The 72089-nt window shown below is 33.9% G+C and overlaps 1 protein-coding gene across 3 annotated transcripts; it reads right to left on the reverse strand.

Annotated features, from left to right (window-relative positions):
- Positions 1-28422: 28422 nt before the first annotated feature.
- On the reverse strand, positions 28423-33794 carry LOC149557444 (TMV resistance protein N-like). 3 transcript variants are annotated; one of them, XM_089832093.1, is made up of 5 exons: positions 33679-33794; positions 31737-32310; positions 30465-31545; positions 29886-30197; positions 28423-29801 (listed from the first exon to the last, which is right to left on the reverse strand). In XM_089832093.1, exons 2-5 carry the CDS (start codon positions 32024-32026, stop codon positions 28536-28538), a joined length of 2949 nt encoding a protein of 982 aa, XP_089688219.1. In that variant the 5' UTR covers positions 32027-32310; positions 33679-33794; the 3' UTR covers positions 28423-28535. The 3 variants fall into 3 exon arrangements, with proteins under 3 accessions (XP_089688219.1, XP_089688218.1, XP_089688217.1); XM_089832092.1 differs by lacking the exon at positions 33679-33794 and having other exon boundaries at positions 28423-29789; positions 31737-32420; XM_089832091.1 differs by lacking the exon at positions 33679-33794 and having other exon boundaries at positions 31737-32419.
- Between the last annotated feature and the right edge of the window lie 38295 nt (positions 33795-72089).

Below are 72089 nucleotides of genomic sequence, written 5' to 3' on the forward strand. Positions count from 1 at the left end.
AAAACAAAGAAAAAAGAATCAATTACTTAGCTGCAACAAATGAAATGTTGCAAAAGTACCAAAATTTGCAAATCCCTTTTCTTGTAGCATTATGAATCTCCTTGGTCAAACCCATGCCCTCAAGCGTGGGTTGTGAGCGAGGAGTAGTGTGGGGCACAAAGTAACTATCCATTCTGTTTTTCCTCACTATAGGCCGCAATAGGTTGGAGTTGGACTCAATCTCAGTATAAGACCGACTAGCACTAGCGCTCGCATAAGCACTAGAACTAGAAGGAAAAGGAGGCTTGGAGGCTTGGAAGAACTCTCTCCAACACAACCTACGGATGCAGAAGCTGATGCAGATGCGACTACAGGAGCATGGGAGTCAATAGCCCTTAACCCTTCAAGTTGCATTTTCTTATTCAATTTCTCTTGTTCATATTTTTCTAATGCTACTAAAAAAGTGTGTTTTATCTCAACAGTTTGTTGAGTGCAAATTCTAATATCATGTTCAGGTATAGCAGCAATGTGGTATTTGAATCTATAAATACCACTAGAATTTATTTCTTTACAAAACATACATTTCGTTTGAAACTTGTTTCTTCCGAGAAACTCTTCGGTATATTGACAACATTCATCTTTTTTACCCATTGCGAAAAATGAAAGCAAAGAGCTCCTGCAATAAGAAAATTCAAGTAAAATATCAAAATTTGAAACTAATAAACAAAAGCTACAAAACAACAAATCCTAGTTTGCAATTTAGTAAAACTAAAAAACATTCAAGATTTGCAAATGAAAATTAGAAAATTTTAACAAAAAATGCATAATACACTAACATGCAAAAAAAAAATCAGCACTTACCTCTTGCAAATGAGTTGAGGAGTGTTGCTATTGACTCCTTAATGCTCCCAATGCAATTTATGGTCTCCCCAGATGGACTTTTGATCTCTTTGGTGCTCTTCCTTCTTGCTAGTTGAAAACCTGTGATTTTTCTTTTCTCTTCTTTTCTCTCACTTTTCCTCTCTTCTACTCATGCTTAACAATTAGAAGGTCCTTTAGGGTTAAAACAAAGAGGAAAGGTCAAAAAGAAAAGAAAAGAAACATGTGTTTTATTAAAAAACAAGTCAACTTAAAACCCAGTCGTGCAGCCAATTCAGGTGATTTTTTCCATGAATCGCATAAACTGGCAATTCAAGCGATTCATGCAAAAAAAATCGACAATTTCAATTCACGACTCATGAAAAATCGCCCAAGTTGAATTGAATCGCTAGTTTGGCGATTCAGGCAATTTCATGGTAATTCTCAAAACTCTGGCTTATACTAATGTGGATTGGGTAGGCAGTATGGATGACAAAAAGAGCACCAGTGGTGGAACATTCTTTCTTGGAGGAAGATTGGTTTCTTGGCTGAGCAAGAAACAAGATTGTATTTCGCAAAGTACAGCTGAGGCAGAGTATGTAGCAACAGCAAATAATTGTAATCAAGTTATGTGGATGAAGCAAATGATAAAGGCTATTAGGATAGAATTTTCAAAACCTATTAACATATATTGTGATAACACAAGTATAGTAAGTATGTCTAAGAATCTTGTAATGCATTCTAAGACTAAGCATATAACTATTAAGTATCATGTCCTGAGAGAGAAGACATTAGAAAAGGAGATCATATTGGAATATGTGAGTACTAAAGATCAGATTGCAGATATCTTTACGAAGCCCTTACCTAGAGATACATTTGAGTACTTGAGAGATATGCTTGGGGTTATGCCCTTGCCTAGTTCAGAATAGATGATGCAAAGATTGCATCAGTCCAGTCCAATGGTATAGAGCACTATTATTTGACTGGACTGAATGTTGATGCTTCCTATATAGGGGAGTATCTATGATCAGCAAATTCATTGAGGACTCTTGGTATTTGGTATTGAACAGTGTCTTTGGACACTTGAGCTGGTTAAAAACTTGAAGTAGTAAATTGACATAATGAAACCTTTGTCATTGATGTCAATGGGGGAGAGAATGCATGAAAAATATCTCCTATATATGGGGGAGAGATAGTTATTAGGGAGATTTAGAAAGATTCATGTAAAAGAGAAGCAATATCTGTATGGAGGAAATATGCAGCAAGAAGAGTTATTAATGCCAAAGGGGAAGATAAGAGTACCATTGAATGGGGGAGAAGCTAAGAAGTTGCTTAGTGAACAACTTGCAATGCCAATTTAGAAGATGAACAGAGCAGTGTTCTAGAGGATTTCAGATTTGATTAATGAAGAGGATTTGAAAAGATGAGAACAAGCAGTAGCAGCAGCAGAGCATTGTTTGGTATTCTTGGAACCTAGATGCTTTTCATCTATGTTGTCATCAATGCAAAGGGGGAGATTGTTAGCATGAATGCTGATGGTATTCTTTTGGGGAGTATCCTAAGCATTGATAAGCATGTGGCAATATTGACATGTTGCATTCATGACTGTGTTTGTCATTGATGTCAACATAGCAGTAATTTTGTGAAGACTGGCAGAGTAGCAGATAGAGATCAAGGTTGTACAAAAAGAGGTTTAATGTTTTAGTGATGAGCAAGTAAGGACATGTTCCACACTATGTCCTCATGATAAGGTTCAATGTGCGTAAAGTAAGTCGAAGACGTATGGAAGATACACATGATTTATAGCGAGCAGTACAAAGACAAAGTACTTGAGAAGCGTTTTCTGGTGATTGCATTATATCTTCTAATAGAGATATAATCTAGAGATGCGCAAATAGTCAGTGACAGAAGACAATCTGATGGTGACATCAATGAGTGCACAAGCCCTAGTGTCGCATGTGTGAGAAGTTGTAAAGAATGTGAGTTGACAATGCTATTGTTATTACAAAATAATTAATTATCCTATTATAATAAATGGGAAAGCCTCAAGGCCGACTCAAGGAATTATTTTGAAGACACAGTAAAAAGGAAAGATGTTTTCCTTGTTTTTAAGTGTGTAATCAATGTATTGAATGCGAAGTAATTGATGAAGTGTGAAAGGGAGCAGAATGTTTGGTGAATGTGAGTAAGCGATCTAACAGATTATTGGATGCGAAGTTTGTCATCTGGTATTAAGATTAGAAGAGCAGAGGTCTAATTGACAGGATAGAAGAAGAGGAAGGAGCAATATAGTTCAATTCTATTATTCTGCAAGGAATAATACATAGATCATTTGGACAGTGGATTCATTGATCTTGCCCTTGAAGTTGTTTGGACAATGGGCCCATCTACCTTCTACAACTCCTAACAAGGTTGGAATCTCCTAACAAGGATTCAAAGTATCCTAATAGGGACTAATATGTACTGAATGTTTTCATAGACTCCTAACAGGGTTCATCCTCTAATAAGGAATATTTATATTAGTACATCATCTTGTGGGTATCATCCCCACCAAGGTTTTCCCTCTAATCAAGTGTTTCCCTAGTCAACATATTAGGTGTTATTGTGCATGAGTATCTTGTTGTGGTTTCTGATTATATTACTCATATGGATAAGATTTAATAACGTTGATAATTGTGACAATAGTTATATAATTGATTCACTAGCCCCCCTCTCAGTTATATTGGTGGACTATATATTCTAACAATTGGCTCCTAATAGAGGCTTATCCTTTCACAAGGAACTTTTATAGTAGTACATCATCTGGTGAGCATCATTCTCATCGGTGTTTTCCCTCTAATCAAGGGTTTGTTAACAAATTTTGTGTTATTGTGCATGGTTGTTGTATCTATTGGTTATATGTTTCAGATTTGATAAAGTTAATTTAAGTTGTTTAAGCACACAATTGATTCCCGCACCCCCCAACCCCTTCCCCCCCCCCCCCCTTCTCTTCCTCTCAGTTGTGCTGGTGGTCTTTACTTTCTAACAGAATTTAAATTATGTTGTTGTAGGAAACCTCATATCAAAATAACATGATTAGGTATCGTGCAGGCAGAGCAAAAAAAAATTCAACGAAGCAAAGGAAAAAAACACTCCATGACACTTGCAAATACAAAGGAAGTGCCAGTTCCAACAAGGGTTTGTACAAAAAGAGAAATCTATTACATCTTTACCACAATCAAGCCTCAAGATTTGATCGCACTAAGGCTTCACTGTAAAATTGGATGAATCTTTCCAGGTATTTCAAGAGACTATGATAATGGCATCGGCGATATCCTTCATATTCAAGGAAGTTGCTGAAGATGTTGAATACAAAGGTGACAGTTGAAAATCTGAAAACATGTATTATTTTCTCATTGATTTTCAGTGTTCAATATATTGTATTTACAAAAGGTTAATGAGGGTTCTTGTTTCATTGTTTTATTTACACTGCAGTTTTCATCATTCTGAATGGATGGAAGGTAATGCCATTGTTCATAAACATCCATCACAATCAAGAAAGGTTTTCAAATCCCCAAAAATTGATGCTTCAAGATTTGAGGTTTTTTCATGTCGAATACCAGGTTTTTTGAATAAGTTTCTACATTATAATTTATAAAAGAATATTTCATATATTTATTGCAAAACTAAAACAATAAATCGATGCAAAAACTCTAGGTCTCCTGCATATACCACATTAAGTTGTTGAATCAACTTTCTTTGACTCAAATGTTATAATATATAGCATCAGGAGAAGTGTTTTAATATATGACTCTCACATATATATGATTAAGTCTATGTTAGAGAAGTCATTCATATTTGTTATATCATATTTAGATATGTATACGTTTATACACTAATATATATATATATATAGTGTAATGTCATAAGCAGAAGTTAATCGATACTAAGAATCGGTTAACATATAATATGTTCAGACTTTTCTAATTACATGCCCATGTAGGGTCATGACCTTACGTGGCCATTGGCCACGTAGAGTCATGCCCCTACGGGAGCATGTGTACTCATTTCCTTATTTATATCAAGTCCGCCAATGATAAAAGACACCAATCAAAGCGGCAGTGATCTAAGTAATCATCGGTGGTCAACACTACTTCAAGTTATTATATCAATTCATCATAACAGTCTATACTCACTCGGTCTGATAATTATATCAAAAGTTAATATACTATATTCAGTCTGACATTATTCATTGACTACTATATCAGACTTTCAGTCTGTAATTAATATAATAGATATTCAAATATTATCTATTAGATTGAAATAATAAAAGCAATTAGAGTCTCTATTAGACATCCTTTACATTTACATGGTATCAGAGCTGTCCTGATAGAGAAACTCAATCTCAGAATTATTAATATCAATTTTTAAAAGTCTTCAATTCAAAATGGTGAGTCATGTAAGGTTAGAGGATAGACTTCAACGAGCCTCAAATTTTGCATCATGGAAAATTTGAGTTATACAAGAGATGGAGTTAGAAGAATAAATAGATTCAAATAAACTAATATCAGAAAATGATCCAGATAAAACAAGGAAGAGGCACAACAACAAAGCCATGAAAATTATCATAGATTCTGTGAAGCATCACATTCTCCCCTATATATCTAGTCTTAAAACAACTTTTGAGATGTTTTCTACAATTAAGAATACTTTCGAAATTAACAACACTAGAAGATTGCTAACATTGAAGCAAGATCTTCTATATATCAAAATGAACACTGGAGAATCAATTACATCTTATTTCTTAAAATTTCTAAGTTGAAAGATCAACTTGCAACTATTGGAAGTCAAGTAGATGACAAAGAACTTAGCATTATAGCCTTAAAAGGACTACCACTATCTTGGAAAACTTTTATTCGTAGTCTAAGCTCTCAACCTGATCTTCCTAAATTTGAACTACTTAAAAATGAATGCACTCAAGAAGAGTCAAGATTAGTTTCCAGAGGAATCAGCTTAAATCAAGAGGGAGATATTCAAGCTCTTCAAGCTAATACCAACAATAAAGAAAAGAAAGTTAAATTCAAACAAAATAGAAAGGAATTCAATAAATCATACAAGAAACGAGATTGGTCAAAAGCACAATGTTTCAAATGTGACAAATTTGGTCACACTCATTACTTTTCTTCAAAACGAAAGAAAATTCAGGCAGCTCTAGCAAAAATCAAAGAGGAAAAAGATGAAAACGAAGAAAACTTCGCATTTTATCTAGCACTCTCAAGTGAATTAAACTCCAACAAAAATACTTGGATAACAGACAGTGGAGCATCGCGTCATATCATAGGCTTTAGAGATAAATTTGAAAGCTTCGAAGGATACTCCTTTGAAGAAGTAACCATTGGAGACAACTTTACACACACGGTTAAAGGTATTGGATCATGTTTAATTCAAATAAATTCAAGCATTACTCATCAACTTAAGAATGTTTTATTTGTACCAGGTATAAAAAGAAATTTGGTCTCTATCTCCAATCTTGCTAATCAAGGGTATCGAATCACCTTCCAAGAAGATAAAGTTCTATCTTGGCCAAAGAATTCAAATATCAAAAAAGCTATATTCATTGGATATAGAGATGGAAGTTTATATAAACTTTGTAACCAACAAAATTTAGCTCTAAATCATGAAACTTCAAACACAAATGAAATATGGCATAGAAGACTAGGTCACCTTCATTTCTATGCTTTATCATCAACAGAAAAAATTGTAACAAAGTTACCTAGCCTCAAACCTGGTCATTTAGGCATTTGCAAAGGATGTACCCTAAGTAAAAACACAAAAAAATCATTTTCCAAAAGTGTACACAAATCAAATTTTGTACTTGAACTTATTCATATTGATCTATGTGATCCTATGTCAGTACCTTCCCTAAATGGATGTCTCTATTATGTGATCTTTATAGATGACTATTCTAGGAGAACTTGGATCTACTTCCTTAAACAAAAGGAATCAATTGTAGTATTATCTAAATTCAAAAAATTCAAAACCCTAGTTGAAAATCAATCTAGACAAAAGATCAAAACCCTAAGATCAAATAATGGAGGTGAATACATCTCAAAAATCTTTAAATATTTTTGTGTTACTATTGGGATTAAGAGGGAGTTTTCTGTACCATATAATCTTCAACAGAATGGAGTCGCAGAACAAAAAAATAGATCTATTATTGAATTAGCTAGAGCTATGATGCATGACCAAAATCTTCACACATCTTTTTGGGTTGAAGCTTCTAATACTGCAGTTTATATTCAAAATAGATGTCCTCACTCAATATTGGAAAATACAACTCCTAAAGAAGTATTTACAAGCATCAAACCAGACTTAAGCCACCTAAGAATATTTGGGTGTCCTATTTATATTCATATTCCTAAAGAAAAGAGAACAAAATTAGAACCATCTGGAAAGAAGGGTATACTCATCATATATAGTGAATCGACCAAAGGTTACAGGATCTATGTCCTTGGTCAAAGAACCATCAAATTCAGTAGAGATGTAAAATTTGAAGAAGATATTGCTTTTAATCTTTCAAAGAACATTGATGAATCATACGCAAAACCTACTACTGAACTAGATGGGGATCCTTCAACAGAGAATGAGAGGGAGAATGATACTGAACATATTACACCTATAATTCCAAATTTAGAGAATATTGAAAATCCTAACAATAAAATGAGACCACTTTGGGCTAGAAAAATGATAGAAGAAAATCATATAGAACCTGATGAAGTGCTTAGACAAAGCAAGAGAATCAAGAAATCAATCATGCTATGTAGCACTACACTCTAAACTCATCAAAACAGAGTCTTCAAATGTCAAAGAGGCCTTATCAAGCAAATCTTGGAAAGATGCAATGATTGAAGAATATCAATCAATACTAAAAAATGATGTGTAGGATGTTGTACACAAACCAAAGAATAAATCAGTTACCTCTTCTAAATGGCTATACAAAATCAAGCATGCACCTGACGGCAACATTGAAAAATACAAAGCCAGATTTGTAGCTCGTTGATTCTCACAGAAGGAAGGAATTGATTATGAAGAAATATTTGCTCCAATCGCCCAGTACACATCTGTTAGGAATATCATAGCAATTGCAGCATCCAAAGGGTGGAAGATAGATCAAATGGATGTCAAAACAGCATTCCTAAATGGTGAAATTGAAGAAGTATATATTGAGCAACTAGAAGGATTTATCACTCATGACAAAAATTCTCATGTGTGTAAATTAAAGAAAGCACTATATGGCCTTAAACAAGCACCCAAGGCATGGTATGAAGAATAGACAACTATCTTACGAAATTAGGGTATTCCAAGAATGAAGTTGATCCTAACATATACTTTAAAATAAATGGAGATGATATGACTATTCTTGTATTATAGGTTGATGAGTTGCTAATAACAGGTGAAGAACATCCCATAGCTAAATGCAAATAGGAACTAACAACAGAATTTGATATGAAAGACCTAGGACTTCTTCATTACTTCTTAGGTCTAGAAGTCTGGCAAAAGGAGAACTACATTTTTTTAAATCAAGGAAAATACACTATTGATATTTTGACTAAGTTTGGAATGATGGGTTGCAAACCCGTTACTACTCCTATGAAAGCTAATTTACATAAATTAAAGAATGACGGTTTTGAAACTGAACCTATTGATCCTACTTACTACAGGCAGTTCATCGGATCACTAATGTACTCGGTTAATACTCGTCCTGATATTTGTTATGCAACTAATACATAAGTCAATTCATGTGTGAACAAAAGAAGATACATCTTATGGCAGCTAAGCACATCTTACGATACCTAAGAGGTTTAGTCAATATGGGACTCAAATGTGATCAAGTTGAAATCAATCTTTATGGATATTCAGATTCTAACCGGGTCGGTAGCTCTACTGAACGTAAGAGTACTACAGGATGTTGTTTCAGTCTTCTGTTGCCTTAAGCTCCGCTGAAGCAGAATATATAGCCTCGTCCATGGGAGCCAAAGAAGCAGTATGGTTGCGAAAGTTGCTAGTTGGGTTGTTCAATAAACCTTTGAAGCCAACTATCATTCACTGTGATAATCAAAGTTGTATCAAGCTTTCAGCAAATCCAGTTTTCCACAATCGATCAAAGCATATTGAGATACCTTATCATTACATTAAGGATATGGTAGATCAAGATGTTATCAAATTGGAGTACATAAGTACAAATGAGCAAACAGTGGATGTTCTTACCAAACCTCTTGGCAAGGTTAAGTTTAAATATTTCAAATGAAAACTTGGTATGATCAAATTGTAATTTTGAATATTGAATTTGAGTTTCAATTTTATGTGTGTTTATTCTTCTAAATTTCCAATTGAATAGTTGCATCAGATATGTAATGAAAGATGACGATCTTTCATAGACATATATATTCAAAAGGTAGTCATTGTAAGGTGACGATCTTACAAATGACAGGCCTGTTATCATGACAATTTATGTTATTTTTCAGATATGTCAAAAGTCATTGATAACTAAAGTATTATGATCACTCTAGTTGTTGATCCAGAATGTCGGAGATCATAATACATGTTATGATAGTATTTATAACATTGTGATTATAGTTATTTGACAAGTCACTATTTCAAAGTGTTAAAGTCAGATAATCTGTTGTTTGTATGAATATCATTAGTATTGATATCTTATTAAGAGTTCATGAGATCTGATTGATATTTCACTTCTCCCTTGCTAAGAGGGAGTGTTAAATATATAGCATCAGGAGAAGTGTTTTAATATTAGACTCTCTCTTATATACTCGCGCGCACACACACACACACACATGATTAAGTCTATGTTAGAGAAGTCATTCATATTTGTTATAAATATAAAGTGTAATGTCATAAGCAAAAGTTAATCAATACTAAGAATCGGTTAGTATATAATATGTTCATACATTTCTAATTACATGCCCCCGTAGGGTCATGACCCTACGTGGGCATTGGCCATGTAGAGTCATGCCCCTACAGGGGCATGTGCTCTTATTTATATCAAGTCTGCCAATGATAAAGGACACCAATCAAAGCGGCAGTGATCTAAGTATTCATCAGGCAGTGATCTAAGTATTCATCGGTGGTCAACACTACTTCAGGTTATTATATCAATTCATCATAACAGTCTATATTCACTCAGTCTGATAATTATATCAGATGTTAATATACTATATTCAGTCTGACATTATTCATTGACTATTATATCAGACTTTCAGTCTGTAATTAATAAAATAGATATTCAGATATTATCTATTAGATTGAAATAATAAAAGCAATTAGAGTCTCCATCAGAAATTCTTTACATTTACATCAAATATATGTAAATGCATTATAAAATATCACAACCTTCGATTTTTCCAATGATTGAATTCACAAATATCATTAAACCCTTGAAACAGACCAGTTAACAACGGGTTTCACACAGGTTTGCCTTTTGGCTTGGAAGGTGCAGGAGTGGAAGGAACTCTACCTTTGTGGTCTGCAAAACTAATTTTTATTCAAGAGAATATGCGTGGGCTTGTTCAAGGAAAAGAGACCATCTAGACAGTGCAGAAGATCTCTAGAGAGGAGGATCAAGGAGGTCTAGTAGAAGTATCAACCGTCGATGGCCAATCAACCCACCTTTTTGTGTTCCAGGAGACTGTGGCAAGGGAAGTGCAAAACTTCCTTCCGTTACGGAGCTCTCTATGCAAAAAAAATTGTGAGACAATTGACATGATGTTTATCTGGGATTCTATCCAATCTGGAAGACTTGTAGTTTGAAATTCTTGATACACAAGGGCCATCTCTTTCGGCAGTTGATATTAGCAGTTCAGTTGTGACAGATTCAGGGCTCGTGCACTTGCGAGAATGTCTAAATTTGCAGTTACTCTACTCTAATTATGTGACTACATTTCTGATGTTGGACTAGGATATGTGGCAGGTTTTACAAACTGGTGCATCCAAAGGGACCCACTAATTTGGAATTATTGAATATTGGATGGTGCAATTGTATAAAGAACCCAGTTATCAAACATCTTACTGGTCTCACATACTAAAAGGAGCTGTAAATTTTTCAGAGTGAGGTAAATGACAGTGGTATTGCTTCACTTAAAGCTCTGAAAGAGCTTTCTATGCTTAATATGGAGGTGTGTCCTATGTCTGCTTCATGCGTGGATACAATTTCAGGCCTCATTAAAGAATTAAACCAAAATTACTGTGTTGGTTAAGTAAACAGATTAATAGCATCTGCATATACTACGCAGAATCACAACTAGTTGTATGGATTATGTTAACACTGAAATACATTGAAATACCTTGTAGATGGGCATGTAGATAGTGTTACAGGTTGGGTATGAAAGAAAATGCATAGTTACAGGATGGTTGTTGGCTGATGTAAGTACAAACAATAGTATGTCTCCATAAGAACTCCCTCTAAGCCTGGCATCGAATGCTCCAACTAAAAGGAATGTCAAACAAGGAATCTGAAAGTGCATTTCAGCTATGATATTCTGACAAGGGCACTAGAAAACAGAGGCAGTTTGTTCCAAAAATTATATCTTCCAAATCATTCATTTTTCCTTCAAGATATAAACATCTGAAGAATATTTTTTTATTTCCTGTAATCTTTGTTTAACAGAATTAAATCAATTCAAAACCAACATTGTATTATCAAAAGGTTAGAGACAAGTATTATTCTACAAAATCTTTATCATTCAAATGATATCGAATAAGGGCCTCACAGTCGATGTTAGAACAAGCAATACAAGATACAGTGTGTGTACAGAGCTAGATTAACATGAGGCGTGAATTCTGGGATTTTTTTCCAAATAGAATTCGATGAACTAAGTTTCAATCAGGTTAACATATTGATCTAGAAAACATGATCACTTATTAATCTAAGAACCCATGATCCCCAAAACATACTTAGACACTACTTTAATATACTCAACTGTTATGAAAGAAAATGTAACCAAACTTCACAAATACATTAATAAAGATTGATCTCGCATGTCACAAATTATTTGGATAACCAATAATCAAAACCTCAACAGTTGAAATCAAGACACAGAAAATTGAAGCATAAATAATTTAGTACTAATTTATATTCTAAAACATCATGATATAATAAGGACATTAACTATTATCTTGGTTTGTACCATTAAATTTATTCATTATGAATAAAATTCCAAAAGCTATTGTCATTCTTTCAAAAGGAAAGAAAAGAAATTGATGACAAAACAGTCATGTGAGTGACTCAAAGAAGGTTAACAGTACGGATTCTCTTAAATGTATTTTGATCATTGTGTACATTTGAAATTTATTAAAAAGCCTAAATAAAATCTTTTACATGATTTAATTTTTGTGACATTGCTAATTAAAATCCACCAGCTTGCTAGACATCTCTTGTAATTTTACCCACCTCAAATCATTTTTATTCTTGAAGGATCTATGGAGAATTGTGGGGTCACTTGTGTTTCTTCATTTATGTGAACTATGAAGAAAGATCTTTACCACAACTTTTGATTGCCTCGCAAGTAACCTTGGACCAGAGCTGCATCAACAGTAAGGAAAAAGAGGGAAATGAAAAGTTGGCAGAACTTTTGGTCGCCTTGAGGCCACAAAGAATCAGAGATCTATTGTATAGGTTTGGCATGAGGGACTCCATCTATGCCCATGCTTTCATTGAAGGGAAGATGAGAAAATCCTCCAATATAATGAGCATAATAAAATGGAGGTACAACAAGATCTTTTTTATTGATCTCTATGGGAAGCTTAAACACGTCGTAACATACCATAATTGCACTTTTTACAAGGCTTCCAGCTATCCCATAAATGACAACACGAAAGTTTCCCGAGTCTTCAATATCTTCTCTTACATCTTGTAAACAAACTTCATCCATAGGGCCTGATAGCTCCAAAACAAGAACATCATCATTCTTTGCTTGACTCTAAACACTTGAAAATGCAGGACCGATCTCAGGAATAGTGTTAACAAGAAAAATAATCTTGATCTAGCGAGAATAACAAATGGGCTCAAAGCCAACTACGCGAAACACAATAGATAATGGCAAATGAAGAACTCACCACATTTTGTTGTCTCTCAGATAATGGGAAATCAAGATTCCAGTGGCTGAATATTGTGATATTTTTCAATGTTCATAGAAAAAGATATATTTAAAATTGAGGGATAGACAGTTAATTCACCCTCACCACCATCTTGACCTCATTATTTCTTCTTCTTTTTTAATTAACTAAGACATTCCCAAGGGAAAAATGGGCAAAAGGACAAACATAAACACTTTTTACTGCCCTGGTATACAGACAAAAGATATAAGAAATGGGCGATATATCAACCAATAAAAAGGGAGATAACCAGTAAACATAGTCAGGTGTCTCTATAAAAATTATTTAATTATTAGTCATGAAAAACTAGCTCCTTGTCCCAGAAAGATATTGAATATGATTACTACCTCCCTTACCAGAAATAAGAGAGCAGCAGGGAACACTTATCCTCAAACTAAGCTACTTGTTAGTAGAATTAAATGGTGGAATTTTATGATGGGAATCAAACTATAGCAGGGCTGAGTAATGAGTCTCATCTTCACATGGATCACCCACCCATTATTGATTGGGATAAAGCGTTGAAGCTTTATTCATTATGATCTAATTCATTTTGAATAAGCAGATTAGTTTGATTTAGAAATATAAGCGAAGGAAATACCAATTTTTTAGTGTGTTGTTATGGGTCACATTCAAGAACCTTACCACTATGTTAGTATCAATTTGTAAGACATGGGAACAAGTATTCAGTAACCAGTCCATCATGGTGATAATGGTTACCGTCAGATGCCATATAATTGAAGTCTTAACTTTTCATTGATGAAGGTTGTTAAATTAGTTGCTTGAGATGACATGTAGTGAATGGGATGTAAATTATCATCATCAAAACTTCACTGAAGCTTGATCTAATTGATCATATGTATTTTTCTATATTCAATCAAGCAATTTACATCTAATATTGTACAAATATATCCAGAAATGGATTTAATTTTTTCCTAAACAAGCTTCTTGGACTACACATTACACACCAAGATACAATTCATAATTGATAATTATTATTGAAATAAAATTATAGATATTTATCTGTAAAACATAAAAAGATGAAATCTAAAAGTAAAAATATACCACATCTATTTTTAAAAATTAATCTGAAAGTTATATTTTAATTGAATTTAAAGAAACATGCTTTCCAGCAAACAATTCATTCAGTCAGTCATATAACTTTATGTCTATAGATAACTAATTTGCCCTATGTCAAAAGGACAGGTTTAAATCCTCATAGCATTCACATTAAAAAAAAAATTCAATTCCAAACAAAGAGAAATATGAAAAATAAATGCTCGCAAGATGGAGTACACAGCAGATAATTACTCTTGCTCAGGTAATGAAGACAGATTATTCTGGAGAGAAAAGCTACTAGGCAGAGAAGAGTGGCATCAAGTTCTATAACCTTTTGAGCTCACAGGACATCTATCAAGAAAACAAGAAGACCATCCACTCTATTTCTTCCCTTTTTTATTTATGCCAAGCCCACTCATGGGTTCTCTTGTAACATTACAAGTTAAATGTTGAGAAATTACTGAATGAATGGTTTTAGAATGAGCAGAAAGCACAAAAAAAATCTTGGCTATTGATGGTCCATTCATTGCTAACATGAAAGCCCTTCCTTGCACCCATTTTTTCTGTAATGGCTATTGGGTGAATTAGGTTCACATGTCAGTCAGGGGATATGGAATTGGGTTTCTTACTTTGAGGAGTCCACAACCAAAATGTGGGGTTTTTTCTAGGCAACAACACAATGCTTGATGCAGGAGCATCCTGGGTTGCCTTGTAATCTTACACTTTTGTTCATTCTATCAGTTGGTGCCGAGCATTTAGTGGTTGCCGAGTGATTCCTTTGGATGCCATGTGATTCCTTCGGTTGCCAAGTGATCCTTTCGTTGCGAAGCATTGAAGTATGTCGAGTTCGTAGTTGATGCCAAGTGACTTTTTGGATGCCGAGCTCGTGTGATTTCAGAGTGCCAGTATTTCACTAAGCCTTCATTTGCCGAGTAGTCTATGTCTGGTTCCAATTTGGGCCAACCGTCTCACATATAATTTTGGTATAAGTAGTTAATATTTGATGTGAGCCGACTTGTGGCTGTGCATGCATTTAATGTAAGATTTAATTTTGTGATAGGCCGGCCTGTGGCTGCACACAAGTATTTAAGGAAGTCTAGGATTGAGTTTTAGGTAGAACAAGGAGGATCAGAATAAGGCGTTAGGTGTCTGGAAGAGCGAACTAGAAGTTGGATCGTGAATTTGGAAGTGGTATTTGTAATTGGCCGTAACCCAGAAGACCTCATAGTTGGGCATGCATGTTGATCATTTGATGAATCAATAAAACATTTTGTTCTCTCCCTCCTTGGTGTTGTTCCTTGTTGTTTGTTTCCACTGTGTTAACTCTTGCAGGGTGGATTGCATTGTTGGGTGTGCCTTTGGCCCTAGTTATTTTCGTTCCTCCTTGCATCAGGTGGTATCAAAGCACAGTTGTTCCTGAGTGTGCAAGAAAATTGCCGAAGTGTGAGGCAGTTTGTACCAAGCCTTTGGATCGTGTAGAACCTTGTTTCGGATTTGGTTGTAGGGTTGCAGATCTGTAGATTTGACCTATAACTTGCAAAGTGTTACGATCTTGCAGGAACCTAATTTGTAAAGATGGTTCGAAGTAGAGGAAATGCTAATAATGCAATATTGGATACATTGAGACAAATTACAACCAGATTAGATGCTATGGAAACAACCCAGAGGAGAGGAGCACATCTTTTCGATGTAAGTGATCATGAAGCAATAGCACAAAACCCTAATCCAGAACCTGAAGAAGACCAAGATGAGGCAAGGTTGTTGAGAGTATTATCTAGGGAAAATTCAAGCCTATTGTAGAAGTTGTTCCTTATGATGGGAAATTGGACACCAATGATGTGTTGGATTGGATCTCTGATATGTAGAAGTTCTTTGAGTATGAAAACACTTATGATAATAACAAGGTGAAGATTGCAGTTACTAGGTTGAAAGGTCATGCTTCACTGTAGTGGGAGCATTTGCAAACTGATAGACAACGGAGAGGAAAGGAAAAGATCAGAACTTGGCCGAAGATGGTGAACAAGGTAAAGAACAAATTCCTTCCTGCTGATTACCAAGTTAGCTTGTTGAGAAAGATGTAAAATTTGAGACAAAAGGACATGACTGTGAAAGAGCATACCTTAGGAATTCTATAGATTGGACATCAGATTTAGACGTGGATGATGATGTTGAGAAAATTGCAAGGTACATAAATGGATTGAGATCTGGAATTCAAGATGAAATAAGTTTTGTGAAATTGGAAAGTGTGGAAGAGGCATATCAATATGCCCTGAAAGCTGAGGAGATCTTGACAAAGAGGTAGAGGTGGTAGATTCTAGAGAGGCAAAGGTAGATCTTATGGAGAAGGTGGCAGATCTGACAATTATGTGCAAGATAAGGGCAAATCTGAATGGAAAAGTGATGACAAAGGCAATACCAAGTGGAAAGGTGGTGATTCTTACCGAGGAGGTACTGGTCCTTACCAAGGAATAGGTAATTCATATTCTAGAGGTAGTTTTCGTGGTAATTGTTTCAGATGTGGTAAAGAAGGGCATAGATATTTTGAATGTAGATCTTCTAAAAGTGGGCAGAATAATAAAAATGTTGTGATTCAAGGAGACACTGAGGGTTCACCAAGTGGACCTGAGGCTGCAGAAAATTTGATGGTGAGAAGAACTTTATGTAATAAAGGAAGTGACGAGGAACCTCTCCTTAGAAGAAGTCTTTTCAAGACTAGATGTAAAATGGTTGGTAAATGCTACAAAGTGATCATTGATAGTGGAAGTTCAACAAATTTGGCATCAAAAGAGTTGGTTACAAAGTTGCAGTTGCAGAGGCCGAAGCATCCTAAACCCTATCATGTTTCATGAATCAAAGATGAGCATAAGATATTGGTAAGTGAACAATGTATTATGAAGTTCAAGATTGGACATTATTTTGATGAAGTTTTGTGTGATATTATGCCTATGGATTGCTGTCATATTTTGTTGGTTAGACCTTGGCAATATGATAGATATGTTGTACATGATGGAAGATTGAATCAATATACTCTTTGGGTGAATGGGAAGAAGCAAATATTGCTGCCTTTTATTGAAAGTCCAGATGAGGTTAGTTGTACTACAATAAAAGTTTGCATGGTTAATGAAAACCAATTTGAAAAAGAAGTGAAAAAGAATCAAGTTTGTTTTGCTATAATTCCTAGAGGACCAAGTGTTGGTAGTAATGACCGAGCAGCAGAAGCTGGTAATGACCAAGTAACAACAAATAGTGGTAGCCAAGTACCAGAAGAAATTGCAGAATTGTTGAATGAGTATAAAGATATTGTTGCTAAAGATATTCCAGATGGATTACCACCAGTAAGAAGTATAATTCATTATATGGATCTGATTCCTAGAGCTAGTTTGCCGAACGAAGCGCCATATAAATTGACACCTACAGAGAATGAGGAACTTAACAGACAAGTGCATGAGTTGTTGCAGAAAGGTTTGATCAGAGAAAGTTTGAGTCCATTTGTTGTACCTACTGTATTGGCACCTAAAAGAATGGAGAATGGAGAATGTGTACTGATTCCAGAGCTATTAACAAGATCACAGTAAAATATAGGTTTCCTATGCCGAGGATGGATGACATAATGGATTGTTTGAGTGGAGCAAAGCATTTTACCAAGATTGATTTGAAGAGTGGTTATCATCAGATCAAAATCAGAGAAGGTGATGAATGGAAGACTGCTTTCAAAACAAAAGATAGTTTGTATGAATGGTTGGTTATGCCTTTTGGTTTGACTAATGCACCTAGTACTTTCATGAGGTTGATGAACAAAGTTCTAAAAAGATTATTGGGTAAGTTTGTGATTGTTTATTTGGATGATATTCTGATATTCACTAAGACCAAGGAAGAACATCTTAAGCATGTTAGACAAGTATTGCAGAGATTGAAAAAGGAAAAGAAGTTGATTAATCTAAAAAAGTGTTCTTTTATGCAAGAGGAAATTGTTTATTTGGGATTTGCGATTTCAACTAATGGTTCGAAGATGGATCCTGAGAAGGTTAAAGCAATTTTAAAATGGCCTACACCTAAGAATGTGGGTGAGGTAAGACATTTTCATGGTTTGGCTAGTTTCTACAAAAAGATCATAAGAGATTTCAATTCTATTTGTAATGTTATGACTAAGACAATGAAAGGAGTTAAAAAGGAATTCAAGTAGACACATGGAGCTTATAAGAGTTTTGAGACTTTGAAACAAAAGGTTCGAGTTACTAGTATTGGCTTTACCTGATTTCAATAAGGTATTTCAAGTTGAATGTGATGCAAGTGGTAGTGCAATAAGAGTTGTATTGAGTCAAGAAGGTAAACCTATTGCTTTCTTTAGTGAAAAGTTGAATGATGCTAAAAGGAAGTATTTTGTATATGATCAAGAGTTTTATGCTATTGTTCAAGCCTTGAAGAATTGGAGACATTATTTGATTCCTAAGGAGTTTGTGTTGTATATTGATCATATAGCTTTACAATACTTGGGAAGTCAACATAACATGAATTAGAGACATATGAAGTGGGTTGAGTACTTACAGAGTTTTACATTTGTAATCAAGCATAAGAGTGGAGTTACTAATAGAGTTGTTGATGCATTGAGCAGAAGATGTTCTTTATTGACTAAGATGAAGGTTGAAGTTCTTGATTTTGATGAAATGAAAGAGTTGTATGCTACTGACCCTAATTTTTCTGAGGCTTGGAGAGAGTGCAGAGTACCAAATTTAACAGATCACATAAGTATGATGAGTATTTCATTCAAGAAGGTATCTTGTTCAAACCTATTCAATTGTGTATTCCTAGAAGTTCTATGAGGTTGAATTTGATTAAGGAAAAGCATAATGGTGGATTGGCTAGACATTTTGGAATTGATAAGACATTGAGTTTGTTGAAGAAAAAGTATTATTGGCCACAAATGTATAAGGATGTTCAAAAATTTGTGAAGAGTTGTGGAGTTTGTCAAGTAGCAAAAGGAGTAAGTCAAAATACTGGTTTGTATACATCTATTAGTGTTCCTGAGAAACCTTGGAATGACATCAATATGGATTTTGTTCATAGATTACCTAAGACAGTGAAAGGGTATGATTCTGTATTTGTTGTTGTGGATAGATTTTCTAAGATGACTCATTTCATAGCATGTAAGAAGACATCAAATGTTGAGCATGTTGTTGAACTTTTCTTCAAAGAGATTGTGAGATTGCATGGACTAGTAATTGGGATATGGTATTGGCACAAGCTGAATTTGCATATAATAATTCTATGAATAGGAGTACAGGGAAGACACTTTTTGAAATTGTTACTGGAATGTAGCCTAGAGGAGTATCAGATTTGAGGGATGTTGCTGGTGAAGAAAAGAGAAGTGTTGCAGGGGAAGCATTTGCTGATTTTATGGAGTCTTTGCATAAGGAAGTGGCGTTGAGGTTGGAACAAAGTAATCAGAAGTATAAGGAGAATATTAATCAATCTATAAGACATCATGATTTTCAAGTTGGTGATGAGATGATGGTTCATTTGAAGAAAGGAAGATTTCCTGTCGGAACGTATAGTAAGTTGAAGATGAAGAAGTTTGGATTTTGTAAAATCTTGAAGAAGTTTGACAATGGGAATATTTATGAAGTTGAGTTCCCTGATGACATGGATATATCTCCTATATTCAATGTTGTTGATTTGTATAAGTATCATGAGTCAGATGATGAAGTTGTTGTATCAGAAGATTACCTTAAGAAACAAGTTGAAACAGTTGAATAGATATTGGATCAGAAAGTTGGCAAGAGCACAAGAGGAAAAGATTACTATGAATATTTGGTGAAGTGGAAGAACAAACCTATTGAAGATGCTTTATGGATTTCTCAATCTTAGTTGGATTCAGCTCAAGTTGTGACATCTCAATGATTCAAGAAAATCATTTCTTCCAACCCTGGTTGTCTGATGCAGGAGCATCCTGGGTTGCCTTATAATCCTGCACTTTTGTTCATTCTGCCAGTTGGTGTTGAGCATTTAGTGGTTGCCGAGTTCTTAATTGCTATAGAGTGATTCCTTTGGTTGCCGAGTGATTCCTTTGGTTCTCGAGTGATCTTTTGTTTGTTGAGCGTTGAAGGATGTCGAGTTTGTAGTTGATGCCGAGTGACTCTTTGGATGCCGAGCTCATGTGGTTGTTGAGTGCCAGTACTTCACGAAGCCTTCATTTTTTGAGTAGTCTATGTCTAGTTCTAGTTTGGCTGACCGTCTTGCATTTAATTTTGGTATAAGTAGTTAATATTTGATGTGAGCCGACTTGTGGCTGTGCATGCATTTAATGTAAGATCTAATTTTGTGATAGGCTGACCTGTGGCCGCACAAGTATTTAAGGAAGTCTAGGATTGAGTTTTAGGTAGAACAAAGAGGATCAAAATAAGGCGTTAGGTGTCTGGAAGAGCAAACTAGAAGTTGGATTGTGAATCTGGAAGTGGTATTTGTAATTGGCCGTAACCCAGAAGGCCTTACAGCTAAGCATGTATGTTGATCATTTGATGAATCAAGAAAACATTTTGTTATCTCCCTCCTTGGTGTTGTTCCTTATTGTTTGTTTCCACTGTGTTAACTCTTGCAGGGTGAATTGGACTGTTGGGTGTGCCTTTGGCCCTAGTTATTTTCGTTCCTCCTTGTATTAGTGCTTTATTTCATTACAAATGAACATGATACAACAGCCATAAGGAATTTAAGATTCCTTATTCAAACTATGCTTTAATTTGTGTATTCCTCATTTATATAAATTATGAAATTTCATTGCAAATGTGAAGAAATGCACTCCTTGAGCATTGCTTCAAGCTTCAGTTTTTTCAATTCAAAGCTATGAAATGGATGAAGATGACAATGGATATGGATATTGCAGATATATTTCCATTTGGATCTTCCAATTCTAAAGCTCCCTTTTGGTGATAAATCTTTAACTAGGATGGGAAGAAAAAGGGGAAGTAATATCATTTCGCAATTGTGAAAAAGGAACTGAAGATAATGGAGATAGAAGAATATGTGAATCCTTTTTAAACTGATCAATGACCTTTTTTTATTTTTTGAGTTACATTATCGGAAGCGTCCCCTAACCAAATAATATTAGTTTTCTTAGAATTATTTTGTATTATGTTTGTCAGGTCTAGATCTGGAGCAATAACCATAGACATGTTCAACAAATCTCAAAGTTGAGAATATTTCCCTTCTCCAACAACTAACATAATCAAAGGGTATAAATCATTCAGTTTCTGCAATTTCTCAGGAATACAGTAAGAAACAGTATCATTATACCTCAAATAATAATATTGTCCCTTCGAGCAAGGACCAAATCCTTAGGAGTGACTAAGCTAATAATTTTTGTTTATCATTATCTATTCCAACAACAGACAATTTGGTAATTTTCTCAATAATACAATTACTATACACAGTCTAGAGTGTTGAACCTCTATAAGGGGTCAGATCCTTAAGAGTGATAGAATCAGTAAAATCATTATTACAAATGTTAATCTCCACTAGAGAGCTGGCAACATCTCTTAAATTAATAGCATCATGAGGAAATTTTGGTATTGGGAGAAATTTTCAAAACTAAATTTGTAGTTGGATGGTTAATGTTGAGCATGGTAAATCACCCATTGCAAGCCAATGTGGGGTAGGATTCTTATTTGAAACCACAACTGACTTGAAAAACATATAAGACAAATCATTCTCTATAGACTTCACCCCAACTAAGGATCTTGTCAAAGATTTATCACCACAAGGGGATGTTCATTTAAGAACAAAACAAAAATTTGTATCAACAAAAAATTTTGGTGAAAGTTTTCCCAGTTTTGCAAAAAATCGTCAGATCTGAGAGCTTAAAAGGCAAGCTAGGTGATAAAAACAAAATTATAATCAAAATAGAATGAGTTTGAGAGGCTTGAAAATTGGTTTCCAAGGATAAACAAGCAATAAAATCATTTTGATTCAGTAAAAAGCCCTTTTTAAAAATAATTTCCTTTGCCTTAATGGAATGCAAAACAATAACCAAATAGCTTAAAGAAATAACCTGACAATGTGAAGTGACATACCATGGATCTGCTTATGAAGATGAGAAAATGGATATCTCCCCAGATTTAGATGAAATTTGCATCTGAGCATAAACCCTTTCCCTTGGTGTTAAGAGAGGCGGAGACAACATCTACCAGTGGAATAGGGCTCCAAAATTTTGCAGAGGAGACAACCTTTCCACCTCTATCCTCCTACAAATTGTTTTCCAGATGCCCTCCATTCTCAGTTGCACCCTAGTTTTGTTCTGATCGTAGTCTTTCCATCAAACTCTTCATTATTTCAAAGATATATCCACTTCTTATTGAAGCCCAATGGGAACAAATTTGGATTAGCAGGCTGACAATAGTTCCTCCTATTATTTTTTGTAAATAATGGGAGCCCAATCACATCTCTAACCCTAGATCTCGTTCCTCCTTGTTTTCTTCCAAAAAGAGGAAAAGTTGCTAAAGGGGTGGCAAGGGTTTCATATATGGTCTGAGCCAGCATGTGTGTAGCCTTATTCACCCACTGCCCCTTTCAGCAAAGTGACTGAGAAACATTTTTGGCTTCCTATCGAATGTAGAATTCATCATCCTTGAAGCATCTACAATCTTCCCTAGTTCACCTGCACATGCACACCTTCCACAGTCTGCTACGGCCATTTTGCTCCTCAGATTGAACTCCTGCACTCCAACTTTATTTTTACAAACATTTAACAATATCACTTAGAGACAAAAATTAAAATAAAGATTAATAAGATAAAGAAAAAGATAAAATTGAGACAAAACTAAATTTTTTGTCTTAAAACATGTTACTTTGTACTAGTGTTGTTCCATGAATGCTTTGATTGCAAGCTTTGACACCTATGTATCAATCTGTAGTAGACATAATTCTTTGAATGCTAATTTCCTTTAAAAAAATTAAATTGACAAAATCAATAAAAAGCTTGTAGAAACAGCTTACTTCTAGGGTAAAGGAAACAAATAAGTGCCAAAGAATGTTGTTGGTGAGAAAATCAAAGAATGTATTATTTTCACCTATGCTTCCTTGTCAATTTTAATAATTTGTTGCAGAAACCAAAGTCACTAAGGTGATGGTGGATTCACAATTTCGCCCCCTAGGTCTCTTACATGATCATGCACTCTTATACAGTCATCATCATCCAGCTCAACTGATTTAAATGCCATTCTCAACTTTTTAGACTACTCCACCTTGATCCTGATGTAGAGCATCATACAAAACTAACAATAAATAGGAACCTTTATGATCCTTTCAACACCCATTCAATAATATCTTTGAACAAAGGCAACTTATGAGGAAAACCACAACATTGATGTCTTCAAGATAGTCTTTAAAGATTGATTTATTTGACCCATAAAATCACAATATTAAATTTTCTGGAAAGAATGAAGTTTTCAGCCAACATCAAGAACTACCATTTCCCAAAATTACAAGGTCTTATGATTTCATTTGGTTCCTCAACCAATAATTGTTTCATACTGTCATTTTTCTACCATAAACCAGATTTAAAACACCAAACCCTTCCTAGGGCATCTCATATCTTCCTCAAAATGAATCTAAATGACACCAAATCAATTTCACATTATCTATTAATGAATCTAGTCTCCAAATCTGTAAGCCATTTATTTTTCCCATTCATAAATAATTTTTCAAGCACAAATCACTGCCTTCATCTCGAATGGATATCTTTAAAAACCGATTTCCACTAAAATGCTGATACCTTTCACAAATCTGCATAAAAATGACTCAAATAAAAAAAGAAAAAAATTTAATTCACATATCTTTCCAATGAATATTCTTAGAGGTCTTGATTCATCAAAATGTGTCCGTACCAAATGCTGCAACATGACTATTTCCTGAAATTCTCAAATCTGCAAATGCTAACTTTCACCAAAACGTGCATAACTTCTTCATTTCTAGATGAAATAAATTCAAACCAAAGCCAAAAGAAATATTATTCACTAATCTATCCAAATATATAAGATTTATATGGTTCCCAGGCTGTACATGGTCGTACAAGACCTGGAACCAACACTAAAACTGAAAACCAATCAAAATAACAACTCGGGATATTACCAAATTTGTTTCAAAATGTATCTCTTCCTTTCATTCATGCTTTGGTTCGACCATACATCTATTTTTATAGATTTTTTGGTTGGTTATAACTTCCAAACCACCTTTTAAACCAACCCATTACATTCTTTTAACCCTTTTGCATTTTTGACAACATTTTATGCATTTTTACATTTCAACTTTCATACAAACCCAACCTAGACCAACATTATGACTCAAATGACTTTAGATGGATGCCAATAGATCCATTCACCTATTAAATAAACATTTTTACATTATTTATCATAATAAGACCTCCTTTGACAACTTATTACAAATGGCTTCTCTAGCTTTTATATCTTTGTTGTCTTGAAATTAAGGTGCCTCTGCACTAGATCCATCCCAAGCAGCAATAGCAGAAATTTTCTCCTCTCCTATAAAGAAACAAGCAATGTTTTAAAATATCTCTTTCTCTTCATCATCTAAGACATCATGACTTACTTTTGTATTTTCTTGATATTATTGTGCATTAACCCACTGACCTTGTCTAGTCGAGTTTCCCAAGAATCCTTGCTATGATTGTCATATAGTTGTGGTTCAAAAACCTTTAGAAGCAATCGCAATTCATTGCAAATATCATAGAAATTGTCAACCAGATTTTAAGACTCTGGAAGCAGAAAGGAATTTAAGAAAGCATGCCAACAAAAAAGGATCTATGTACATCAAGCTCCTGTGTAGTAACCACAATCAAACTACCCGATCCAAGATTATCCTTGATAGGTGATAAGGCATTGAGTTGTTCCACATTGTTCAAATCATCTATAATGATGAGCAATTACGCAAATCTTAATCGACTAGCACGCATACCCTCCCTTATTCTATTTCATCACCTTGAACATCTTTGGGATAAAGGTCCTCAATCAAGACGTGGGTAAGTCAGTAATTTCAAATTTTGATTTTGCAAATGAAAATCTTGAACATATACTGTTTAGCATATAAATGCTATCCAAGCTTGTTCCTCAACATCTTGATGGACATTAATAAAAGAAATTATGTTTGATGATTGATCTCCCAAAATGTATAATTCAACAAGAGCTCTAAAAGAGCTTGAGTCCCTGCCTTGTGTTATCAGTAATTCATATATAATAAAGACTGAGTTGTCCAATCATTTTGTAAAGGGAATCCTTAGTACCTGTGTCATTGTGGAATAATTTGGCCAATATGAACAATGATAAGTGACTTCACATATTCAGTGAAATTATGAATAGTGCGCTTATCACAACTTCTATCATTACAACATTCAGACCCCAACCACAAAATGACAAAGTTTAAAAATAAGATCACGTAAATAACTTTTGTATCACCTTTGGGTTTGTCAAAAATCATGTGCCTGTATAGTTATATAGTTGTTTGTGTATCTAGTGAGTAATTTTTTTTGTATCAATTGAGAAGCTTGCATATTAGAACATTCTTGTTTAAATTTTTTTTTGAGAAAGTATATTATATTAATAAAAAATAATTTTAACTTATATTTTAGAAATGTTAAATTAAGAGAATTTGTTTAAAATTAAAACATACAAAATAATAGATATATAACATTTTGACAAAAATAAAAATCATTTCAAACTAACTTTATTATCTTCACACTGTATAGAAACAAAAAAAATTCAATCCTTAAACAAATTATAATACAAAGATTAAACTTTAAATTAAATAAAACTGATAGAATTTTGTCATTGTTGTGCATTTCTACAATGACATTCAATTCAAACTCCAGTAGTCTTCTTAGTAATCTTGTAATAATTTTAAATTCTGTCAAAATTAAATAGATAAATTTGCATCTCAAAATTCAATTTTTTTAAAATTTAAGATACTCTTAAATAAAAATTATAAATTTAGTTATAATTTCTAAATTTTATAATATTAATTCTTAAAATATTTCAAAATCTATGAAAATATAACTAAAATAGATGTAAAATTAAAATAATAAAATGACGTCAAAACTATTTTTGATTTGACATTATTTTTATGTCCATCGTTTCTATTAATTGCTTCACAGTGTTGAAAATATTATTCCCATCCTTTTATCTCTCAAGAGCTTTCTCAGTTTCTTATATTTATTGTCTTATTATATTACTTGGTGGAGTTTTTAACCAGATCTGCTATTTTTCTTAATCTTTGTGGTCCTAAAAACAACTCACCAAAATAAAGCCCTGCCCAAAACCTCCACGAGGATAGAATGCATTACCCCACTGCCAAGGCCCCTTACTCTTCACACTCACACACAGAAAATTTGTGTGCCTGATCGATGACTACAATAGATAGGTCACAACTCCTCTACTGCACATTTTAAAGGGCGAGTGAATTTCTGTTGATCATTTAAAGAGCACTGATTAGGGATGTGAATTAGGGTGTAGATGGAGTTGTATCGAAATGTGTAGGAGGAAGTAGTTGTGGCTGCTGGATTAGCCATTGTCGCTGATGTTGGCGGCGTTGTTTTTCCTGCTGCTATTGTTGCCACTGTTTCTGCTGCTGCTGCTTTGGGCACTGAGTCTAACCGCGTTCTGGCTCCATGGAGAATAACTTTACTACAAACATTGCCTCTCCTCGGATTCAGAGCAGCCCCCAAATGGCCTCGTTTCTACATTAACATTTAGGAACACAAGTTTTTTTGGGTACTAAATAACATTCTGATCAAAGATTACATAGTCATCATAGAATTCGATCCAAAAATTTCATGAACACCCACAATCAACCAGAAAGAAAAGATAAAACAGATAAGAGTATTATAAATTTTGAAAAACTGACGTCCTCAACTGATAGGAGTTCCAATAATTATGCAGTTCAAACAGGGGCATGGATTGGGCAGTTTCCAGAACATTACAACAATAAAAGAAAGTGTCAGAAGCTTCCAGAGAAAGACAAAGAATTTCTATTGTTTTGTGGAATTTAAAAAGAATATAATCCCAAAAAAAAATGAAATTGACCAATCGTAAAAAAGAAATTAATCAAAGAAAAAATATTTTAAAAATAAAACATTTTTAGACTTTAGAGTTTGGCTAATTTTTGCCAAGGACTAATAATTAGAATAGGACAACTGAAAACATTAGTTTCCTGCCGACTAATAATTTTATATCTGGAGATAATAACTGGCAACATCTTTATGTGAGGTTCAATTAATAAGTTTGATTTTTCATTAAATGCTAGTGACATAAAAATAAATTCCCTTTAGAAATTTTCACTCAGCAAAATTAATCATGCAAGATAGTAACTTTGCATGTGTAGAGACCAACCAGACCTTCCATTTAGTAGACAACAATGACTAGGGGTGGAACTTCTTTCTATAATCTTAAGGAAGAGATATATTGATTTAAACTTTGCATATTATGGGGTGAAATTTCTCCTCTCCATGAAGACAAATATATTGCAATAATTGAGAAATAAATATGATTGACTAATTAGGTTACAGAAGTAAAAAAGGATTTTCCCAGTTCACTCATAAATCTTGTCAAATGCCATGAAAACGCAACGAGCGTATGAAATGGTCAAACCCTCATTCCATTAAGGAAGATGAATCATAGATTCTAGATATTTTCTAATAATCAAGATCATCGTAGTTGAGGTGGGAGGATATCAGCAGGCTACTGGCAATGCATGTTTTCCTTCTACACAAAGTAGTGAATTCATCAAAAATATCAATTTTAGGGATCATTTTGGGATATGCAATTTGAATGAAGGTTTCATGAAGATGTTTCATTCCACCAGCGATGAACCTTAGGAATTTCTTAATTTGATGATGATTTAATTATTTTATCCCTTTACCAACTATTCATTGAGCCTATCTAATTGTACCTTAATTCCAATTTGTGAGATCATACAATCTGAATAGTGTTGTGCAATATTCTAGTGTAACAAGAAGTAATAGTGTAATTTATAATCTCTCAACATGAAGATTCAAAATCATATAATTCTGTATTTCTATATTTATCATAAATTTCATATTTTGTCAATAAGAAATATAATATAATAATATTTTTATTTTTAAATTATTTAATATAATAAAAAATAACATTATACAGTTAAATATTTTTATTCATTTTTCTTATGAACACCTATCATATGAAGTTTGAACCACTATTTTATAAGGTTGAGGATCATCACCTCTACTCGAAATTGTTAGGATTGTCAAAAGTTAATATTTATAAAAATTTGTGCAGACTACAAATATGAAACCATTACCAGTTAACCATAGTTTATATTGCTATTATTGATCTCGGAGTCTCGAAATTGTTAGGATTGTCAAAAGTTAATATTTATAAAAATTTGTGCAGACTACAAATATGAAACCATTACCATTTAACCATAGTTTATATTGCTATTATTGATCTCGGAGTCCCCAATTATTTTCTTTTAGGAAAAATAACTCTTCCAAAATTTAATCCTGGACAGGCAACTATTTTCAGCTTTACCATTGTTGTCAAACGTTCTGCACCTTCCATCTTCTCCAATTTGCCGCATTTTTGCAAATTAAGCATTTTTAAAGAGGTTAATTCTGCAAGACTTGGAAGCACTTCTAATTCTTCACAACCAATTATTTTCAGCTTCTCCAATGATTTTAAACCCTCTAAACCTTCTATACTCTTTACTTTGGGGCAATGTATCAATTCAAATTCTTTCAAGGAAAGCAATTTAGCAAAAATGGGCAGCCCATCTGCCTTCTCAAGGGGAGAAATGCATTTGATGCTCTTTAGGGCGTAACAGTGCTCTATCTTTATGGTCTCCATTGTTCTCGGCAGGTTTTCAACCTCCTTTAGAAGCTGACTGTGTCCAAGAGTTAGACTCACAAGGCAGGGACAAGTTCCATCAGAAATTGAAATCTTTGACACATTGGTAGACGTTATTTGTATTTTCTTGATCCTGCAAGCTGGTCCAGAAAGATTAGGATGCCCCAGAGACTCTGGTAATGATTGCAACTTCTCACAAGATACAATTTCAAGTTCAGTTAAGGAAGGCAAATTCCACAGAGCTGTTGGCAAAGATTCCAAGTTTGGGCAAGAAGATATTTCAAGTGCAGTTAATGAAGACATATGACCCAGAGAGTTTGGAAGGGTTTCCAATAACTCGCTACTTATCTCCAGCACAGGCAACTTGCTTAGATGACCAATGTTAGCTGGCAGCTCCCTCAACCTGGTGCTCTTTAAACAGAGCTGTGTTAAAGAGTCTGTCTTTGGGAGGGGCAACAATTCCACTTTCCTGCATCCATTCAGATTCAAATACTCCAACTTTATCATGAGCTCCAGGATATCTAAATGTTTTGACTCTAAGGTGAGCTCTGAACACCCCTCTAAATTGAGATGTTTCAGGAGTGTCAACTGCTTAAAGGAATCAGGCAAGTTGTGCAACTGCAGGCAATGGGTCAATTCTAAACGCTGAAGGCTGATCAACTTGCCAAAATTGCTCGGCAGAGATGACAGATTTGTACATCTGGATAAAATTAGAACCTCTAGCGATTGGAGAAGGCAAAATTCTTCAGGGAGTCTCTTCATTTCAGACGATTTGGTGATAACCCTTATCTCCCTCAAATGGGTCAGCCGTGCTATTGATTCCGGAAATCCTCGGAAATCTCTGCAATTCTTGATAACCAGCTCTCTTAACTGCAAAGGAACCTAGAGCCAATTTTTTATTGAGCTAGTCAACAATAAATAAAAATACTAATTCATAAATAGTAAAACTAAAGAAAAGGTATTTACATTTACTTTAGCGTCCCACAACTCCTCTAAGCTCCCACCTATGAAGAGCTGCAAAACTCTTAAATTTTGCATTGAAAACCATGACGGAATGTTGTTGCGCTTATAATTATAACAGCGAAACCAAACCAATTCTTTCAACACTTCATAATTTTCATGATTTAAAAAATGTCCCATTCCAACAAAAAATTTTAAACCAAGTGAGCCTGCCTTGAGGACACGAGGTCCTTGACTTGTAGTTATGAGGATCTTCCCTTCCGAGTAATAACAAGAATCACCAATTGCGTTTGCTATTCCTCGGATGCGTATTACTTCCTGAGAACAAAAAACCCCAAGAATTGTATTTGTTATAAAGCTGTTTAGCATGTAAGTTGGGCTACTACTGTCTCATAATGGTGAAATATAAATTCTGTTCCCTAGAAGTTAAACAATTGTTTTTCAATTATAAAGATGAGGTGTATAATTGATTTTGTGTATTTGACTGTTGAAGAGTGGGATCATAAAGTAAAATGATATGGAGTTAGGAAGTTAGTCCTATGTCATGATTAATGAAATCATAAAAAGAAAGCATTGTCTTTTCACCTGTTGAGGCTGAATCTCAATAATCTGCCCTTGAAACCAAAGACGATAAGGTGAATGACGATTTGCAATTTCTCTTCCCAAATCTCTCAGATGATCATGCATTCTAATACGATTCTTCTCACCTACTTCAACAAGACATTTTTCCACAAGACTTTGCAAGCCGTGCAGACCATTCCATTGTGATCCGTCCCATGCTGCAATGGCCCAATTACTTCTCCATCCAATGAAGAAACATGCTATATCCAAGAACATCTCCTTCTCTTCTTTGTCTAGAGTGTCATAGCTTATTTTGAGTCTCAATGTGATATCGTTTGGCAGTATCCTTGACAATTTATCCAATTGAGCCTCCCACGTATTCTTGTTAGACTCCCCATAGAGCTGCCCCCCTAATACCTTGAGTGACAAGGGCAAACCATTGCAAGATTTTACGAACCTTTCAACAAGATCTTCAAACCCCAGCGATGGACAGGGTTGTAAGAAAGCGTGCCAACAGAAAAGCTGCTCGGCATGAGTGGCATTGAGAGCTTTCATTTTATCTATGGCAGAGATACCCCATGCTTTAAGAACATGCATCTCGCGTGTGGTAACAATAATCAGACTTCCATGGCCAAGGCTCTTCCATGCAGGCAAAAGAGCATCTAATTGATCTGTATGATCCACATCATCTAAGACAATAAGCACAGGAACAGATCTCAAACGGCTTGTTAGAACCTCTTTTCCTTCGTGTACATTATCAAAGGTAGTACGCTTGCTTTTGAGATCAAGGTCTTTGAGAAGCTTTATTTGTTTCTCATGCAATAAACCTTTCCTTGCTGCTTCTCGAAGATCAAAAAGAAAACTTGACCTATCAATGGTCGAGCGTTTCTTGTTATAGGTTTCCTTTGCGAGAGTGGTTTTGCCGGAACCGCCCATTCCCCATATCCCCAATATTTTTACTGGCCCAGCAGATTGAAGAGCAATCATATCAAACTCTTGTTCAGCGGTATCCAAGCCCACCGGATGCTTAGCAACCTTTAAAGGTGCCTTATTCATTTCTTTCATTACATGATTCATCACATTCTTCACCACCCTATGCTCGTCACTAGACATATGAAACACCATTAACAGAATTCAAACAAACTGAAAAGAAAAACAAGAACCCAACTGCACAATAGGGAGATCTACGAAATAAACTCCAAGGTAGGATTTAAATTTAACGGGAAAAGTTAAAATTTGTAAGTCTTTTACTATTAAAAGGAGAGAATACGGTAAAATGAGTTTTCTCGTACTTACTTTATATCATTGATGATGCCACCGAGACAACATGAAACTTGTTGGAGTGCCTGTTTCCACTTCTGAAATACTTCTGGAGCGTATCTACTCTTCTTTTCATGCTCAGAGAATGCATCTGCATATGCTCCTTTACCTCCATCAGTCCATCTTAAAACAGAAGGCTGGACATGATAGAAAATGGGGATAATTGTCTTGCTGGTTTTGACCATATATTCCAGTTCAGCCAAACACCAGGGGGATTGTGCATAATGTTGAGAAAAAATGGCTATATAAATTGAAGCAGTAGACATTGCTTCTTCTAAAGCTTTAGGCAATAAATCCCCAAATTTCAGCTCAGGCTTGTCCAAAAACACTCGCAATCCTGTGGCATCTAAGGAGTTGTAGATTTTACTGGCTAGAGTGTGTTTGACATCCTGCCCACAATGATTTATGAATACATCAGACGGGAAGTGTTTAGTTCCAGATGAGGATGCAACAAAAGTAGAAGCAGATGGTATTATTGTATCAAAAGCACCACCACTAAGGGCAATTCTTAGGCCATGATAATCATTTGGAAGAGCATATTTGATTTGTCCTGCAGTAGTAAAAGAGGCGGCCATTAGACACAAATTGAAACAAATAAAAATCCTTCACAGTGTGTCCAGTAGAAGCAGAAGTGAATGCATAGACATAAACTGAAATCTAAAGAAGGAAAGTTGAAAACTGAGTGAAAATTACTATGCGATCAAAGACAGAAGAAAACTGATAAAAACAGCTCAGTGCAGCTCAGCGTAAACAGCGATGTCTATGCCGGCATCAAATCGGCAATTTTTAAATAAATTTAAATTTAAACAACAGTTTAAAATGATTTTTAATTTAATTTTTTAAAACAGTAAATTGCCGATTTGATGTCGGCATAGACATTGGCTACTGTTCAGGCTAGTCATGTGGAGACAACAAGGTGCGGCCAACCTTCAAGCTGAAAATACACGTTTTAGTGAGGAAGGAGCATTGTACAAGAACAAGAATAAATTCCAAACATAAAAAATTAACTCCAAACACGAACATGATTTTTTAATCATTCCACAGATTAATATTTTGCAATGAACTATTAAGTTTTGGAAAAATAATAGTAACAAAGAATTATCATTATAGCAAAGAAAGCATTATCTCAAGAATTATATATCTATGTAATTGTCTGGAATTAACAAGACTAGATATAGTATGTGGGACGGCCTTCATTTTCATCATATCAAGTATTTTTCATTTTAAAATGATAATAACGGTTCGAAGCGTTGAAAAGGTTATGCCAGTTGCACAAGTACCCATGTTGTCCTTAACAGGAGCTTATTCAGCCACAAAGTGGTGATCAGTTTACACATTGCCAGAGTTGCAAAAGGTACAAATTATCTCCTTCCTAGCCTCTTTAAGCGGCCTTTTCCGATGTCAAGACACAAGTTAGTTCTCAACTGAACAATAAAAAATTTAGCTTTCCAAGCAATACTATAATCATGTATTCACTTTAAGCTCATTTCATAGAAGAATTGAGTAGGAATCGAAAAATCGATATAATTATATTTTGAAATGTGATGTTGTTTGTAAAACCCTCGTTTGCAATTTCAAGCACCGTTTTTCTAAAACCCTCGTTTGCAATTTCAAGCACCATTGATTTTAGTAGATTTAAAATGGTTAACTTGGCAAATGAACGATTAACCATTTTTTTTCCGAATGAAATAGTGTTAAAGAAATCGCTCAATCTGATTGGTAGGATACACAAATTAACCCCAAAAGAGCTTCGCAGTCAACGCAGGACAAAGAAATCGAAAGAAACACACTCAGATATAAGCAATATCAAAAAGTTTAACTCCAAAATTATGGCATAGATGTAAATCAAGTGCAAATTTATGCATATCTCATCGATATTGCCAGAATAGAACAAATTGCGAAAAAATTGTGAAATTACAGGTTGACTAGTATAAATACTAGCAAATCTACGCCTCAATGGGAGATGCAATTCTACCCAGCTCTTCAAATAATGATTCTTCAACGCCAAAAAAATGCTTGGAATTCGAATGTCAGAGAAGGGCAAAGTTCAAGCTAATTCACGTAAATAAGGCAAAAATATAACAAATTCCAGCAACACGACATATTCAGGCTAAATTTTCATGGATTTGGTTAAACCTACCATTAAAACAAGAACTCTTATGGAGAGCCTTAATGTAAAATTTGAAATTGATTTAATTTAATATAATATATATTTAATTTATTTTTTAAAAAATTTTAAAAAATCAATTTAAATTGATTTAATTTAATATATAAAGACTGAATCTTAGTTTGTACAAATGAAAGAAATCAAAGTCTCATAAGAAACGGTTAGATTTGCAATCTAATTATGTACTTACACATATTATAGTTTCTTGTATTAACTAAAATTTAAAGTTAATACAATGTAGATGCATAATTAAATTAAAGGTTTATTGTAATTTATTAAATAGTAAAATTAGAAATTAGAATAATATAAAAAATTAGTAAAAAGTAAAATTTATTAAATAATAATGTAAGTTACAATTATGCAAAAAATAAATTTCTTTTAATCAAACTAATAGAAAAAATCATACTATTTGTACTATTTATTTTTTAAATATTTATATTTATTCTTAAATAATAACCCCTAATAGAAGTGGAGAAAAATTTGTAAAAATTAAGTTTTTTTAAAAGTTGGTTTCAAATATTTGAAATTTTGAATTTAAGATTATATTATCGCTACCTAATTCTTAAATTGAAATGAATAATTTATTTTATTATGTTTTATTAAATCAATTTAAATATTGATGATGTGTTTCCTAAGATACAAATGAAAAAAAAATTTAAAAAGATTGTATCACTATCATAGTGGGTAAGGTATGGTGAGTAGGCAAAAGCTTTCAATCATGTAAAATATTGATATTGTGGTAATTTTGGAGTGTGCTTTCCTTGTAACTTGTAATCCAATATAAAAAGGACATTCCCTGCTCTCTTTTTTCAAACATATTAATAATGTAGATTTTGACAATGTCTCCATATATTAACAAGAGCTTTGGTCGAGCTTGAGTCCCTACCTTTTGAAGGGCAGAGAATTATTAGAGGGAGTAATATGAAGACTTATAAATATGATAGATTGCACTATAGGAGGGGGCAATTTCTGAAATGTTGAGTGTTGTATTTGATATCACATTGTATCACATAGATTGAAAATAACATGTTTTGACAAGGATTTATACAAGACACTTCTATATTTTAAAACTAGGAATTATCGATGTAATCAATGCAAAATAAATACACATTGCATGAGCTAGTTACTATGCATATTAAGAAAATGTTGCATATATAGAAGTGATGAAAGATTAAAAAGAAACTTCATGAAATAGAAAAATTATTGTCAATGTAAGGGTTGTGTATTATTTTATTAAAAAACTTATTTATAATAATAATAAAATTGAAAATAAGAATAAGAATTTAAGGAAATAATGAACAAAGCACAAATAAATAAAGTAGAAATGAATAAGTTTATTAAAAATGACTTCAAAATTTTCAATATGAATTTTACTAATTAAAAAGATTAAATTATGATTTTTTTAGTTAAGATAAAAAATGATAGTGCATATTCTTATTTTCTATATATTATAATATCATTTTTATTGAAACTGTTAAAATTATAAAAAGAAAACACATAATAGCTATTAGAAAATTAAATAATGATGAAAAATAAAATTAATTATTTTTAAAACTTAATTAAAATATCTTTAATCAAAACTGAAAATATATAAACACAAATTAAAATAATGTTTAAACGATTTGGCCTAAACTCCACCATATAAGCCATGAATAAAATAGAATAGAAAAATAAAGTTGTGTGTGTTTAACTTGTGACATGCTGACAATTCTAACAAGCCTAAGATACTGCAATCACATTTATTGCAACTTTTTCTCCATCGACTTCCTTCTGACTATATAGCAGAAGTGAACTTTAAGTCACAATAACTCCACTTACCAATTCCTATTTTAGAAAATGATTAAAACCCCAGCTAAAATAATCCTAGCCAATGAAAAAACCAAAATTGGCATATGATAATTAGATTTTTTAAATCTAGTCTCTCAAACTTTACAATATGATCAATGCTCACGGTGGAAAAATAAATTAGAGAGGGGTAAAAAAATAACATTAGTTCCCCGCCTCTTTAAAAAGCCAGGGACTAATAATTAAAATGCAATTTTCGAGCGAAGCCCATATTAAATATAAATATTATACTAAATCTATGTTGGTCTTTGAATATCCAATTGCATAAATATTGTCAGAATAGAACATGGAAGGCTATTTTTTCAGCGATGCCTATATATTATAATATAAATATTATACTAAATCTATGTTGGTCTTTAAATATCCACTTGCATAAATATTGTCAGAATAGAACATGGAAGGGTATTTTTTCAGCAATGCCTGTATATTATAATATTATAAGAGGAGCTTCTTCTCCATATTTTAGAGCTTTTAGATGGCAGCAACGATCTAGTCCTAATCATTTGTAAAAAAGAGCTCATCTTATCTTGCCAAGTCGCCCAAATATATAAACATTACCCTTAAGCCCTTTGAAAATGTTGTTTTATGAAATGTTGTGTTACCATGGATATCAAACTCATTAATTAGGAAGGCGACATCTAACTTATCATTAAGCAAATAGCTAAAAATGTTGAAAGGATGCACTTGTTCCAGAGCAAAGAAAATTGCAACAATTCTAAATTCATTATTTTCAAGAGCAGTGTTAAAAGTCTATATTACCCATCTGTTGTGTATGAATAGCTACATGGAGACAGGTGTGTCCATCACTTGTAGCATCAACAAAAGATGCACCAAAGTTCAGCAATCTACTGGCTATGTCAAGTCTACCATGATCACAAGTTGTATACAGAGCAGATTCAACATGGAAGCTACCTGCCATATATTCCAGAAGTGTCCATTTTTGAAAGTGTAATAAATTTGTTCTTACCTTGTTCTTTTTTCTTCTTACTTTTTATATTTAAAAATTAAAATAACCCCCACCAAAAATACTTTCAATCAATAAGAAAAAAGAAATTATGATTCAAAAATTGATTTTAAAAATATTGTCATTAAATCTTTAGAATTGTAAATTTTAGTTGTCATACAAATTAATTAAGGGAGTCTAATGAAAACATTAGCTCCCTGCCTATATGACTAACAAGAGCAAGAGCTACGCGTAGCTAGAGTCCTTGTCAATTGTGATATTTAATTTATATTATAGTTGTAATCTTTGTCAATTAAAATACAATATTTAATTTATGTTGTTGAGTAGTTGGGAACTAATAAATACTAGAAATATGTTGAGATTTGATTGGCTCTTGGCATTAATTTAATCACACCTTACCAATATGAAGTTGTCATTCAACAAACCATATAAACATAGGTGTAAGAGTTCTTTAACTTAAATTTTGTTGCTTGCAATATCAATACAAAGGAGAACCATTTGTAAATCTTGTAACATAAGCTCTATAACACTTAAGTAGATTTCATATCAAAGTAGTAGAGAAGGGGAAAAAAGTAAGCTAAGATAAACGATTATAATGACTACTATTTGGAAAAGTAAAAACTGCTCAATATATGTATAAAATATAATTATTTTTCAATGATTTTTGGATTTACAATATCATACATGAATAACAAATAAGTTGCATGGAAAATATCTGAATAGCAAAAGTGTAAAAAGCATATAACAAATCTAAATCAAGGGCTTTTTTTAGCACAAAAAATAAATAAAAAGTAACTGATGCACAAATGGTACATACAAGATAAATATTTTGCAAAAGATTTGTCAATGTCTTACAAGAAGATTTAGCCACATGTGAAATTTCATAATTTTTCCTATCAATTTTCTCCTAAAATATCAAGATAAATATTTTGCAAAAGATTTATCAATGTCTTACAAGAAGATTTAGCCACGTCTAAAATTTCATAATCTTTCCTAGTTCTACACTATAGAATTTCTCCTAAAATATGTTTTAATAAATGGTTATTGTTTGAGAAGTTATTTCAAATTTCAAAAATGATAGATTGTACATGCAAACATGCAGTCTTTTTAAACATTTAACATAAATGAAATGATTTTAACAATTAAAACAATTCACAAATATAAATCTAGTGAATTTTTGTGAATGAAAACTTAGAAGATAGTACCATGAGTTAATAAAAAAATCTTGATACCCAATAAAGGAATATTTATAGAAATAGTACAGTGTTTTCCCTCATCCTATGTCCTCAGTGTTTACTTGCAAACTTAAAACAAAATCTACCTATATTGAACTATACAAGATCAAACTTACTTGGACAATGCTACATCCAAATTTACCTGAGACTTGTACTTGAAGGCATCATCAAATCCAAATTTTCCTAAAATCCAGATTTTCCTTTCAACATCTTAACCTATTGAAGATTAAAGCCATTGGATAGCTAATGGGTTTTAGTGATTCAAAGTTATCTTGTTATGACCTAGTCACATCGAATGTAATAATAAACATATCAACTAATTTAGAAATAGATGACACATTTTGGGTACTAATGGGTGTTGCTTACTTGGAGAGTCTACAATACTATGAAAAGAAACTCTATTAATTATCACCATGAAGCTATAAAGATGTCTATGTTATTAAAGTTTGGATTCCAATAGTTCATAGTTTAACTTTATTTCATAATGAAGGAAAAATAAACACAAGATTAATTTGTATTGAATTGGTTATATCATATCAGATGTTATTGCATTCATAGCATAGTATAAACATAAACTTAGAATTTCATGGTAATCTAAGCTTATATTTTTCTCTTTGGATGTAAATTTTTAGACAACTATTTAGTTTTGCATGACTTACCAAGTAGGTTATTTTGACAAAAAGTAAATATTAATTTATTTGGGTGAGCAAATTATTTGACAACTTAAACATTACACATCTAGACTTGATTCCTAGATTAAATGTACTAAATAGTCAAAAAAATAAATAAAAATTGCAACTTAATTTCCTCCTTAAGATGAAATGTTTAAGAATGACCTAAAGTATGGATATAGTATAAAAAGCTTTATGTTTTTGACATAAATATTGTTAAGGCTAGAAAATAGTTATAATAATTCATTCATCTTTCAAATAACTTTCTAAATCGAAACCATAAAAAAATCTCTTTCTCTCGAACTACCAAAACTTAGAATTTCATGGTAATCTAAGCTTATATTTTCTCTTTGGATGTAAATTTTTAGACAACTATTTAGTTTTGCGTGACTTGCCAAGTAGGTTATTTTGGCAAAGACAAATTTAGGTTATTCTTACAAAGAGTAAATATTAATTTATTTGGGTGAGAAAATTATTCGACAACTTAAACATTACACACCTAGACTTGATTCCTAGATTAAATGTACTAAATAGTCAAAATTTATTTATTTTTAAGAACATGATTTCTTCCTTAATATGAAATGTTTAAGAATGACCTAAAATATAGATATAGTATAAAAAGCTCCATGTTTTAGTCATAAATATTGTTAAGGCTGAAAAATAGTAATAATAATTCATTCATTTTTTAAATAACTTTCTAAATGGAAACCATAAAAAACATCTATTTTTCTCTAAGTACGCCGAAACAAATCAGGAAGGGGTTTCAAGGACTTGTCCAGCTATACTTTAGATAAAATATATATCACTGGTGTGGCTGGATCTTTTACAAGTGATGCCTAAGATGACATAACATAAGACATGTGCAAAATTATAGGAAAAATAAAAGACAACTTCTCTATGTAGCAAATAGTTTTTCATATTTCTTACTTAAAATTAACATGGAAAAATGAGGTGTGTTGTTGAGATTGGATCATATTGTATGAACTTGAACAACAATAGCACAAGGAAAATAAAGAGAATATATAAAAGAAAAGAAGAAGCAAAATAAAGCTTTGTTTAAAAATAGAAATTGCTCTATTGTTTTAGAAGAGAATTAAATTGATTTTATTGTAACAACTCTCTAATCTCTTAAATATTACAATAGCAGTGATTTTATTTTTAAAAATATGAAAAACTATGCTCCCCATAAGTCTAGGATGGCAATATATCAAATAACTACTTCTTGCAACATTCAAACTACAAGATATCTTTTATTTTATCCTGTGGTGCTGGTGGAATTGGAAAAAACACCATCTAATATGCTTATAACAACAGTTTCAATTATTATAATAGTAGTCTATGATCACAAAGATCAATTCCTAGAATTATGCATTGATCATAAGCTAAGTATAATGCATGACAAAATTGGTGAAGCAAGGGATTGAAAAAATGGTGCAATTGACAGTTGAGTTGAAAGCTCCATGTATGGCATCAATATTCACAGATCACACACACTTACACTTTCGTACCCATTTGATTATCTACGATCCAACATCATTTTGATCTCCACCTCTCAACCTCCATAATTGCATCACTATCGAACTTAGAAATCATTCCTTGTCATGAGATTAACCAAGAATTCAAAGTATTCTTGTTCTTGATCTGAAGAATCCAAAAGATGACCTTGATCCTAAGTGATGAAGAAGCTTCATGAAACATTTTCTCCATGAAAGCCAAATGCTTTTGCTTTGTAGGGTTGCCAAAAAAAAAAAAAGTTCCCAAAATTGCTTCCTGGTGCCACTTCTACCCTAAAGCTAAAATTTGTGAAGAGTGTTTTTTGAACACATATGTACTAGCCTACTATTTGTGCAAGCACATGAAGCTCATGCACAAGGCCACATGGGATGATCTGGAAAAAAACACATCTCTTGTCCTATGAAATGCACCAATTCCATCTGTCCAATATAATTTTCCTTCAAATTTCTTGGGTCAAAAAATGAAAAGAATGCCCAGAAAAATGAACATGTCCAATGAGAGAATAGAAATTCAAATTCAAATAATTCTATTTAATATAAAAATTTGATCAGACCATAAGTTAAATGAAAAATTAAGGAGTGTACATGATTATCGAAGCACATATTAATACCAAATAGTGCACCGAAAATTATATTCCTTGCCTTAGAAGGCAGGGACTAATAACTTTCACAACCTTGCAGCGATAACGATAGATTCACAATCTTCCACAAATATACAATCTTACACCTTAGGTCTTCATACGCAAAAAACTTATTCCAATTCTAATTCTTGCAACTATGCGTAAAAAATGCATCTTCCAAGTCAACCAAATAGATCCAAGTGATATTCCAAAAACAACTTTATGAATTTGCAAACTATGGAAAAGAGTTAATTTCAGCATATCAAAATGCAACATTCTACAATTCTTGTAATTAAATGGGCCCAAAAGGTTTTATAGTCAGAATTTATCAAATGTTGAATTGTTAATTCGAATTGGGTTTTGTTGGGTGGGAAAAATAAATTTTTTAATTTGATGGGATGTCAATTCCAATTTTAATTAGCAATTCCAATTTCACCTCTTGAGGTGGAATTGACAAATTCTCATTTTGAGCCAAAACGAGGATTCAAAACTTATATTCCAATTCTGATTTGATGCATCCAAACTAAGGATTAAAAAAATTTACAACTCATTCCTACCAATCCTAGTTCAATTCTGGCAAACAAACAAGAGGGCATTGAAATGGCCAAACACTCATAAAATGGGGCAGTTGTTAAATCCCAGGCCTTGATATCCATGTTTTAATTGTTTAAAAAAATCAATTTAATCTTCACATCACCTCAATATTTCTAAGTTAATTACCTTCAAAAATCTTAAAGATAATGGTATGTTGTGCATTGCTTCGACTTTGAGGATTCATCTTATATGTAACCATTGCAAGAAAATTATTGTCAATTAATTAGTTTGCATAGTTAAGTTTCAAACCTTACTATTAAGATGTCAATTATACCTAATATGGTTGTGTGGACACGTTTTCTCTTCACTAAATTATCTATCTAATAAGATTGAAATAATGAGATTGATGAAACAACAAAAGTAAAAAGACTCCTAAGATGTAGTTTGATTGAATGTTAAGTTGTGCATTTTGAGATTTGTATTGACATTCTAAAATAGTTTTAAATATTTATAAAATTGGATCTAGTACTCTTGGTAGAATATACACTTCGAAGAGGTTTTCCTGGTGAGCTTGATTGTAAGACTCACTCTAGTTTACTGTGTGATATTGTAATGTCCCCACTATTAAGATTAGTTTGGGACAAGTAATACCTACAAAATAATGGTTAAAATCACAACAAAACTAACTATATTATTCTACCCTCTAATTTAACCCCAATCTTAAGGACGTCTCCTAGTCAGGCTTCCTAGCTCATAGCTACCTCATCGTCTTCTCGGGAGTGCTCCTCTTAATACTATTTTTGGATGAGAATCCTCTATGCAAGGCCAATCACATATGCATATGTTGACATCATCAAAAAATTTAGGCACATTGATTCTCTTCCAAGGATAATCTTCCATGGTGTTAACCCCATGAGTTAACACAATATTATCCACAAGTATGATTCATTAATATAAATAAATTCATAAATATAATTAAACAAATATAATCCATAAACATACATTTCTTACCTTCTTATTTTCTTGGTCTATGTGGTTCTATCCTTAGTCAGCTCTTCAATGAATTATTACTTCTAGATTATCTCAACTCTATATTTCCTTTCTGAAATTCTTATCTTTTCTAATTATAAGGAAATGATAATTGTTTCTTCTTTTGCAAGAGTCACAACCTCTCATAATACAAATCCTTTAAAAAGTCACAACACTTCATAGTTATAATCCTTTTGAAAAGTCACAACACTTTATAACTAAAATCCTTTGGAAAAGTCTCAATACTTTAATATTTTTTAAGAGTCGCAACCATTCATAATTATGACCCTTTTGAAAGTTTGCATCCTTTCAATATCATTGATACCTTTTTAATAAAGTCACTTCCTTATTTTCTTCATATTACTTTCCTCTTCCATTTTTTTCTTTTTGAACTCCTATCTTCTCCTCTTCTTTTTTCCCTCTCTCTAAAATAAACTCTCCTCCCTTTTATATCTTAAGTTTTAAGGAGTCATGTCTATTTGTTAAACATCTCTTGATTTTTCATTAGATTTAGTAGTTTTTTTTTTTTTTTTTTTGTTATCGGTAAATGGCCAAGGCCATGATAATTTTATTAATAAAAAAAGTAACAACAGCTTTCTCCATTCAAACGGGCACTAGTAGGAAAGAACGGAGAAGAAAACCTCTAGTCTTGCCTGGGACTAAAGTCTTATATTATTACATCTTATAAAAGGGGCATACCCTAGTGACCTACATACTAGTTTATTTAATAACATTAAGAGCAATACTTGGATGAACTTTGACAATTTATTCCATCCATTTTACATAAAATTGCTACTATATGAAAGAGGACCAAATCTGTTACATCCAATTCCATATCTATGTTGTTGTCTTCAAAATGATCAGCCTTAATCGCATCCTGCAACAAAACATCCCTACCAAAGAAACTATCCAGCAGCTAACCACCATCTGATGTTAGAACAAGTTTCTAAACATATTCTTCACAAATTGCTGAAATGTACCTTAAATTGACAAACTCAAAATTACAACTGAACCGAATACTATCAAAATTTAGAATGATATTTAAGAAACAACTACCTATTCTAGCCAACGTCCACTTAATAAGACAAGATACAAACCAAATTCTAGCTAAATCACCTACCATGTTGTCAACTAGATTACATGAAATAACGACGTCATACCTATAGATGATAAAAGAACCATACTCTCCTATACCACCTAAATAATTACATAATTATACTTCAAACCTAGCCTTCCTCTGTGTTTTGAATCAATCTCATAAATGAAAACTAACATAAACACACTGTGAGGCCTCACCCAATTCGTCATAGTACCAATGAGATAATTGCATTACGGTGATGCACTTTTGAGACTATAGGGTTATGTCATTTTAATATTTGCATTTTGATGATCCACAATTACCTCTGCATATTATGACCTAATTGATGCATTTAATGATTCTATTTCATGTTGTAAGCTATTGACATTGCTTTAATAGACATTGAATGGTAGAAATGCTTGTAATATAAGAAGGTAATGTTGAAGTGGAAATTAGAGTTAAAAGATAAATTTTGCTATGCATTGAGACCTAACCCGCATACCTAGGGATTCAATAGTTATGGATTTAACATCTTGTCGTAGAATAGGAAGTTATTCAGAATATTAAATTGACCATGTTTTGTTGATAAGTAAAGTTTAGTTTTATAGTATTTTGAACTTTTTACATGGAAATTGTTAGAAGGAGTAATGTAATTAAAAGGAATGAAGTATGGAACTCAAATGTCGAATGTGATATGTAAGTTTTGATATTTTAATATTTTGAAGGTTATATTTGAAATGATTAAGAAAGGGAAAGTTAATTTGAGATGATGAAATATATGCAAGCCTAATGTTGAATGAGATGATGATTTATTTTACATATGCTTATATGATTTTCTTGGACTACTGACGCTCAAGTTTAGTGTGCAGGAATTTGACCATGGGTTAAAGGGGAATTAAGGCTCAAACTACTACAAACATGACATAGCCAAGGTTGAATCAGTGGAAAAGATTCAAACCTCATTGTAATGCGTTTTATTTCGTATATGTGAATTGTATGTGTGCGTAGTAGCCTAGTTCATGTATTATTGTAAAATAAGTCTCTCTCTTTTTTTTTGTGATATTTTGTGTGTGTCACTTGACACTTGTGCTTGTTACATGAACGACATGTTATTAGTCAATGGAACATGTGGCCACCTTATTCCGTGATAAATGCCTCAATTGAGGAATTTGATTATTGCCTTAGTTAGTAAAAAGGACAAGTCATCACCTTGGGGAAGTTGAAATTTGAATCACCTAGCTTTGGGAGGGACATAAAGTAACTTTACGGTAAGTTATGATTAAATCTAACCCCACCCATGTTAGTACTATAGGCTAGGGAGCTATTAATGACCCCTAGGGTGTCTAGTGGACCTAGGAGACCCCATGAAAATGACATTCTTTATGGAATCCGAAAATGAGAAGGAGATATATATAGAGGTATGGCTAAATGAGAAACCACTTGGCCACTCTCTAATTCTAGAGACAGTTAGGTTTTGGAGGGAGAGGAGGGGAGCTCTACTACAACCATCCTTACCCTAGCTTGGACCAAGGTTGGTATTTCAAACTTGCTTCCTTTCCTTTTTCTTTCTTTTAGCATGGTTAAGCCAATGTGCAAGTGTGGAGTTTATCAATGGAGTATGCATTGCATTGCATTATGGAGTAGCATTCATGTGAGTGTTTGAATGGTTTTCATTCCATGTAGATCAGTGTGACACCATTGTGCATCTTCTTGTATTGTGTGGAGTATTGTGAGTATGAGGTTTGGATTTCCTCTATTTCCTTGTTGCATTATGGGTGTTGATATTGTGTTGTGATAATGTAATGTGCTCCTGAAAATCTGTTGTTTTATTGCTACTTGGTTTTTTTTTCTTGTTGTGCTTGAGTGTTCTTATGGGTTTGGGACTTTCACTCACCCTTGTGGGAAGGGAAGAGAAGTCCAAGGTGAACGGGCAGCAGTTGGATTGCATAGTTGAGGACCTTGGAGTATGGGCTCCATTGTATGCCATTGTCATATTCATATTTGCCTTGGGGGAGGATAAGAACAAAAAAAAAAAGGAAATGGTGAGGAAGGAAGTAACTGAAGTATGGAGCTGTTGCTTGTGTGTGGTGGAGGATGTTGTGTTGGTAGTGTGTGTGGTGGAAGATGTTTATGAAGCCCCGAAAGGGCATGATATTATGAAGCCCTGAAAGGGCCTTGTATTTTGTTGATTTAGCCTCGAAAGGGCATGAGTTTTATGGAAAATATGATATGAAATGGTAAACCTCCTTGTGTTTCCACCTTCACCCTATGTTCAAGGTTCCAATGGTGAGCCTTTGTGAAATACCCTTGGGATGGGATTTGTTGCAGTTTTGTTATGTGGTGTATATGTTTCTTACAAGTGTGTATGTGGATTTTGTTTGAGCCTTGTTCCCCTAGCGCAGGGGTGGTCTCTTTGAGGCCTATGGTTGGGTGGAAAGCACCCATGGTCCTTGTTGTTTTGTTGTGATGCATTTGCAGGTTCTTAGAGAAAAATCTTGGAAACTTGGAGTCCTTGTTATCTTCCATGTGCATAGGAGGAGAAGACAATATTGCATTGAGATGAGATAAAGAGAAAAACTCCTTTTTTTATGTGAGCTTAAATGTATTGTAAGAGAAAGCTACTGTCTTAGTTTGATTGTCAATGGAAAGGTTGTGAGTGCTCATGTGTAGTAAAAGTATTTTCCATTGTGTATATTATGATATGTTGACTTCACCACCTTTTTGTGCATCATGAGGGTATCACTAAAGATAATTCATTGTAATAATATTGTTGTTTTATTGGATGGTAACACCAATCAGAGATCCAAATTACTTGATGCTCTTGAGTGGAATGCAAAAGAAATTTGATATCATAGAAGAGATAATATTCATAGGAAGGATCATCCTGGTGGATTGCTATTATCATTTTAGTTCCATTGTTTATCAATTGTGAATGTACATTCAAATCTAGATCTGCATAAGAAGATAATGTTGAGAAAATGGTTTCTAAATTTCATAATTCATAGATAGGGATAATCCAGATAACTTCATATAAAGTCTTGTCATGAAATGTTGAGTTATTGGATTAAGTTTAATGTTTTGAATGCTAAATGAATCACAATTTTAAAACTATAATTAGTTTATAATTATCTCCTAATTATCCTTGCAATAACTTACCTTGAATATCCTAGATTACAAAAGAAGAAAATCAAGTGATGATATAAAATATACAAGGCTTAAGACATAAGCTTGTTGTAGGTGCACATTTTATCCTCTGGAAAATGTATGAGAAAGTAAAATAAATCTCTCCTCTTAATACAGACATTAAAATATTCAAGAGTATTCCTTAGACTCCTAGGACCCTATAACCTATAAAGCATATTTTAACATAATAAGCTCACCATCATATTAATTGCATAAAAGGGACCTCATATAAGACACATAACTCGAGTCAACACCCTATCAAATCAAAAGAAACTTTTTTTTTAAAAAAAATACATACAATGCTCACGTTAAACAAGGCAGGAATTCTCGTAAAGGCCCCCACCTAGCCTACCACACTACTCACTCTCTTCAAACAAGCAATATAAATAAATAAATAAATAACTTAATTTCACCCTTTAAGGCATTACATGCTTCTAGGAAACATGTGAATAGACCCTTGCAAACTCAGGCCATAGTTCTGACAAAAGTCAGAAAACTTACACCATGTCTCCAAGCCTAGATGTTTTTGGGGATTTGCATGGTACAAACTATTAATACATCACCAGCCAACCACGCCTAGGGAGGAGCATAGGCATTGAAGAAAGAGGTGCAGTTCTAAATTGAAAGTAACCTTGCCCATGATTACCTTGGGATCCCCACTTGCCAACCCTTTTCTTTGATTAGAAAATCAAAAGAAATAACAAATGCAAGACTTTTTACCATTAAGAGGATAAGAGGCACGTGCCCCCATGAAGGGAAATTCAAATTTGGGAAGCAACTTGGGATTAACATTAAATAGGGTAGTTGGTAGACTGAATGCATGTTGAAGATGGATGTTAAAACATAGGAATTTTTGGTAAGAGTTAGAAAGTTTAGGTTTAATATTAGTTTGAAGGTTAAGAATAGATTAGAATGTTTAGGGAAGAAGGAATTTGTATAGGTGAGTTTAATTATTTAGTAGTTTCATACTTTAGTAACTTATTTTATTTATTTATTTATTAGTAATTAATTTGTATTTATTTGTTTAGCTATTAAGTCTTGGAGATAGTGAGTTCTAGTTTAGTTCAGATGTTTTGTTAGGATATGTTGTTAATCATATTAATTTTTAGTGTTAGTAAAAAGGGTATTGAGTATATGTTATTTGGATCATTAATGTTAGATTTATAATAGTGTTAGAATTCATTTGAAAATTAAGTAGCTTTGTTATTGGTTGTATTATTTGGTTTAACTTAAGATTTCTAAGATTATTGTTGGTATTATGTTAATTATGGGGTAAGTGTAAAGAGGATAAATTGATTTAAAATAATGTAGAATTATTGTTTATGATTTAATTAACTATATTGATTAGATAATATTAGCCTGAATTTAATAAATGTTGTTATATTAGATTTAATAAATATGTTAGTATTTACCTTTAGAGAAATAATTAGTTTTAATTTAAAAGTTAGTATAGAATTTAAATGTCAAGCAAATAATTGGATTAACCTAGAATGAATTGTTAGTTGAATTTTGCAAGGGTTATTGTAAGGTAAATGACAAATTGTATATTTGTAATGTAATAACGAATGCTCAATCTTAACAATCTATTCATACCCTTTGGTTTTAAACTTTTATGGTATTGTCAGGATGTTGCTAGGGGAAAAGTATTGAATTTCTTGCAATGTACATGTGTTTTAAACTATTTTAAAACTATCAACTTAGTGGGTTTAATTATTATTATCTCAAAAAAAAAAAAAATTGGTGTGTTTTTTGCCCTGAATTTTTGGGCATGACATACACCCATACTGAAATTAGATATGTCAGAACAACCGAGCATATGGAAATGATCCAAATTCACCCTTCAAACCACTCCTTACTGCAACTTCTAGTACTGAAATTATAGAGATTCTAACCAAAGAAAATATCTTACAAGATTACCAATCATCCAAAGTAATGTCAATAAAAATGGAAGCCCACTTAGAATTCAGGGCTTCTACACCCAAATAATGACTCTGGAAGCTAGAGCATAAGGTCATCCAGACACATGAGATCCATTCTTTAATAGATTCTGGATCTGTAATTCAATTTAAAACATCTGGATAAATTTTGAGCCTAACAAGAAACATATTTATGATGGTCGACACAGAAGCAGAACCATAACCCTAACCACAACCACAACAATCGACAATAATCTGAATGCCCAAGAAATATCATATATGCATCTATATCGCCTTTGTTAGGTTACATACCAGTCTACATTCAGGATCCTAGAATAGAAGCAAATACATACTTGAATCAGACACTCCCCACTTAATGTTGTAATGCTTCAAATAAATGACCTACTAACTTTTCGAATAAACATCATACCTGGTCTTAAATATTCTAGTCATTTAAAGTGAATACCACAGATCCCATAACTATCTATGATCAGGCAAAAAAAAAACTTAGCAAACATCCATACAAGCTTTGTATATACGTCAAAGCTACCAATCTATATATATATATATATATATAACCCCAAGTTCTGTTACCTTTTACTACATTAAGCCTTCTCTATATACATCTGTTGTTACTAGCTAGAAAACCCCTAGTATGTCGAAACATTCAGTATTAAACTTATCAAAATGTATCTATATGATATTGGAGTTTCAGAGTACTAGATTCCTACCCTATAAAATATTACAAAAATAGGGTTCCAAACAACACCCGAGATCTTACATACCAAATACTTACAAAAGATAAAGATCCAACCTTAATGCAACATTCAGTTTTCTACATCCCTGGAGCTTTCTTGTTTCCTCCATGACACCATGATCACCTCTGGAACTTCAACAGATTCGTCCACATCCACGTATGGTGGCATTTTGAACGAGACCTTATTTTTGCTCGTCTTCTCCAAGTTAACAGTACAGAATTCTAGCTCACTTAGGTCATCAAATTTCACTCCTCACTGCACATAGACCATGAACAATTTAAGGTAATCTAAGACCCACTTGTTGTTTTCCTCTACAATTATCCTTCTCCATCGTAAGAGAAAATTAACACTGGCCTCCATCCGTGGTCATTCCTTATAGAAGGCCAAGCTTTCCCTTACTATGAGGGATTGCCAATGAGGGGCCGTCTCCAGCTCTGCAGAACCCAAAGGTAACCCCATATACCTTTCAGGTAATGGGATTCTAAATTTATCATCAATGCTACGAACCGCCTTCTCCAGTCCTTTCCTCCAAATTGGGTCAAAAAGTTCAAAACAGAGCCTCACTATATCTTCTTTCCGAATTTTTGCCCTTATCATTACCCCTATGAAGGAGCCAATTATGGAGCTATTGGTTCTCCAAGTTGTGCTATAGTCAAAAACATCCTCTCCTATAGCTCTGATAACTGCAAATCGAGTCATATCATCTACCGCCCTTAGCAGACGATTCCATCTCTCGGGTTTGACCTTCCCCAAAAAGGCCATTGTCCTATTTTTAGCTGTATGAAAAATGTGGATATTTGTCTCCATCCAATCTGGAATTAGGGTATTAAGGGGAAACAAATTAATATCTACTGTTGAAACAGCTCCACCAACAGCTTATCCTAATAAATCCCAATTCAGCTCTGCAACTTATGTCCTCATTATCTTTTCTAAAACTATGCCTTCTATGATAATTGCCATCATTATGGCTTCACACATCTCACTTCTTAATGAAGCCTCACATGTGAACTCCCTTACCTCATCGTACTTAAATAGCATGACATACTATAAGATTTGGAATCCGTTACAGTAGTGGGATCCTTCACGTGCCTTCTAATGATACACTTTGTACAAAAGCTACAGTAAGAGAATATTATTTGAAAAAGAAAATCTATAAGGATAAGACAGTAGGGAGATATGCAAGAAAGTCCTAATTTATGTACTATCTAATGAATATAAATACCAAAATAATTAACTTCCTTATACATATATCTTGTTCTAACCATTCCTTAACGTCATTAAACCTGGAAGGTTTTCAACAACTAGGATGGCTAAGTATAGGGGGAGGATTTCTACTATATATATTACAAATTGTAAGTTAACATAGAAATTCCATTTGCACCCTTATTAGCTAACCCATCAGCTTTGACATTACCTTCTCTAAAAATATGAGTAATACGAATATCCTCGAATTTCTCTAATATCATAAGGGTATCTTGAAGCTTTGAATTTAACACCCAATTTGGCATCTTTTTCTTCCTAACCGCATTAAGAACAATCTGAGAATCACCTTCTATTATGATTCTAGACAAGCCTAGTTTCTCGCAGATTTTTAATCCTTTCTCTAGGGCTACTAATTCAGCTTTATTGTTTGAAGACGGAGGCAGCGGCGAAGCCAACTTTGCTAACCATTTTTCGTGCTCATCATTGATAATGCAACGAATACCAGCTATCCCTGGATTACCCCGGGCTACTCCATCAAAATTCAACTTATGCCACCCTTGAGGAGGTGGGACCCACTTGCAGTTCGCTCTTGCTTCCTTGTTGCGAAAAGAGTGAACCAGTGGAGGGTTAATAATGGTGGGCCAATTTGTCTTCATAAACACATCCCATGTCGAAAATGAACCTTCTTCTTTAGAAGATTTCCTAAGATGAGCATTAAGCACTTCCACTATAGCAGCTTCTAATTTTAGTAAAAACCTTTCAATGTTCAGCGCTTTCTCTTGAAAGATGCAGCAATTTCTCTCCTTCCACAATTCCCACAGCACAATCAAGGGGCAAATATGCCAGAGCTTGTTATATACCCCACCTATCAAATTTGTGGACCATGAGCTAAGTAAACTTTTGATGAAGTTTTGCAAAGGGGTAGCCCAGCCAAGATGATCCCTAAGCCATTCCCAGCAATTGAGCGCATAAGGACAATTGAGGAATAGGTGATCTACATTCTCATCGATTTGTTTACATAAAACACACCAATGAGAGCCTATAATACCGAATCTTAATAACCTATATGCGGTCAACGCCCTCTTTTGAAGGACAAGCCATAAAAAGAATCCAACCTTTGGAAGACATGCCGTGTCCCAACACAGATTAAGCGGCAATTCAATCTTAGACCATTTTTGAGATTGAATGATTGCCTTATAACCTTTTTTCACACTATATGTGCCATCCTTAGATCCTGCCCAAATAAGGTTGTCCGACTTTGAGACTTGTTTGATATTTCTGCTGGAAATGATCTTCTCATAAGCCTTAATAAGGTCTGGATCAAATTCTAGATTGTCCAGCGAGCGCAATTTCCATTTCATAACCCCTTCCGAAACTTCTTTAATCTTATAGTCCTCAACTTTACTGCCCCACATAAAGGTCAACCTTTGCTTTAGGATATCATTATCTGGGGATGATTCAATCGGAGGAAGTTCGTCCCATGAATCTTCCTAGAACGATGCCTTGTCACCTACTCTGACATCCCAAGTCAGGAATTTACTAATAAGACTCCGACATTTAGTCATAAAGTTCCAGCATTCTGATCCTTTAGGAAGACTATCCATTCTAAACAAGGATTTTGAGTTTAAAGGGTTGAGATATTTGTTGAATAATATTTTAGCCCATTTTTTATCAGATTCTTTATATAATCTCCAAATTAATTTTGCCCCCAAGGCCTCATTTTGCCATTGATGCTTTTTAATACCTAAGCCCCCATATTCTTTTGATTTACATATGTTATCCCATTTTATAAGGCCAGCTTCTTATCTTCTTCTTTATCTTTCCATAAAAAATTCCTAAGTTTGGACTCGAATGACGAAGACATCCAATTAGAAAGGGCTAAACAAGCCATAGGGAATATTGGAATGGTTGAGAGGACTAACCTTATCTTAGTAATTTTACCTGCCTTAGATAGCCATTTATTTTTCCAATTCTCAATTCGTTTATGTACCTTTTCAATTGTTTCCTTCCAAACTTTGTAGTGTTTTGCGCCTTTATCTAGAGAGATTCCTAGATATTTGCAAGGAAACAGACCCTTCTTAAATCTCATTATCCTACAGATCAAATTCTCCATTTCTGGACTGGTATTCAAAAAGAAAATCTCAGACTTTTCTTTATTCACTTTTTGTCCTGATGCATCCATATAGGTTTGCAAAATATTTTTATAGCCCACAGCCTCTTGAACTAAGCTTTTACTTGGTAGGATGGTATCATCCACATACTGTTGATGAGTAATGTTAGGGACATTTCTAGTTACAGAAATACTCAAAATCCTTCATCTTAAATATGCATCTGAAATAGCCCTTCCAAAAGCTTTAGCCATAATGATAAAGAGGGAAGGTGAGATTGGGTCTCCTTGTCTAATACCCCTGGATATCTCGAAAAAGCCTTTCGGTGTTCCATTGATGAGAATAGAAATTTTAGGCGTAGAGATAAATTTAAAGATTAGGTTGATCCACTAATGAGAGAAGTCAAATGCTTCTAAAACTTTGCAGAGGAAGCGCCAGTCAACCATATTGTATGCCTTCTGTATATCTAGTTTCATTAGCATACATGGTTCTTTATCTCTTGTTGTTGAGTGAATAGTTTCCTAAATAATAAGAATGCCATCCAAGATAGATCTCCCTGGTACAAAGCCTGTTTGTTCTTCCAAGATTAGTTTTGGCAAGTATTCCTTGAATCTGGTAGCCATAATTTTTGAGAAAAATTTGTAAATTGTATTGCATAGAGCTATAGGGCAAAAGTCCCCGGGATGTTTGGGCCCTTCCTTCTTAGGAATTAGTTTAATGAAAGAAAAATTAATTTCTACCAACAATGATCCACCATTTCATGAGGCTTTAATGGCCTTCCATAGATCTATTCCTAAGATATCCCAACATTTCTGAAAGAAGAAGGCCTAAAAATCGTCAGGCCCTAGTGATTTGTCAGGGTTCGTATTAAAGACTGCAAGTCAAACTTCTTCAAGGGTGATTGGGCGATTGAGATTTTTATTATCTTCCGGGGTTATGAGTTTCGGAATGAGTTTGAGCATGGTGGACTGGGCTATCCTCTTTGATCCTTCATAATTGTTAAGTAGTTTTTTAAAATGGGAAACTAATGCGTCTGCTATCTCTTGAGGATTTTTTGTTTACAGACCTGAGTTGTTAGTGATACTAGTGATTCTAGATCGAGCTCTATTGCAAATGGTTGAGTTATGAAAAAAATTGTGTTACGTTCTCCCTCGTTCAACCATTTTTCCCTAGATTTTTGTCTCCAAAAGGTTTCCTCTTTTGATAGTATGTCTTCTTGTCTTGTTAAAAGTTCTTTTTCTAAATGGTACTTCTCATAATCCATACCAGATCTGATGATTTCCTGATTTAAATTTTTTAATTTTCCTTCTATCTCCAATTTTTCTTTGAAGATATTATTAAAATGTTCTATATTCCATCTTAAAATATTTTCTTTTAACATTTTGAGCTTAGAAACAAAGATGAACATTTTGGAACCCTCAAAGTTAGCTTGTGCCCACCAAATCCTTATTTGTTCAATAAATTTTGGATCTTGAAACCACATTTTTTCACACTTGAAAGGGTTTTTGGGTGGTTTAGATGGTTCCGATATTTCCATACATACTAAAAAATGATCTGAACCTGCAAATGGCAGAATGGATGATATGAGATTTTTATTAAAATCCGTAATTCTGCCAACTATAAAAAACCTATCTAGTTTTTCTGCTATGAAATCATGGTCCTTCCTTCTATTATTCCAAGTAAATGTACCATTACTTAATGGAATTTCTACTAAACTATGTTTATCTATCCATGATTTAAATTCCAATGAGGAAGATGTAAGATGTTGTATTCCTCCTACTTTTTCATTCAGATTGATAATGGTATTGAAATCACCACCCATTAAGACATGGCTATTTTGGTGATTATTCAATACCTTACCTATTTCGTCCCATACCTCTTTTTTATTTATTGGACAGGTAGGTCCATATACATTAATTAAGATAAATTTTATATCAGATTTTAAACTTTGTATGCTGACACACATCCAATTAAAGCCACTAACTAAATATTTCAATTCAATTTTTTTTGGGTTCCATATAATTCCTAGTCCACCTAAAGCACCCAAAGCCTCAACAAATACTGACTCCCAAAAACCTAAGTTTCTATTTAATTTGGAACCTTCTGACTTGTTTAATTTAGTTTCTTGAATTAAAATTATTTCAGAATTAAAATTTTTTAGGTATTGTTTAATTAGTCTTTTTTTACTAGGGGCATTTAGACCCCTAGTGTTCCATGTTGTGATCCTCATGATGCCCTGGGAAGGCACTTCCCCTTCCCCACATTTAGAAGTTCATCAATTTTCTTCTGTTCCCTACTTAGTCCTTCAGTCTCTCACAATTCCTTTAGAGTTTCCCTTCCTCTTTTTCCTTTCATCTTGCCAAAAATAGGGGAACTCAGTCCTGCCTGATTCATACATAAACCCAATTCTTGCAAATTATCATCCACATTTTGCACTGATGAAGTTACAGTGTCTCCTATTGCTTGGAACTCCTCTTGTTCTAATTCTCTACAAATCTCGGTTCTAATATTTGCCTCCAACTTCTACTCCTCCCCATTTCCTTTTGATGTTCTATACTTCCCTTTAGTAATTTTTGATTTATTCCCACTTTACTTATCTTGTTCCTTAAAACTGTCCTCCATCTGTAATTGTAGTAAGTCTCTTCGAAGATCATCTGCTGTATAATCTTTCCCCCCCCAGTTTGATGGTTTTTTGTATAAGTTCCTCTTTCTGGTGTACAGTACTATTGTCAATATTGTCATAATTAAAGATCTGAACTAGTTCTTTGGATAACTGCTCGAGCTTCTTATAAACATTCTCTAGCACTTTTGCTTCTGGAGGGGAATTTGAGTCCTTATTTAAGAAGTCCTAAATCTCTTTCATAAGTAGGCTATCTGAGTTTATGTCCTTCCTCTGCAACTCTATCTTGCTTTCCTTTGGGGTAAAGGGTGAAGTGGACAAAATACTAAGCATTTTCCAAAATTTGGAGGTTCCTTCGGATCTTTCATTGCCAGGAGTTGATGGTTCTACCTCGATATTCCTATTCGTTGTTTGTTGTAGGGCAAACTGATTATCATACCGCATTGTGTCTACTTTAAAACTATTTGTTGGTGATGAAGAAAAAAGAAGATCATTTTCTACTACGCTTATGTCAACTTTTTCAGTTGTTTCAAAGGCTTTGACTTGAGTATCACTGAGTTCCTTATCTGTGAGATTAACTTCCCCTTTTTGACTTGAGGATTCCTTGCTTTGGTTTGCTGCCCCTCTTTGTTCTGATGTCAAATAGCAGTAATCTTTTTCTATTCCTTCAGATCCTGACATCTTCTCCTGTGCTTGTGTATCCTCTGAATAATTCCTCATTTTGTAACCATCTATAAGATCTGGTTGTGTTGAATATGAAGTGACTTCTTGCGTTGTTCCCTTTTTTGTGATATCTCTGATAAGAGTCCCATTTCTGTCTGAACCAATGTCCTCCATAATTCCAAAATTATTTTGCATTTCTGATTTTCCATCTTTGCCATTCTTAGTTTTGCCTACATCCCTTTTCTTCTTATCCATTTCCTTTCTCTTTTTTCTATTCTGTCTTTTTATGAATATATCGTTAACCTCCTTCTCTGTTTGTTCCATAGGCTTAAGTACTATGACTGATTTAAGCCTTCTTCTCTCTGGGGACCGCTCTTTTGAATCTTTGAATTCCCTCCCTTCCTTCTGCTGCTTTGTAGGCGAGATTTGTTCATGAAGTCTTTCATTCTTCATGATTCTTAGCCAGGGGAAATTGCTTCTAACATCCGAGGTCAGGGGAAGTATCTTGGGCATTATCTTATATGCTTCATCAAATTTTAAAATATCAACTAATTTCCCTTTATATATCTTAAATAGGATATCATACTTAGCCTTACTAGTAATGAATTCCTTTTTGAATTCAGCAGGGTGATTAAACTTAACATTAATAAGTATCTTGACATTGTTGCAACAATAAAAGGATGCGTCAATACCCTCCACCTCTCCAACTACAGATCCTATGGATTTAATAATATCCTCTTGACATAATTCTGGAGGAAGAGAGGGCAGAATAAACCATGAAGGCATCTTACAATCTATCTTTGCTTCACTGAAATTCTGAGACCATTCTATGAATTTAACACAATAACCATTAAAAAAGCATTTAGAAACTAAAATAAATTCCTTTTTTACAGCTTCATCTATACATTGAACATATAGCACCTTATCCGAAAAACGTGATATACTTACCTGCTCCTCCCAAATTTCCTCCAGCCAGTCAAATAAGAGAGGTAGATCATGTTGTGGGCCGTTCCAAATTGTGAATACTCCTCCCTTAAGACATATATCCCACGTATTATCAATTTCTTTTATTGATATCCTTGTCAAATCTTCCAAGTTTTTGCACGATCTAGCGAGCGCTTTAGGGTTCGATACCGCTTTTTGGTTATAAATTCGCTGGTATGGGGGGATGTAGGTTGAAGGCGAATCGGGTTTGGTGGATCTCCTCTCCATCTGGGGCGCTGCCGGATATTGTTGGCTAAAAGGTTTAGTAGCAGTCTCCATGTGAGTGTATTTTGTTAAATTAAAGATCTGTAATTGGTTGTCCAGATATTCAATCATGAAAAACAAGTGTCGATTGTTGGAATAATGTACCTCTAAGTTTTTGGAGGATGTTATCGGCCATGAATCTATGCATTGAGTGGTCTGCTTCCCTTTGTAATCTGTTTGTTTGGGAGGCTCATCATCGTATTTATTTAGGGCTTCAAACCTATTTCTTGTTTTGATTTTGAATTGTTCGGCATGGTTGTTTTGGGGTGTTCTTTGAAGCCATTTTCTGTCCTCGACATGGTGCGATCCTTGTCATTGCTTCCCCTGACCAAATACACTTTTTTTCCATTGTTTTTGCAGAGATTTCTTCCCGCGAATCTTCACTGGTTTTTGGAAATTCAGCATTTTTCGAAAAAGCAGAGCAGAGCAAAAAAGATTTGTTTTTTTTTAATATTAGATTTAGTTAATTTATATTATTCTATTTTATATTATTTATTTCCTTACTTATTATTGCTTTTTGTTTATTTTTATTAAATTCTATTTAGAAAGTTAACATACATTCTACAATATTTTCTCTTGTATTTAATTTTATTTCTTTATTTACTCACTGAAATGTTATTATTTTTTAATTATTTAAAATATCATACTAGATATTATTTCAATGATAATATAGATTATATAATTATTTTTTCCTATTTTTATATTTTAGTATTAGTTTTAATAGGACTTTGTTATCATTATTATATTTAATAACATTGTATTATCTAAATATTATGAAAATGTTATCTTAAAATAGGGATATGATAGACATTTCTTCAACCTTTGAATTCAATAATATAAATAGGCAAAATATATAAGATAGTATGGAGATTGAGTTTACACATCTTTAGAAAATAGTCAATCATATTGATTATTGGATGCATAGGCAAAAGCATTGGAGGAAAAATTGGGTTTCCCTTGTAAGAGGATATCACATTAGTGATATTACATACACAAAGTATAATAAATCTTTGTTTTGACTAAAATAAAACAAAACAAAATTATATCTATCATTCAATACTCCAAGATAGTATGTAGGTTGGGCTTACGCATCTTTAGAAAATAGTCAATAATATTGATTATTGGATGCATAGGCTGAAGCATTAGTAGAAAAAATGGTTTTCCCTTGTAAGAGGATGTCACATTAGCGATATTACATACACAAAGAAAATAAATCTTTGTTTTGATTGAAACAAAACATATCTATCATTCAATGCTCCAAACATGTACAACACAAAATTTGAGCCAAAAAAATGGCATTTCTAATTTATTTAACAAAACAAAGATATCTACAACCAACATGAAGAAAATAATTTTCTTATAAAATAAAGGACAAAAGAAAAACTAATAAGAAAGGGTGTGTTGTATGGATCTATGGTTGTAGATAAGAGATAAAGAGTTTTAAAGGCATAATAAAAGATAACTAGCTCGTAAGCATACAAAGAGTGGACACTAAAAACAATAACAAAAAGATAAATCATTGCTTGACATGGAGCAAACCTGGTTGGTGTAGTACACGTCAAAGGGGGAATTTATATGGACATTATTTTCCTACTATCCTTCTATGTCAATTTCATAACAATAAGACATTTTAACAATTATTGACTTGGTTTATTATAATATAATTATGATATAGAAACTTGGGTAAAGTTCTGCACAAAATAATAAGATTCACACATTTTAGAGCCAATAGCTCTTTGCTTTACATTTTGTTTATAAAATCTAAGGTTTAATTTTTCAATTCTTGTAAACTATAACAATCATTATAATATTAAGCTAAAATAATCTTATATATTAGGATGGAAGAGAAGAAGTCGTATTATTAATGAAATATTATTTATAAGTATATAATAGATAAAGAACTTTCTAATAAAAGAAAGATTTAAAAAAATCAAAATGTAAATAAAATCTTTAGTATCTAATAAAATTAAGATAATATATTTTTTAAATATATAAAAAATAATATAACTATAAAATAGAAGTTATTTTTTAAATTGATATTCGTACTATTAGTCCTTATGAGCATTTTTAACTCCAGTTGAGTGTAGGCCTACCTAAACATAGGGTACACAATTTTTTGTTTAATTGGATAATATCAAAAAAAAATGTACAAGAATGGAGGGATAACAAATGGCTACCAAGATTTGAAATTTAAGACTCTCAAAAAAATATTTACAAGTCATAAGTGAGCAAGTAAGAAGACTTCGCAGTATCAAAAGTTTCCTCCAACAATTCAATAGACAGAACTTGGTTAGCTTATGAAATTTCCTAGAGTGAACATGTCATCTCTTTATTTATAACTTCCAACTCAAAGTACAAATAAACAATTTAATGGAAGCTATCAGAGTACAACCTTTAATTTTCAATCTATTGGTGAACTAATTCAAAAGAGCATATTGATACACTTCTTCTCTCCCAAATATTAAATATCAAGAGTTATCTTATAGAATTAGTCACAACATTACTATGAAGATCAACACCTACAATTCTCTCTTTCTAGATCAATGGATGACAAAATATAGCAAGAGAAATATTAAGAATTGTGTTCCTTCTAGTTTTGGGGAAATAATAGTCTGAAAAATAAATGTGGCCTTAGATTTGATGACAGAAAGGACATGTTACGAGATGGATTACAATATTTTTAATCTGTTACGAAGAGGTAGCTTATGGTGAAGAACTCTCGAGGTTAAAATCTGTGACATTAATTTTGACCTTAGATTCCCATTTTTTAGCACTCAACTTTTGTCATGTTCTTATTAAAAATTTACATCTCTGTTTCTAATTTAGTCTAGGATTAAGAGTTACTTAGGAAAAATGTTCCAAAATAAATTTTTAAGAAGAAAGCAAGAAAGTTTATATTTATAAAGTCATACCTAATCTTTAGAAAACTCACAACAAATAGGACGACATGGCCGAATTGATGTAATAAGCGTATCTTAGAAAGACATCATCCCATTCCACTAAATATATGGTGCTCAAATTTAAAACCATGTAGCATAGAAGAATATATGTATGTGTATGGTACTAATCAATTGATTAACCCTCTTAGTAATACAAATATTGTTGAGCAGTAAAATTTAATCAACAATTTAGGAAAATAAAATATTGTATTTAATTGGAGAATATAAAAATCATAGATTTTCACATATTAAATGTATTTAAAATTTGGTCATCAAAATTTTTGAGTTTTTATCTCGATTTCTATAAAAATTGTAGACTACATTTATCATTGTTCAAAGCTTAATGTGTTGGATTTGAAAGGAAGAATAATATGTTCTAATTATTCATTCAACACAACAAACTACTTCTTTATGAGATAATGACATCATATATTGGGACAATCCCAAGCAAAAATATGCTTTCATATCGACTCAATGTTACTTTTACAAGGTTTTAAAGTATAGTTGTTTCTCCTTGTTGTGAAGACTAGAAGATCGATATATGAACATGATTGCTTACTAGTAATGCAGTATATAAGAAAGATAATATTTACAAATGTTCAAATCTATGAGTGATGCTTTGAAAATATTATTATCTTAATGTTCAAAATTTTTAATTTTTTTACAAAAACCACTTTGGTGCTTGCTTTAACCAATGCTAAATATGGAAAATAGATTTTTTAATTATTGAAAATAATCATTTAACATTATTTATCATGTTTATATCTAATAAAATAGAATTATTTATTATGATTGGTTAGTTGAATAGTCAATTTGTTTAAAATTACATTAAATGTTTGCTAAATTAGCTATTGTAAAATATAAGCACCTAAAAATTATTGGCTCTGCAACTTTCCTACTTTGCAACTTTCCCACTCATTTTGTTTTTGAATTGGTATGAGTCGAGATGCCCCCCCTCTAGTGGGTCAAGTCCCTACGATTTGACCTGACCTACAAATGGTTTTAACCTCGATTAGAAGGGCCCATGTGGAAGTGGATCCTGATACTTTTATGTGTGGGGCTAACCCAATTGTGTCAAGCCTGCTCTCTGGGGATCATCAAGGGAAAGTTGTGGCAAGCCTATCCCTCATGGTCTCTGGTTTGAAGGACGTGCTCCTTATGGAGAAACCAACACAAAACCTTCAAGAAGCCTCCAAATTTCTTTGAGGGGAAGAGGGTCTAGAGATCATTTTCTCAAATAGTTTGGTTGATAGTGTTTTAGCAAGCCTTAGGTTGTGCCCAGTGGGAGATTTTATGGCTTTTTGCACATCGATTGAGATGGTTTGGAAGTGGGTGAACCAGAAGTGGAAGGTGAAGGGGAATGTAGTTGTCTCGGCAATGCTTAGTGGACTCTTCTGCTTCAACTTTACAACTACTAAAGATATGGTCATGGTGTTGTTTGGGTCATGGTATTATGGAAAACATGGTCTCATTGGGGTAAAATGGCATCTTGGCTTGGATCTGGCGAAGGAGTTGAACTGACTAACCCCTATGTGGATTAGGCTATCGAGCCTTCCCTTGGAGTTTTGGGATGAAAGGATCCTCAAATTGATTGGGAGTTTCTTTGGTCATTATATTGTTGTTGATTTCGTCACCTTACAAAAGTCCAAACTGGTGTTTTCCAGATTTTGTTTGAATGTAGCGATTGCATTGACTCTCCTTGAGTCCATTATGTTAAGTTCCAAGTGGAGTAAGAAGCTCTAGCCTATAATATATGAAAATGTAAGACTTTTCTACTAGAATTTCTTTATGTTTGGACATGTGATTATGGATTGTAAAAAAGGGAAGACCCTTGAGAAATATAGAGAGAAAATGCAAGAGATAGAAGAGGTGGACCCACCTAATGATAAGGAAGAATAGAGGGCTCTTGGGATGGTAATGGTGAACTCTGCTCACTCAGAGGTCATAGTGATTGCTAATGATTAGGTGGGTTATATGTTGGGAAGCACTAAAGGGGATGGGTCGTTGGAGGAGGCATCCTCTAACTTGAAGCTGCAGGTGAAGGCCCTCGAAGTGAAAGGATATACTAGTAAGGTGGAGGAAGGAGAGATTGTTGAGGCAGGTGGGTGGACTTCTTTCCCTTCCTACAAGGCATTGAAGATCTTCTAAGAACCCCCTAGAGATTGTGGAGAAAGGGGAAGTCGATGTTGAACCAGAGGAGGTATTTAAGGAGATCAAGGAAGATAATGGGATGGATATGGTGGATAAAGAGGTGGCCCAAATGCTTAGTGAGGTTCTGGTGTTGGATCCCCCTTGAGTTCTCATTAGCAAGAATGGCTAGAGCCTCAACCTTATCTTCTACCTCCCCCTAGGCATGGACAAAGGGATATGACAGACACAAGAGAAGACAAACATGAGTTTCAAAGAGATCGGATGTGGGGAAGGTGGCAAAACTTGATGTGGGGAAGGCGATGAAGCAAAATAGGAGGACGAAGCAGATGGCAAGGGAGGTGGCTATTAGTAGGCAACCAACCTTGAAGGCTATGACCAAAGGTAGGAAATGATTGTCCTCTCCTGGAATATGGGGGCTTAAATAGCCCTCAAAGCAGTTTGTGCTTAAACAACAACTATTTAATACTAAGGTAGATATCCTACTGATTCAAGAAATTAAAATATCCTTGGAAAATCTTCATAAGATTGTTGGTTACATTTGGTCAAGGGCCAGTTTTTGTTATAGTGAAGCGAAGGGTGCTTCAGGAGGGGTGACCACATTTTGGAACCCTAGTGTTGTTAAAGGTAGATTCATTCACATTTCTAAGTGCTACCTCATTACAAAGCATAAGGTGGAATAAGAGGTCTAGAATATCATTAATGTTTATGCTCCAAATTTGAGACATGGTAGATGTTAGTTCTAGGAGGAGTTAATGGACTTCCTAAAGCAAACCAGGAACTACTTTTGTATGGTTGACTTCAATACTCCCTTGTACCACTCAGAGAAGTTTGGGGGTGCGACTAATTTTATAGATAGTATGAATGACTTGTCAGAGTTTATAAATAAAAATGACTTGATGGATTCGGATTTGAAGGAGTCAAGCTAACACGGTGGAATAATAGGAAAGGGGAGGACCTTATTCAAGTCAAATTGGATAGACTTCTTGTCCTAGCTAGTTGGAAGGTGTTGACTTCTACTCTCACAAGTCTTCCTAAGACTATCTCGAAACACACTCCAATCCTTTTCAACTAGAAGAAGATGGAGTTGGGGGGCCCAAGGCCTTTTAGTTATGAAATAATGTGGTGGTCCCATCCAAAATTTAAAAATGTGTGGAGTGGTGGAATATAAAGATTAAGGGTACAACTATGTTTAGGATTACTACTAAACTAGATAATTTCAGAAGGAATGTTCACCCCTGGAGTAAGAAGACCTTTGGAGATATCTTTAAAATAAAAAAGGAGGTTGAAGGGAAACTAAAGAACCTCCAAAAGGTAATAGGAGACAGGTTGGCCTCAAGTGATATGACATTAGAAGAGTGAAAATGTAGGGGACTGTGGAAGGATACCCGAGACAGGGAGGAAATCAACTAGAAACAAAGGTTGAGAGTCCTTTGGTTGAAGCTAGAGGATAAGAATATGGTGCTCTTCCATAGGTCAACCTCTAATCATAGAAGGAGAAACAGGATTGACTTTGTGGTGGATGACCAGAACCAAAAGCTAACAAAATGGGAGATATTGGTAGTTGGGCGAGTAATTTCTTTTAAAAATCCTATAGGGAGCAAGATAGTGATTCTAATTGGGAGGACAATAAGTGGTTGATTGACATAGGCAAAAGGACGAATAACTAGGGCCAAAGGCTCACCCAGCTATCCAAACCACCCTACAAGAGTTAACACAATGAAAATGAACACAAAGAACAACAACCAAAGGAGGAAGCAGAGTAAATAACTTTTATTGATTCATCAAAATATCTTCATACATGCCCAGCTGTGAGGCCTTCTGGGTTACGGCCAATTACAAATACATTCACATTCAAAGATCCAACTGCAAATTCATACTTTCAGTTCTGCTCTCTGATCTTCTTTTCAAAAGCTTCTCCCAAAAATTCCTCTCTCAAAAACTTGCCTAAATCTAAGCCTAAATACTCTATATATACTTGCCAAAATGGCTTACAGAACATTCTAGAACATAGAGAAGCCACAAGTCGGCTCTCAACAAATATAACTACTTATACCAAAATTAAATGCGAGAAAAGTTGGCCTAAATAGGAACCAAACACAGATTACTCGGCAAAAGAAAGCTTTCCAAAAATTGGCACTCGACATACACTGGGTAACTCGGCACATGAAGAAACACTCGGCATGCACTGAGTAACTTGGCACATGAAGAAACACTCGGCATACACTGAGTAACTCGGCACCTAAAGAATCACTCAACATACATTGGGTAACTCGGCACATGAAGAAACACTCAGCATACATTGAGTAACTCGGCACCTGAAGAATCACTCGGCATACACTGGGTAACTCGACACATGAAGAAACACTCGGCATACACTAAGTAACTCGGCACATGAAGAACTGCTAGGCACATGAAGGAATTGCTAGGCAAACAAAATGAGCAGGATAACAAGGCAACCCAGGATGCTCCTGCATCAAACAATTGGGGTTGAAAGAAATGATTCTCGTGAATCATTGAGATGTCCCAACCTGAGCTGAATCCAACTCAAATTGAGAAATCCATGAAGCATCTCCAATAGGTTTGTTCTTCCACTTCACCAAATATTCATAGTAATCTTTTTCTCTTGTACTCTTTCCAACTCTCTGATCCAATATCGATTCAACTTCCTCAATCTATTTGTTAGGATAATCATCTGGTATAACAACTTCATCCTCTGACTCCTAATACTTATACAAATCAGCAATATTAAATATAAGAGATATATCCATGTCATCAGGTAACTCAACTTCATAAGCATTACCATTGTCAAACTTCTTCAGGATCTTACAATGTCCAAATTTCTTCATCTTCAGCTTGCTATATGTTCCAATTAGGAATCTTCCTTTCTTTAGATGAACCATCACCTCATCACCAACTTGAAAATTATGGTGTCTTCTAGATTGATCAGCATTCTCTTTATACTTTTGATTGCTTTGTTCCAACCTTAACTTCACTTCCTTATGCAAGGACTCCATAAAATCAGCAAATTCTTCTCCTGTAGTGCTTTTCTTTTCTTTACCAGCAACATCTCTCAAATCTGATGCACCTCTAGGATGCATTCTAGTAACAATCTCAAAAGGTGTCTTCCCTGTACTCCTATTCACAGAATTATTATATGCAAATTCAGCTTGTGCCAATACCATCTCCCAATTACTCAACTTATTCCCAACTAAACATCTCAGCAAATTACCCAAGCTTCTATTCACAACCTCTGTCTATCCATCTGTTTGTGGATGGAATGTAGAACTAAACTTCAATTCAGTACCCATCTTTTTCCACAGTCTTCCAAAAATAACCAACAAACTTATTGTCTCTATCTAAAATAATGCTTCTTGGTAATCCATGCAATCTCACAATCTCTTTAAAGAAAAATTCAGCAACATGCTCAGCATCTGATGTCTTCTTACATGGTATAAAATGAGCCATCTTAGAAAATCTGTCGACTACAAGAAATATGGAATCATACCCTTCCATTGTTTTAGGCAATCCAAGTACAAAATCCATACTAATGTCAGTCCAAGGTTTCTCAGGAATAGTAATAGGTGTATATAAACCAGTATTTTGACTCACTCCCTTTGCAACTTGACAAACTCCACAACTCTTTACAAATTTTTGAACATCCTTATACATTTGTGGCCAATAATATTTCTCTTTCAGCAAACTCAATGTCTTATCAATTCCAAAATGTCCAGCTAATCCACCGCTATGCTTTTCCTTAATCAAATTCAACCTTATAGGACTTCTAGGAATACACAACTGAATGCCTTTGAACAACATACCTTCTTAAATGAAATACTCATCATACTTACTTATGTGATCTGTTAGATTTGGTGTTCTGCACTCTCTCCATGCCTTAGAAAAATTAGGATCAGCATCATATAACTCTTTCATCGCATCAAAATAAAGAACTTCAACCTTCATTTCAGTCAACAAAGAACGTCTTCTACTCAATGCATCAGCAACTTTGTTAGTAACTCCACTCTTATGCTTGATCACAAATGTAAAACTCTGCAAATACTTAACCCACTTCATATGTCTTTGATTCAATTTATGTTGACTTCCCAAGTATTGTAAAGCTTTATGATCAGTATACAACACAAACTCCTTAGGCATCAAATAATGTCTCCACTTCTTCAATGCTTGAACAATAGCATAAAACTCTTGATCATACACAGAATATTTCCTTTTAGCATCATTCAAATTTTCGCTAAAGAAAACAATAGGCTTACCTTCTTGACTTAATACAACTCCTATTGCATTACCACTTGCATCACATTCAACTTGAAATACTTTTTTGAAATCAAGTAAAGCCAATACAGGTAATTCAACAACCTTTTGTTTCAAAGTCTCAAAACTCTTATCAACTCCATGTGTCCACTTGAATTCCTTTTTATCTCCCCTCATTGTTTCAGTCATAGCATTACAAATAGCACTGAAATTCTTTATAAACTTTTTGTAAAAACTAGCCAAACTATGAAATGATCTTACCTCACTCACATTCTCAGGTGTAGGCCATTCCAAAATTGATTTAACCTTCTCAGGATCTATCTTCAAACCATCAGCTGAAATCACAAATCCAAAATACACAATCTCCTCTTGCATAAAAGAACACTTTTTTAGATTAATCAGCAACTTTTTCTCTTTCAACCTCTAAAATACTTGTCTAATATGCTCAAGATGTTCTTCCTTAGTCTTGCTAAATATTAGAATATCATCCAAATAAACAATCACAAACTTACCCAAGAATCTTTTTAGAACTTCATTCATCAACCTCATGAAAGTACTAGGTGCATTAGTCAAACCAAAAGGCATAACCAACCATTCATACAAACCATCTTTTGTCTTGAAAGTAGTCTTCCATTCATCACCTTCTCTGATTCTGATCTGATGATAGCCACTCTTCAAATCAATCTTGGTAAAATACTTTGCTCCACTCAAACAATCCATTATGTCATCCATCCTCGACATAGGAAACCTATATTTCACTGTTATCTTGTTAATGGCTCTAGAATCAGTACACATTCTCCATTCTCCATTCTTTTTAGTTGCTAATACAACAGCTACAACACATGGACTCAAGCTTTCTCTGATCAAACCTTTCTACAACAACTCATTCACTTGTATGTTAAGTTCTTCATTCTTTGCAGGTGTCAATCTATATGGTGCTTTGTTTGGCAAACTAGCTCCAGGGATCAGATCCATACAATGACTTATACTTCTTACTGGAGGTAAACCATTAGGAATATCATCAGCAATAATTTCTTTATATTCATTCAACAACTCTGCAATTTCTTCTGGTACTCGATCAATTCTACCATCTTTCATTCGATCACCACTGACTAGCACTCGGTTAACACTATTTTTTTACACTCGGTCTCCATTGACAAAACTCATTTTTCTTGGAATTATAGCAAAACAAACCTGATTCTTCTTTACTTCCTTTTCAAATTGTTTCCCATTAACCATGCAAATTTTTATAGTAGTATAATTAACCTCATCTAGACTTTCGATCAAAGGCAACAATGTTTGTTTCTTCTCATTTACCCAAAGAGTATATTGATTCAATCTTCCATCATGTACAACATATCTATCATATTGCCAAGGTCTACCCAACAAAATATGACAACAATCCATGGGCATAATATCACACAAAACTTCATCAAAGTAATGTCCAATTTTGAACTTCACAAGGCATTGCTCACTTACCAGTATCTTATGCTCATCTTTGATCCATGAAACATGATAAGGTTTGGGATGTTTCAGCCTCTGCAACTGCAACTTTGTAACCAGCTCTTATGATGCCAAATTTGTAGAACTTCCACTGTCAATGATCACTTTACAGCATTTTCCAACCATCTTACATTTTGTCTTGAAAAGACTTCTCCTTAAAACATGTTCCTCATCACCTCCCTTATTACATAAGGTTCTTCTCACCATCAAATTTTCTCCAGCCTCAGGTCCACTTGGTGAACTCTCAATGTCTTCTTGAATCATAGCATTTCTATTATTTTGCCCACCTTCAGAAGATCTACATTCAAAAGATCTATGTCCCTCTTTACCACATCTAAAATAATTACCATGAAATCCACCTCTAGAATAAGAATTACCTCTTCCTCAGTAAAAATTAGTGCCTCCTTGGTAACAATTACCACTTTTCCATTCAGTCTTACCTTTGTCATCATTCTTCCATTCAGATTTGCCTTTATCCTACATAGAACTGCCAGATCTACCACTTTCTCCATAAGATCTACCTCTGCCTCTCTGGAATCTACCACCTCTACCTCTTTGTCTTTGTTCATGCTTCTTTGTCAAGATCTCCTCGGCTTTCAAGGCATATTGATATGCTTCTTCTACACTTTCCAGCTTCGCAAAACTTATTTCATCTTCTATTCTAGATCTTAATCCATTAATATACCTTGCAATTTTCTCAACATCATCATCCACATGTCCAGATCGGATGTCCAGTCTATAGAATTCCTCAGTATACTCTTTCACAGTCATGTCTTTTTGCTTCAAATTTTGCATCTTTCTCAACAAGCTAACTTGGTAATCAGTAGGAAGAAATTTGTTCTTTACCTTGTTCACCATCTTTGGCCAAGTTTTGATCTTCTCCTTTCCTCTCCTTTGTCTATCAGTTTGCAAGTGCTCCCATCATATAGATGCATGACCTTTTAGCCTAGTGACTACAATCTTCAGCTTTCTATTATCAGGAGTGTTTTCATACTCAAAGAACTTCTCCATATCAGAGATCCAATCCAACACAGCATTGTGTCCAATTTTCCATCATAAGGAACAACTTCTACAACAAGTTTTGAATTCGCTCTAGACAATACTCTCAATAATCTTTCCTCCTCTTGATCTTCTTTAGGTTCTGGATTATGGTTTGGTGTTGTTTCTTCATCATCAAGATGTGCTCCTCTCCTCTAGGCTGTCTCCACAACATCTAATTTGGCTACAATTTGTCTCAACTGATCCAATATAGCATTATCAACATTATTTCCTCTACCATGAACCATCTTCACAAATCAGGTTTCTGCAAGATCGTAGCCCTCTGCAAGTTATAGGTCAAATCCACAGATCTGCCACCCTACAACCAAATCCAAGTCAGGGTTCTACATGATCTAATCTCCACAAGGATGAACCTCAAGCTCTGATACCAACTGATGCAGGAAAAAGGATGAATAACTAGGGCCAAAGGCTCACCCAGTTATCCAAACCACCCTACAAGAGTTAACACAACAAAAATAAACACAAAGAACAGCAACCAAAGGAGGAACAAGAGTGAATTACTTTTATTGATTCATAAAAATATCTTCATACATGCCTAGCTATGAGGCCTTCTAGGTTATGGCCAATTATCAATACATTCACATTCAAAGATCCAACTGTAAATTCATACTTTCAATTCTACTCTCTGATCTTCTTTTCAAAAGCTTCTCCCAAAACTTCCTCTCTCAAAAACTTGCCTAAATCTAAGCCTAAATACTTATATATACTTGCCAAAATGGCTTACAGAACATTCTAGAACATAGAGAAGCCACAAGTCGGCTCTCAGCAAATATAACTACCTATACCAAAATTAAATGGGAGCAAAGTTGGCCCAAATAGGAACCAGACACAGATTACTTGGCAAAAGAAAACTTTCCAAAAATTGGCACTCAGCATACACTGGGTAACTCGGCACATGAAGAAACACTCGGCATGCACTAAGTAACTCGACACCTGAAGAATCACTCAGTATACACTGGATAACTCGGCACATGAAGAAACACTCAGCATACACTAAGTAACTCGGGACATGAAGAACTGCTAGGCACATGAAGGAATTGCTAAGCAAACAAAATCAACAAGATAACAAGGCAACCTAGGATGCTCCTGCATCATTGATCGATTACATGCCTAATGTGATCTTAGCAGAAAAGAATATTGGCCTTCTTCAATTGGTAATAGAGGAGGAAGTGTGTAAAGCTATTTTTTCCATGAAAACCTATAAAACATCAGGACCTGATGGTTTTTCCTTGGCCTTCTTCCAACATTTATGGGAAGTGACTAAAGTGGATATGGTTAGAGGTACTAATTTTCTTTAGAACTGGGAAGATGCTTTGAAGACTGAATAAGACATTTATTACCCTAGCCCCAAAAATTTAGGACATGATGGCTCTCACTGACTTAAGACCTACCAGCTTGTACAATATGACTTACAAGATCTTCTCTAAAATTTTAGTGAACTGCCTTAAGCCATTATTACACAATTTCATTAGGAAATCCTAGAATGGGTTTGTTCTTGGACACTAAAATCTAGATGTTGTTATTACTACTCATGAGGTGTTACACTCAATGGATAAGAGTGGTAATCTGGGAATGGCTCTGAAGATGGATATTTTGAAAGCCTGTGATAGGGTCAGCTAGTCTTTTCTCTATGAAGTTTTGGAGAGAATTGGTTTCAACCAAGGTGTTATTAGAATCATTAGGACTATGGTTGAGACTGTGAACTAATTGGTGTTGATGAATGGTTCACCCAAGGGAAACTTTTGTGTGGAAAGGGATTTGCAGCAAGGGGATCCTATTTTGCCATACCTATTCATCATGCTTGTTGAAGTGTTGGGTAGATAATTCTTGAGAAAGGTGAACATGGGGGATATCAAAGGCATCAAAATGGCTACTTCCCTCCCAGTGGAGGTTATAAAAAAATTTGTTGATGATACCTTTCTGAGTGGGGACTAGTTGGTGTCTGAAGCTAGAGCCTAGAAACATATCTTGGAGATCTATGTGGTTAATGTTGGTTAGGAAATAAATTTAGATAAAAGTAAGGTGTTTTTCTTCAATACAGAGCTTGATATCTAGATAAGGGTGTTTAAAATATTGGGGTGCAATAAGGCCCTCCTCCCAGATACCTATTTTGGTCTTGTGCTTATAGTTAAAGAGGTATTGAACCAATTCTAGAATACTATCCTTGAAAAAATGTAGAAAAAGTTGAATGGGTGGAAGGGTAAACTCTTTAGTCGAGCAGGGAAGCTTCAATTACTTGCAACCTCCCTCCAAGGTATTCCTGTTTATTTTTTTTTCCCTCTTCAAAACCTCTCAGGCTATGGCTGAGAAATTGGAAAAAGTACAAAGGAACTTCCTATGGTCGGGTGGGGAGGAGAAGAATTGGCTGAACTTGGGTAGTTGGGATATAATGTGTAAACCTAAATGTAAGAGAGGGTCAGGTATTAGAAAGATTGTTGATTTGAATAAAGTTATCCTTACTAAGGGGGGCTGGAAGCTGGTGAAGGATGAAGCTAGTTGGTGTAGGATACTTAAAGCTAAGTACCTAGGGAATATGAAGTTTGTGTATTATTTTTGGGATAATGATCTTCCCTTGGGTTCTAGGGTGTGGATAAACATTATCAAGAATAGAGGTCTACTTAGGGAAGGATTGAGATAGTTGGTGGGCTTGGGTAGTAAAATTAGGTTCTAGGAAGATTCTTGGTTGGAAGGTAAACCTTTGGTTCATATGAAATTTAGGGTTCTCATGTATTGTCTTCAGCCAACAATGGAAAATAAGGTGATAGACTATATTGTGGCTGGTAGGAGATAAAGGAACTTACATCTGCCTCAGGGGAATTATGATTTAGGGAGCCTGCGAGGACCTTGGTGAGTTGCTTAAGGGGTACAAAATCTCGAGGGTAGCATAGGAGGACACTTCATATGGAGGAACACCTTGTATGGGGAATTCTCATTTGGTTATGCTTATAAGATGATTTTTGAGAAAGATCTAGCTTCAAAATGTTGGCAAAAGGTCTAGCTTAGTCAATTGATTCTAAAAGTCAACATTTTCTAGTTGATTACAATGCATGGGAAG

The sequence above is a fragment of the Cupressus sempervirens genome, chromosome 5 (assembly GCF_028749045.1).
Source record: "Cupressus sempervirens isolate cs-2001-9-10 chromosome 5, ASM2874904v1, whole genome shotgun sequence".
NCBI classification, from domain to species: Eukaryota; Viridiplantae; Streptophyta; class Pinopsida; order Cupressales; family Cupressaceae; genus Cupressus; species Cupressus sempervirens.

Excerpts from the sequence above, each read along its gene's own strand:
- LOC149557444 (XM_089832091.1), bottom strand. The coding sequence starts at position 32,335 with ATGGCCGCCTCTTTTACTACTGCAGGACAAATCAAATATGCTCTTCCA. Across the intron at positions 30,198-30,464 it reads TTGAGATTCAGCCTCAACAG|GAAGTAATACGCATCCGAGG; the intron begins GTGAAAAGACAA and ends TTTTGTTCTCAG. Across the intron at positions 29,802-29,885 it reads TGTGGGACGCTAAAGTAAAT|GTTCCTTTGCAGTTAAGAGA; the intron begins GTAAATACCTTT and ends AATTGGCTCTAG.